General features: G+C 50.0%; 2 protein-coding genes across 5 annotated transcripts; both read right to left on the bottom strand.

Annotated features, from left to right (window-relative positions):
• Positions 1 to 10,053: 10,053 nt before the first annotated feature.
• On the bottom strand, positions 10,054 to 13,498 carry LOC109940986 (phytoene synthase 3, chloroplastic-like). Its single transcript, NM_001405313.1, has 6 exons — positions 12,541 to 13,498; positions 11,925 to 11,975; positions 11,290 to 11,462; positions 10,965 to 11,200; positions 10,676 to 10,868; positions 10,054 to 10,600 (listed from the first exon to the last, which is right to left on the bottom strand). The coding sequence occupies exons 1-6, from the start codon at positions 12,968 to 12,970 to the stop codon at positions 10,403 to 10,405; spliced, it is 1,281 nt and encodes a 426-aa protein (NP_001392242.1). The 5' UTR covers positions 12,971 to 13,498; the 3' UTR covers positions 10,054 to 10,402.
• A 4,228-nt stretch (positions 13,499 to 17,726) lies between these two features.
• Positions 17,727 to 37,405, bottom strand: LOC103643007 (protein ACCUMULATION AND REPLICATION OF CHLOROPLASTS 3). Of its 4 annotated transcripts, XM_035961061.1 has the most exons (17): positions 37,260 to 37,359; positions 36,956 to 37,117; positions 24,791 to 24,849; positions 24,601 to 24,665; positions 24,265 to 24,399; positions 24,092 to 24,140; positions 23,417 to 23,529; positions 23,261 to 23,332; positions 23,064 to 23,174; positions 22,615 to 22,796; positions 20,801 to 21,064; positions 20,612 to 20,688; positions 20,162 to 20,538; positions 19,451 to 19,555; positions 19,241 to 19,378; positions 18,418 to 18,584; positions 17,748 to 18,330 (listed from the first exon to the last, which is right to left on the bottom strand). In XM_035961061.1, the coding sequence occupies exons 3-17, from the start codon at positions 24,834 to 24,836 to the stop codon at positions 18,273 to 18,275; spliced, it is 1,959 nt and encodes a 652-aa protein (XP_035816954.1). In that variant the 5' UTR covers positions 24,837 to 24,849; positions 36,956 to 37,117; positions 37,260 to 37,359; the 3' UTR covers positions 17,748 to 18,272. The 4 variants fall into 4 exon arrangements, with proteins under 4 accessions (XP_020397008.1, XP_035816954.1, XP_020397009.1 ...); XM_020541419.2 differs by having other exon boundaries at positions 17,727 to 18,330; positions 36,956 to 37,405; XM_020541420.2 differs by having other exon boundaries at positions 24,803 to 24,849; positions 36,956 to 37,393.
• Positions 37,406 to 57,513: the final 20,108 nt, after the last annotated feature.

Genomic DNA, 57,513 nt, shown 5'->3' with positions numbered 1-57,513 from the left:
AAGCCAAGCCACATGAGTCCACCTATAGTCCCTAGCAGCGTTGGATCTGTGCAAGACTTGACCAAGTACCCTGTAGACGATATTGTTGAGGACAAGCCTTGCTTTCTTCATATTCCAATCAATCGATCTGGGACAAAAACAAAGCAAGCTGCTACTGGTTTGGTAAAACCAGGACTTGTTAACTACAAGGACAATCCTGTCCCGCCACACTATGCTGTGGTCCAAGTTCTAGAAATCACAGACAATGGTTGTGAAGATTGGGAGATAGATTTTCCAGTTGAGGGGATCATAACTTTGCATGAGACAATTAACGAGTTGGTCCTTTGGCATCGACGCGACATCAAGTTTGGTGATGAGCCGAATTCAACACCAATGCAACAAAAAGCTAGTTCGATCATTCCACACCCCATGGTGCAGGAAGATATGACACCAACCTCCAAAAAAATCGTTGAAACAATCATATCGCCTCTTGCGAAGGAACTCGACGAGGGGGACGTAGACAAAATTGTTCCTCAGAATGTCGACGTCAACATCAAAAAGGAACCAAAGGTTGGCACCAATGTTGAAGGGCCAACTATTTCAAAGAAGATTCATAAGCGAATCGCCACAGACGATGTCAAGAAACCGTCAGAATCAGTGGCACGCTACCTGCATAAATTGCAGAGAGTTATGACTAATCAATCAAAAGCAGTATCAGCATCTCATGGAGTAGGCACACGGCCGGCCCAAATAGACAATTTCGAAGTATGGGAAGAAGATGGAATGATTCATACTCGAGAATCATTACGTCTTAAAACCAATATCTCGGTATACAAGAAGGAGGATGTTCCTCCTAAATTTGTGAATGGGAGGCCGTTCTTAACGACGGTGCAACTTTCTAAGTTGTCGACTCCAGAGATTAGAATGCATGAGTGGTACATGGTGGCTAGCAACAAATACAAACTCGAGGAATTCACATTTGTTGTGCCAGAAGATGCATTCACTACCGGAATCCAAGGCTTTGCCGAGTGTTGAAATCTTTGCCGAGTGCCTTTTGTCGGGCACTCGACAAAGAAGGATTTGCCGAGTGCTGCACTCGGTAAAACCAGACGCTCGGCAACGAGGCTCTTTACCGAGTGCTGGACACTCGGTACCGAAAGACACTCGGCAAAGACTGATTTGCCGAGTGTCAAACACTCGGCACAGGTGGCTCTCGGCAAAGGGCCGTCAACGGCCGTCCCAATGCTGACGGCCGTCAGTCTTTGCCGAGAGCCAGCGGCTGGCACTCGGCAAAGAAGATTCTTTGTCGAGTGTCACACATCTAGCACTCGGTAAAGAACTCTTTGCCGAGTGTCATCTCTAGACACTCGGCAAAGTATATTTTTATTTTTTTTATTTTGTCTCCCAAACTTTTTGTGGTATGTTCCTACACTATGTAGACCTACATGTATCATTTGTGGACAATTATAACAGAGATTCAATCGTTAGTAGATTTAGTTCGTTTATTTGAATTTCTTCGGAAAATTCAAATTTGAACTGCAGGTCACTCGAAACTTGGAAAACCGTGCATGAAAAAATGATATTCATGATACTTAGCATAAGTTACGACCGATTTTAGAAGTGTACCGGAAACTTCGAGCAGCGTGCTCACTAAACATGGCCGTGAACTTGGCATCCACGTGTTTAAAAATTGTATAAAACACAAATAAAGTCAGAAAATCATGAAACTTGTCCCCGTGTCATGATATCACATGTATAGGCTGTGATAAAAATTTTAGAGTATTTGGAGAAAGTTGTGAGACACTATGTGTAGAAACCTAAGAGGACTACACATGAAATCATAGAGTTTTAATGTGGATCTCTTAGGTTTCTACACATAGTGTCTCACAACTTTCTCCAAATACTCTAAAATTTTTATCACAGCCTATACATGTGATATCATGACACGGGGACAAGTTTCATGATTTTCTGACTTTATTTGTGTTTTATACAATTTTTAAACACGTGGATGCCAAGTTCACGGCCATGTTTAGTGAGCACGCTGCTCGAAGTTTCCGGTACACTTCTAAAATCGGTCGTAACTTATGCTAAGTATCATGAATATCATTTTTTCATGCACGGTTTTCCAAGTTTCGAGTGACCTGCAGTTCAAATTTGAATTTTTCGAAGAAATTCAAATAAACGAACTAAATCTACTAAATATTGCAAACACTGTTATAATTGTCCCAAAATGATACATGTAGGTCTATATAGTTTAGAAACATACCACAAAAAGTTTGATGCTGAAAACAAAAAAAATTCAAATGTACTTTGCCGAGTGTCGAGTGGTGGACACTCGGCAAAGTGGGCTTTGCCGAGTGTCCTCGGGTGGCACTCGGCAAAGAAGAGGAAAGTAGTCTTTGCCGAGTGCCCCAGATGGCACTCGGCAAAGAAGGCGTCTTTGCCGAGTGCCACCGATCTGGCACTCGGCAAATCCTTTTTTAAAAATAAAAAAAATCTTTGCCGAGTGCCGCATCGCGGGCACTCGGCAAAGAACATGAACTTAGCCGATCCAACAGCTTCTCCCTGTTCTCTCTCTCACTCACGCTCACTCGCTGCACGCCCGCGCCGCCCGCTCGCCGCCGGCCTGCGCGCCCGTGCCCGCTCGCCGCCACCCGCCGCCGGCCACCTCGCCGCCACCCGCCGCCGGCCACCTCGCTGCCGGCCTGCGCGCCCGTGCGCGCCCGTGCGCCCAAGCGCCCGCGCCGCCCGCTCGCCGCGCGCCCGTGCGCCCGTGCGCCTGCCGCTCGCCGCGCGCCCGCGCGCCGCCCACGACCACCGACGAACCCGCGCCGACGACCTCCACGCCGTCAACCGCTCACGACCTCCACGCCGTCACGCCCGTTCGCCGTCGTGCACCGTCCACGCCGAGCAAATAGGTATAAACTAATTTTTACATTTTAGTTGCTAACTATTATCAAATAAATGTATATGTGTGGTTGTGTATTGTGATTGTGTATTGTGAAATAGAATTAGGTTTTTTGTGTGTGATTGTGTATTGTGAAATAGAGTTAGGTTTTTAGTCCTCACTTTGCATGCATTAGGTAAGTCTTCTAATTGTTTATATGGTTATTTAGGCATTAATATATATGTGTGGATATGTATATGTGTGGATGTCAGCCATCGTGCTGCTACTTATATTTATAGGCTTTGAAAACCTCCCCGTGCAGGGGAGGTGCTGCCGGATTTTTTTGTTGATAGGCTTTGGTTAAATATGTTATAGAATGGAGCAACGTGAGTGGATGTACACGGGGCGTAGAGGAAGAAACGATGTCACTACTGAATGGATTAGAAAGACCGATGATTTCGTTGAACGGGCATATGGCGAAGCTGCTAAAGGAGCGAGTCTAGTCCCATGCCCGTGCAGCAAATGTGACAACCGGAAAAGAAAACCAAAGAAGACCATGGTAGAACATATTTGGAAGAATGGATTTACGCCGGGCTATACTCGGTGGATATTTCATGGTGAAGCGCATCGTACGAGAGAGGAGGTGCTGAGACAACGTGTCGAGGATTATGACGCGGATGCGGGGGTAGCAGATATGTTGAACGACTATCAGGAGGCACAGTACACGGGAGGATGTATGGATGACGAGCCAGAGCCGACTGCAAAAGCGTTCTACGACATGTTCGACGCGGCACAGAAGCCCCTTCACGGCCAGACAAAGGTTTCTCAACTGGATGCCATTGGGCGTGTAATGGCGTTCAAGTCGCAGTATAGCATGAGTAGAGACGCATTCAATGGCTTGTTGACGGTTATTGGGAGTCCGCTTCCGGATGATCACGTTCTGCCAAAGAGCATGTACGAGGCACAGAAACTACTTCGTGCACTCAAGATGACGTATGAGCAGATTCATGCTTGTCCGAAGGGCTGCGTGCTATTTAGGAAAGAATACGCGGAGGCAAAGTACTGTCCCAAGTGTAATTCGTCTAGGTTTATGGAGGTAGACTCTGGTGATGGACAAAAGAGGCAGCTCGACATCCCCTTGACAATCCTACGACACCTTCCGTTCGTACCGAGGATCCAGCGTCTGTACATGACAGAGGAATCCGCGAAACAGATGACTTGGCACAAAAATGGAAAACGATACAATCCTGACAAGATGGTGCACGCATCAGATGGTGAAGCATGGAAACACTTTGATGACATTCACCGTGAGAAAGCCGAAGAGGCTCGTAATGTACGTGTTGCGTTGGCCACAGATGGGTTCAATCCCTATGGAATGAGCGCTGCCCCGTACACATGTTGGCCCGTGTTTGTTATCTCAATCAATCTCCCCCCTGGTGTGTGCTTTCAAAGGCAGAATATATTCGTGTCATTGATAATTCCCGGACACCCGGGGAACAAAATGGGCGTGTACATGGAGCCTTTGATCGATGAATTGGTACGTGCCTGGGAGGAAGGGGTATGGACGTTTGACCGAGCTACCAAGACAAACTTCAGAATGCATGTTTGGTACCAGTACTCCATGCATGACTTACCGGCCTATGGGCTATTTTGTGCCTGGTGTGTTCACGGTAAGTTCCCATGCCCAGTTTGCAAGGAAGCTCTCAGGTTCATTTGGTTGAAAAAGGGTGGCAAATATTCGTCCTTCGATAAACATCGACAATTTCTTCCTGCTGACCATCCATTCCGCCTAGACATCAAGAACTTTACGAAAGGTGTCATAGTTACAGACCGCCCACCTGCAGCGATGACTGGTGCCGAAATTCGTCAACAGATAGATGGGCTCGTGGCCAATACAGAAGGTGGTTTTGTGGGATATGGTGAGCAGCATATGTGGACACATAAGTCTGGCTTGACTCGGCTCCCCTATTATGACGACCTGCTCCTTCCACACAACATTGACGTGATGCACACTGAAAAGAATGTTGCCGAGGCACTATGGGCAACAATTATGGACATTCTTGATAAGTCAAAGGATAATGTGAAGGCAAGAGTGGATCTGGCAGCGTTATGTGATAGACCAAAACTAGAGATGAAGCCGCCAAGTGGCGGAAAGACATGGAGAAGGCCCAAGGCCGATTTCGCCCTAAGCAGGGCCCAGAGGAAGGAAGTACTTCAGTGGATCAAGATGTTGATGTTCCCTGATGGTTATGCATCTAACCTGAGTAGGGGGGTGAACTTATCTACTATGCGAGTCTTAGGGATGAAGAGTCATGACTTCCACATATGGATTGAACGGATTCTTCCTGCGATGGTTCGAGGCTATGTCCCTGAGCATGTCTGGCTAGCGCTTTCAGAGTTGAGCTATTTCTTCCGTCAGCTTTGTGCAAAAGAGTTGTCTCGGACCATTGTTGCAGACTTGGAAAGATTGGCCCCCGTGTTACTGTGTAAGCTTGAGAAGATATTTCCACCTGGCTTTTTCAATCCAATGCAACATTTGATTCTTCATCTCCCCTATGAGGCACGAATGGGGGGCCCCGTGCAGGGACGTTGGTGCTATCCAATCGAGAGATGTCTAAAGACTATTCGAAAGAAATGTAGAAATAAATGCAAAATCGAGGCTTCCATTGCAGAGGCATACATTCTAGAGGAGGTCTCAAACTTCACAACAACTTATTATGGTGCAGGGGGGTGAATTTTATTTATCTTCTGATATGCACTTTATGTGTTTACTTTGCAGGTGATTCCACATTGGTGCGTCGCACATCCTCTCTGCTGGGAGCAGATGGTGGATAGGTGGTGTTCGGCTGAGTGGGACGAGGTGCACACAGCTAGCCGGGAACGGCGTTTGCAGATGCAAGGGCCCTCGCACCACCAAGGCAGCCGGAGCCTGGGCCAATATGCCGAAGCATGGGTACGCCACCTTTTTATTTCGATATATAGCACTAAGTTAGATATTATTTCTAACTATCTCGTTGGTTTTCGTTGCAGTCGGCGTCACATGGTGGCAGGCCTTGTTCCACCTTCTCGGCCTATGCTATGGCCCATAAGGGTAAGGCGACGTCCGACGTCACCTACAACCCGGATGATGGGCCCGAGGCCTACACCAACCCCGCCGTCTACAGCCGCCTCCATGACTACACCGCCATGGCGCAGGAGGTCCATGGCCCAGACTATGATCCGAGCACCGAGCCTATCGACCCCGATGTGCTCATGAGGGTCGGAGGAGGCAAGAGACATGGGCGGTACTGGATTGCCGACGGGGCAATCGACTCGTCCTCCACTCCCACTCTGTCTCAGGTGAGAGCAAGGAGCACTGGCTCGAGCCCAGCCATTCGACCTCGGCACGACAGCTCACAGCATCGCATTTCACAACTCGAGGTTAGTGCTTCTGTAACTCGTCCTTCCTTTAGTTATATACCTAGTCTTTGAGTTACTATAACGTTGGCTTGTAATATTACAGACCCAACTAGAAGAGATGGAGGCGAGGATAATGGCGGAGCGGGCGGCGGCTGATCAGAGGATGGCGGAGATGTTCCAGTACATGCAGAGCCTTGGCGCCGCACAGGCCATCGCTCCGCCACCTCCATTGTTCCCCCCAGTTGACCCTACTCTCTTCCACACTCCTGTGAGTACCAAAATTGTAGTTAGATGTTTGTAATGCATCTGGTATAACACATGATATCTCTTCTTTGTGCAGGGCCAATCTGGGGCGGCATCCAACAACCCTCCGGAAGGGTTCAGCCCAACGCAACCCCGGCCAAACCGCCCACCTCCATGAGTCGTTGTTTTAGACTTCAGAACTTATGTATAATACTTATGTTTCTGTTTGATACTTATGTGAGAGCTTGCGACGTTTGAGACTTATGTTTGTGTTTAATACTTGTGTTGAACACTTATGTTTGTGATGGATATTTATGTTTGTGGTCACGGTTTTATGTTTGTGTTGGCTATTTATGTCTGTGATGATATCTGTGATGTATATATGTGATATATATGTGATATCTTCTGTTTGTGTGGATGGAAAACAAAAATCAAATAAAAAAGGTACATACTGGTCACTTTGCCGAGTGTAACACTCGGCAAAGAGGCTCTTTGCCGAGTGTCTGGGTCAAAACACTCGGCAAAGAGCACAGACCTGGGCACCGGCTTAGGTTCTTTGCCGAGTGTTATGTCGCTGACACTCGGCAAAGAGGTCGGCTTTGCCGAGTGCCAACTGGGACACTCGGCAAAGAGCCTGACACGGGGACCCTCCCTGGCGGGCTCTTTGCCGAGTGTCCCAAACGGCACTCGGCAAAGAAGGCGGCTTTGCCGAGTGCGACCAGGAGGACACTCGGCAAAGATATCTTCGTTGCCGAGTGTCAACGGTGACACTCGGCAAAGCCGCCGTCTCCGTCAACCGGCGCCGTAACGGTCGCTTTTCTTTGCCGAGTGCTCCCTGACACTCGGCAAAGATCTTCGCCGAGTGCCCGAGAAAAAGTACTCGGCAAAGAAGTCTTTGCCGATGCACTGTTTGCCGAGCCTTCTTTGCCGAGTGTTACACTCGGCAAAGCCTTTGCCGAGTGTTACACTCGGCAAAGCCTTTGCCGAGTGTTTTTAGGGCTTCGCCGAGTGCTTCCGGCACTCGGCGAAGATATTGATTCCGGTAGTGATTTTGGAGCAATGATCATATAAATCCTGTGCGGCATTTATTCTTTGACGATCTCTGGTCGTTGTACCACCGACAAAGGATGGAAACCAACTACTTAACCCTCTTCTGCTTGTAAGTACCTCTAAACTTTCATATTTGTTAGTTTTGTACACGCACACATAAACGAGAGTCTAACGATTAACACTATTACACGTAGGATGCAATACATGGATGATAAGAAGAAACAACTTAAGACAGGGTTTCTTGACTCGTTGATGATATCCCAAGCTCGCTACAAAGTAGTTGCTCGGAGGCAAGGAGAAGAATACAAAGACTTGGACGATGCTGAATTTGAGAAAGCCGTCAAACAGAATCAGAGAAAGAAAATGAAGGTAATGGCGGCATACATTGGACGAGCCATGTATAATCATGTACAACATGGCAAGGACTTAATAATAGCTCTGCACCACTTTAAGTAAGTTATCGACATGGTTTAATTTTGAACTATAAATTATGGCAGTCGTGATATTAACATGTGTTTTCGTCTATGTCTATATAGTGACCACTACATTTGTATCATGATCTGGCCAAAGGATGGTAAAGTCGTGGTCTTCGACTCACTGAGAATGGAAAAGGCTACGTATAATGACTTCTTGAAGATTTTAGAGAAGTATGATTATTATTGCACACTTGTACTTATTACAACTTAACAAATGTATTCTTAATCTCACAATGCTATTCTTATATGCAGTGCATACCGTTTTTATTGGAAAGATCTTGGCGGCGAACATCCAGAGGACAAGCCTAATTTGTCAATATCATTATTTTCATATGGTGACAAACAACCTCCGGGTACTGTCCTGTGCGGTTATTATGTATGCGAATGGTGTCGTGTCACCTTCCATTACATGGTCAATCGTGAGGATGTAAGTTCGCTATCATTGTCTATATTGCAATTTTTATGTTATATTGTTGCTCATCACATTACTCTTAGCACCGATTGCTTTTTGCTTTCATTGCAGGTTCCTAAATCTAAGATCAATGCTGAATGGTTAGAAAGAGATATGGTTTCCACCGGCGTGGCTAAGGTTGTAAGAGACTTGCTTTACTTTATGCGCCGTGAAGTTCTTCATCAACAAGGGCTATTCTACAATGTAAATGGAAATTTGCAAAAATTCCCAGAACTAAGTTTGTACACAATATCACACAGTGTTTAGGTCTTTAGTTAGGAACTTTAGATGTTTAGTTGTCTATGGAACTTTGAGATGTTGAGTTGTTATGCAACTTGATGTGTATAAATCTGTGTATGATGGAACTTGATATATATGTGGATGAATCTGTGTATGGAACCTGCTATAGAACTTGTTTGAATCTTTGTATGATGAATCTATGTTTGAATCTATGTTTGAATCTGTTTCTGTATATGAATCTGGAAAATATATATGAATCTGCTTCTGTATATGAATCTGGGAAATACAGACGGCTTATAATTAAAACCGCATGTGATGTGTGACTATCACAGGCGGTTCTTTTAAACCGGACCGCCTGTGATGTGTGACTATCACAGGCGGTTCTTTTAAACTGGACCGCCTGTGATGTGTGACTATCACAGGCGGTTTTTGATTGACCGCATGTGATGTTGTTTTACATCACAGGCGGTGCACCACAAGTAGGGGTGGGCATTTTAAAACCGAAAACCGAACCCGAACCCGAACCGAACCCGAATAGACCGAATTGTGAGTCTATTCGGGTTCTCGGGTTCGGGTTCGGTTCCTATATGTGCTATATTTCGGGTTATGGGTTCGGGTTCGGTTCCTAACCTTTAAAACCCGAATAGACCTAATAACCCGAAATATAAAAAAACTCTTAATATGTGATGGTATTATTATATGATTTATGAACTTATTAGCTAGAAATAATGATATCATCTTAACAATAGTATATATATCTTTGTATGCTAATTTTTATAGTCACTTGTTGTAGTAATAGTACTTTCAATTAATTATTCATTGTATATATTTTAACAAAATATACTAGTCTCTCTACAATTCGGGTCTATTCGGTGGACCGAATAGACCGAACCGAAATTGTGAGTCTATTCGGGTTCGGTTCCTAAAATATTTTTGGAAATTTCGGTTCTCATTTTTCAGAACCCGAAATTTCACAAACCCGAATAGACCGAACCGAATTACCCTAATAGACCGAATGCCCAGCCCTAACCACAAGCGGTTCCTGGAACCGCCTGTGTAGAGGCTAACCGGACCGCCTGTATAGAGGATACCTGTAGTAGTGTATGTTACTGTTACGATCCTTGGATTTAAATTATATTCTAATAATCGCAATGTAGGCATAGATTAATTATGCTAATACAATTGTCGCCTATAAAGAGGAAGATATATATACACTATATTTATACTGTAGCAGAGCGAATCGAAAAGTGTTTTATAAGTTGCAGAATAGAAACATATACTAGTAATATGTATAAAATCAATTTCTACTTCGCATCGTATAAATATGTTTATATCTAAACTTTAGAAAGTAAATTCCAAACCAAATAACCTTTATTAAGTAAATTCCAGTTGCTTCCAAATAGAGGGATCCAAACGGCACCTTAACGTAAATTAGTTCATTTTATGAGACAAACATCTATCTCCATTTATCGCTTCTCACTTACGCGCGAGTCTCCGGCATGTTTTGTATAGTACAGAGGAGTACAACAAGTATGTAACACCGATCGACCACCACCACATGCCAATTGCCAACCATGTACGTACTACTCATGCATGTGGCCTGGCCAGAAATTTGTACATCATATCGATCATTCACTGCTGCTGCTGCTATGTACCGACAGTGAGAGAGAGACCGGTCTATGTTAGGGTGGAATAGCGTCTCCGGCTCTCAGCCTGAGAAGAGGAGGAGGGCACCACCAGTGATCTCAGGTACGCCTTGGGCAGCGCCATCAGCTTCTTCGTCTTCGGAACGTAGGCCCTCCGGGTGAAGTTGTCGTAGTCGTTGGCCTCGATCTCGTCGAGGATCTGCCGGTACAGGAGCAGAGAAGACCACACCTGAAACAGCAGCAGTCAGCTGTTCAGTCACTCATCTGATCGGGTTCTGAAAACGGCTAGCGTTGTGAGTCTCACCGGCCATCGGCTCTCCTGGTTGAGCTCGGTGGCGCCTTCCTCCGCCTGCCTGAAGAAGGCTCTGGCCCTCGCGATCTGGCCCCTCATGAAGCCCCTCCACTCGTCGGTGACGCGGCCGTCCAGGACGTCGGCGTCGGAGAGCCCCGCCATCTCCAGCTCGTCCTGCGGGAGGTAGATCCGTCCCCTCCTGGCGCTGTTATTATTTGTCAGGCACGTGAAGCGCGCGTGTCAGTATGCTGTATGCAACATGGGCCGGCTACGATCATGATGAGTGGCGTTGACGACGTACTCCTCGCCGACGTCCCTGAGGATGTTGGTGAGCTGGTTCGCCAGGCCCAGCGCCAGCGCCCCCTTGTACACCGTCTCGGTGGCCGCCCTGGACGCCGGCGAGATGCCCATCACCGGGACGCTCATCAGCCCCACGGTGCCGGCCACGTAGTAGCAGTAGAGGTACAGCTCGTCGAAGCTCCTGTACCGGGACTTCTTCAGGTCCATGCGCATCCCCTCGATCATGTCCCTGAACGGCTGCAGCACGGAGACACGATATGATGGGAATGTTCTTCAATATATGGAGGGAGGAGATGTATCCATGGATCGATCGCGCGCGTGCGTGCCTGGATGTCGACGGGGAACCTGGCGACGGTGTCGGACAGGGCGGCGTCGAGCATGTCGTACGGCCGGCCGGCGAAGATGTCCTCCAGCCGCGACTCCCACCGGTCCAGCGCCAGCGCCGAGATGTGGGACGCGTTGGGGCCGTCCACGAGCTCGTCCGTTCTCCTGCACCACACTGAACAGGAGCGCGCGTGCGCGGAGATAGAACACCCACGTCAGCGATCAATCAGTGTCATCCCTTCCCTCGTCATTATCGTCAACCGTCAAGCCATACAAACTGTATCCCCACTTTCACCGTCCTAGCGTTAGTTTAGAAACTTAAATCCGCTCTGGTATTCTCAGAGCGTCATTATCGTCAACCGTCAAGCCATACAAACTGTATCCCCCCTTTCACCGTCCTAGCGTTAGTTTAGAAACTTAAATCCGCTCTGGTATTCTCAGAGATTGAGTAGAAAATTAGCTCATTTTCCTTCCAAACTGCCCTTAAAAAAACCATCGTGCCGGTGCATAAACTACTCTAGCTAGCTCACAAGCCGGATTACGATTTTATACCATTCAGAGAAAACGAAAGGAACCTGCAGTGCGCCAACAGCAGGCGGTACAAGAAACAGGGACATGTGGGGCTTGCTCTGCTTACCGTATATTGCCCAGATCGCCATCCTCCTCTCGGGCGTCATCAGCTGCGTCGCTGAAACAGAAAAGCAGCGGCATCTCATCAGATCAGAGGTGAGAGAGACACATGCATGTGCGGTGGAATGCGCGCGCTGATTGTCCAAGCTGACTGGGCCGGGTATTCGGTATGTTGTGATACGGTGGCCACAGCTGCAACTACTGGCAAAATACTAGTAGTGTGCATGATTAACATCTCAATGCACGCTACGTATTCTCTCAGTCCATAATTTATAAGTTATTTTTTACAATCATTGTCAGAATTAATCAAATACGCTAGTGGATTTAGAAAACAAATTGGAAAAGGCAGGTGTTGGACTTGGACACCCCCCGGTTCAGGCTTCTACCAAGGATACGTACGACTGAGATTTCCATCCTTTGCCTATCGTCCTTTTCAGGACAAAAAAAAGTTTCTTTTTTTTACTTTGTTTAAACAGTTTGCCAGAAAAACACACACTAGCTGACTAGCAGCTGTGACACATGCATGTGCCTCGATCACGGCAAAACCTTTGTGTGTGCCAAGTAATTAAACTGACCGTATTCAGATGAACAAGAAGAGCAGCGGGGACTTCGATCTCGCTTACCAAGGTAGAATGTCTTGGCGTACTCCCTGCAGACCTCGCCGCAGCGGTGGAAGGCCGCCTTCAGCCCGCCGTCCAGGGGCACCGGCTCGATCCGCGCCGTCCTCGGCGCCGCGGCCGCGAGCGCCGCCTGCCTGAGCACCACCTCGTGCACCCTCTGCTCGGACGGCACGACGAACGCGTCCCCGGGCGACGGCGCCGCCACGCGGAGGCCCGGCAGCGCCGGCGCGCCGCCCCACGCCTCGGCCTCGAGGCAGCCAATGGTGTTGGAGCCCTCGGCGCGCACGGAGCACGGCGCCCCGCCGCCGCCGCCGAGCCGCCTCCCGTGCCTGCAGGCCAGGAACGTCGCCGTGCGGTTCGGCGCGTCCGCGGACCACTGCCGCCGCCGAGCCGCGCACGCCGGCGACTTCACCGCGCGGCTCGTAGACATCATGGCTGGCTGGCTGGCTGACACGCGGCGGTGGCGTACGTGTGCTCGGTCGCAATGGAGGGACGCAGACGGGGATGTGTGGAGCGGAAGGCCGGTGGCCAGGCCGAGCTATAGAGAAGGATCGAGAGAGCGGAGGCGGGCGGGCGGGCGCTGGAGGCTGGATGTGAGAAGTGAGAACTGAGGGCCGAGGCCAGCAGGCGGCGGGGCTCCCGTCAGTTTTGTCCGTTGCCTGCAGGACACTGTCCGAGTACTAGAAAAACAAAACTAGCCCTCCCCCCTGTGGCAGGCGACCGGCCACTGGTGTTCGGGTTCCAAACCGCGAGTCCCAAGTCCCAACCCAACCCAACCCACGCGGCGGCGCGGTGTTGCCAGAGCCCGACTCGCTCGTGGCGGCACCCGTGTCGGCCGCGCGTGGAAGGAGACGACGAGGGGAGGAGTGGAGGACACCCCCAGCCCACGAGCCTCTAGCTCTAGCTAGGCGAGGTCGAGGAGAGCACGGATGAGATGAGAACCACAGCTGCATGCACGCTCAAGCTCTAGCTACTCCTACTTGCGCGGTGTGGCCGGCCTTTTGTAATGCGCGGGATTGCGGAGCCGGGAGGAGGCCAGGTGGCGGGCGTTGGCAGGGGGTGCTCCTGTCCAGGAGGAGAGGCGCTCTGCGTGGTTCGTGAAAGGGGCAGGTGAGGCATTTCGCTCCGCGCTAGCAGCCATCACCATCAGCCATGGCAGCGGGCGAGGGTGGTGCTGCCTGCGCTCCGCAACCAGACAAAACGGCGCGCGTGGAGCGGTTCAGACGTTGTCCTGGTGGAGATGGCAAGTCCGTTTTCGTATGATGACTGTTGTGTGGTGCGATGTGCTGTGGTCGATACGGCACAGGTAGCTGTGCTTATCTGGCGAAACCATGCTACTCCATTAGTCCAGTGTCCAGAGGGCAAAGCATCACAAGATTATCCTGCTATGGACAGGGGTGGTAATAGGTTTTAAATTAAATTAGGATTTAACTCTATTCTATCTATTTTTTTAAATTAAGTTAATAAATAGACTAAATAAATTGTGAAGATATATTTGGATCGTAATCTATTATCATTACGGAGACATTTGGATTTCCTCTCCAAACTTGTATGTAGACTTTAACCTCCACCTCATGAAAAAGTTGCTTGACCCGTTGTAATCTCTCTGGTCAACGAGGTATTCGAGTGCCCGCCGACCACGAGGCGTCACCGAACCACGCCCGGGCGCGTCGCGCACCGTACGCGGAGCGCCGCCAAGGGCCAAGGGGCGGGTCCGCATCCGCCGCCCGCACGCACATGGCCATCAGGTCACGCAGAGACGAGACCGGTACCGGTACCCAAGCAGGCAGGTAGGCAGCGCGCCGGAAGGGACACGTGGTGGGGCGCGCGATCGTGGCAGGCCTCGCCCCCGGCCTGTCGGCATGTGGGAGCGACAGGAGGAGCACCCGGTGGGGCCTCCTGCCTGCACCCCGGCCGGTGTGGTGTGGAGAGAGGAGAGCCTGATCGCTCCTCCGTTCATTCTTGCTTGTTCCCAAATCCCAATCCCAGTTCCCACCTGGATATGGTGCCCGTCGTTGTTGCGTTGCGCTTGCGTCCCGCCGTACGTCCGCCCGCGGCCGCCACTCCAGTTGCGTCGCGCTGCAGGGTGCTAGTGCTGGTGCCTGGTGGTGTGCGTGCTGGCGTCGGGGCACCCAACCCACGACGCCGTCCACGTACCCAGTGGTGCCTTGCTCTGCGCGCACGGGCAGTGCCAATGCAGAAGCTGCGCCTGCCAGTGGCAGTGCGTGCGGGCGTGAGCGAGCGACAGAGGGGTGGTGTGGTTGGTGCGCCGCCGCGGGGCTGGCAGGACGCGCGTTTTGCCCACGTAACGGACGGCGGGACGGGACGGGACGGCGACCTGACCCGTGGTCGGGCGGGCGGTGGTCGCCGTCGGCTCGGCCTGGCGCCTCGGTCAGCGCTCGCTCGGTCGGCGTCGGCGGTGGGACTCATCACTCCACTGCAGAGCGACAGGATAACGCGAGTGCGACGGCAACTTTGCACGGCCGGCAGCAGGATACGTGCGTGCCTACTACTGCCTGTGCCTAGTGTGGTAGTGCAGTGCTGGTGTTCGGTCGTACGCGGGATCATGGACCACGCAAAGAAAGAAGGGCATTTCACCGGTTTCTTTTTATTTTATTTTTTTCCAAGGCGCCACTCCAGTGCGCGAGGTGACATACCTTCCTTCCTTGTTCCTTTTTTGCGCAATCGGTGCTACGTAGTAGTAGCTTTCTTCTGTGTCCATACGAGAGAGGTGCACGCGTCGAGGTGATACAGGTGATGGACGTCGTAGTGCGCCAGTCGAGCAATTCACTCACGTGACATTTGTGTCGTCACTAGCGATAGCGAGTGATGACCATACCCAAGCCGCCCCCAGGAACAACAACAAATTAAGAGGCTTTCCAATTCCAGTCCAGGTCCAGCAACATTCGAACCAAACCGCTGCAAGCGCAGGGAGGGAACGGAAGTTCCAGTCCGGGTGAGCAGGGACAGAGCAGTGTGGCGCTGCCGGATAGTACGTGAATTCAATTTTCTTTTAAGGCCACGCAGCACACAAGTGAAGTGAAGGTTGGCGCAAGAGACACATGAGTACATGACCGGATTGTCAGGGGAGATGAAAACAAAAGCCGCTGCATGCTCGCGCGGCTGGCCAAGTGCCAATTGCGGCGCGAGTCCGATCCGCAACCCCTTGTGCATCCGGCCGATATGCAACACCGCAACTAGCAGCTCCAGGAAGCGATACTAGCACGCAAGAGAGTCCTGGAACCACATGAGACGTGACTAGAGAGAGAGAGAGAGAGAGAGAGAGAGAGAGAGAGAGAGAGAGAGAGAGAGAGAGAGAGAGAGAGAGAGAGAGAGAGAGAGATCTTCTTTTCCCATGCAGCCGTGTCTCGGCTACTCGGTCGGCAAGATCCCTCGACCCTGCTTCGTTGCTTATTACTCGGAATTTGGAACAGCGAGGCAACGAACGGAATGGAATATGGTAGATGCTCATGCATTCCGTCCACATCAAGAAGGCGAGTACCACTTGAGCTCCTAACCTAAGGTGTCCACCCAGACCAATTCAATAAAACTCTATTCCCTTCGTTTCCAAATACGTGACGTTGTTTTTTTTTTGGTTTTTTGAGGAATCAACCATTTTTCGTTTCAAAACTATAGTGAAAACTATTTTATAATAGAGGGGAGTTCTATAATTCAAAATTTCATTTCACTCTTACCAAAAAGAAGGGGGTGTCGCTGTCTGCAGTGCACAGACGATTTGCGTCTAACTCACAACAACACCCAAACTTAACATACGTCCATCTGGTCCCGGGCATCCAAGCCGATTTTTTTTTTTGTATTTTGTCCTTTTCTTAGAAAAAAATTCAGGTTTGAACCATAAAAAATTTTAATGTCATTTTTAGACCCTTTGCTCGGCGCCATAGCCTATGGCGCCGAGGTAACACATCTCGGCGCCATAGGCTATGGCGCCGAGGTACGTGCTACGCTGTTCCACCCCCGACGACGTGGCGCCGACGTGCCACCGAGCTCGGCGCTAAGATCTATGGCGTCGAGCTTGGATGCAAAGCTCGTCTAGCTCAGTTGTAGAGTGCAAGACTCATAACTTTGAGTTTGTGGGTTCGAGCCCCACCGTGGGTGTTCAATATTTTTTGTCTTTGTCATTGATTTTTTTTTGTCGAGATTTTTTCGTTTATGCCACTGATTTGTCCGTCAAAAATTATTTCTCATCTAGATTTTTTTGCTTTTGCGAGTGATATTCAATACACATGTGCGGTAAAGTACAACGACGGGATGATTTTATAAAGTACTCCGTACTTCCATAGGGTGGGTTATTTATGTACATGGTCCTTGCGTTACGGAGTTTGAATAAACAAAAACAAAAAATATCTAGATGAATAAATAAACCAGTCACAAAAACAAAAAATCTAGATGAGAAATAAATCTGGACGGACAAATCAGCAACATAAACGAAAAATATGGACAACAAAAAAACAAAATTGTGACAAAGACAAAAAAACTATTGAACGCTCACCATGGGACTTGAACCTACAACCTCAAGGTTAAAAGCCTTGCACTCTACCGACTAAGCTAGATGAGTTTTGTCATACATATCAGAGCTCGGCGCTATAGATCTTGGCGCCGAGCTCGATGCCACGTCGACGCCACGTCGTCTAGGTTGTGCCAGCGCAACACGTACCTCGGTGCTATAGGCTATGGCGCCGAGATGTGTTACCTCGGCACCATAGGCTATGGCGCCGAGTAAAGGGTCCAAAAGTGACATTAAAATTTTTTAAGGTCTAAACGTGATTTTTTTCCGAGAAAGGAACAAAATACAAAAAGTTCGGGCATCCAAGCCGTGCCTAACTGAAAAAAGAAACAGCGGCCCTCTATCTACGCCAGTGAAATCGTCTGTTGCACCACCTTTTTCATTGTAATTCCAGTGTGAAGACTAGGGCTGGAAAATAAGCTTAAAGATCGAGAGCTCATTATTTCTTAGTGTTTGATGATGGATATATAACATTTCAAAGTTTAAATCACTCATAATATTGAATAATGATTATATATTTTATATTTATAATATTAATTTAGTATATAATGTAATGTTTTACCAGGACACGACTCGCGAGCCAGCGCACGAGCCAAGCTGGATCACCCACTAGCGGAGCTCGTTTCCATCCCTACAAAGCCTCAAATTATTGAGTACCACGAAATGAGCAAACTTGACCAATATATATTATCGAAATACAACGGGCAGATAATATTGATGGAAACATTAAAAAGGGTAAAGGATACAGTTTGGGCCCACATTCGTGGAAACTCAAGCACTCAATTGGGGGGGGGGGGGGGGGGGGAGAAAAAGGAGCACGGCCACGAGAGCCTGTTTCGTCCATGTAACCTTGACAAGAAAATATCTATGGGTTATCAGTGGAACTAATCAAACACACTTCACGTTCAGGTACAGTTGGGTATATAGCTGTTCCCAGCTTGATCCATCAGCCGTATGAACAAAGGCATCCTCCCATACTTGCAGTCTAGTGGTATATACAGAAACGCCTGCAGTCTGCCCCTTTGAAATTAGGGCATCGAAACCTCAACAGCGCACCTATTTACGACTTTCAAGACTGAATATAGGACGACTTCGTGTACAGTAGAGAGGCTCCGGACCAGAGTGCCTTGCAACATCTGAGACTTTGAAGCGTAGCCATCTGAGGAGCCAAGTTTTAGAAACATCAGGAAAATGTATTTAGATCTGAACCTTATTTCTCCATTTTAGTTCTGTTGATAAGTACACCATCAGCCCAAACTTCGATCCACCTGTAATCATGAATCGATAATGTAGTCAAGTCCATGTAATGTACTCTTTCTGGAACACATTGAACGTGAAATAGACGAGAGAAAAACCTTGAACCGTTTGCATCTACCAACAGGCTCTCCCCATGGCGCCATCCATTTCGGAAATGGCCAAAGAAGATACTCCCATCATTGGCATAAAATCTACCCTCACCATTAGCCTTGCCCTTCCAAAAATTTGCAAACCAGCGGTCACCGCTGTGAAAATAGTACCAGCCCTACATGGAAGGGGAGGGGGTCAGTAAATCAGTTTTTCCCCCCATCAAGCAGAGTAAATCACATTGAGTGTAAAGAGTGTTACATTGTCCAACTTGATAATACATGTTCAGAACTTGCAGCTTGAATACGCTAAGAGCATCTCCAAGGGTCTCTTTAATTTTTGCTCTATATTTAACTCTATATTTACTTTTCCATAAAGATTACACTTTATATGTAGCATCTAACTACAACAGACTATCTATCTAGTTTGGCTAATCAGAGACTCAGAGTAACTAGCCAAATTTGGCTAGTGAGGGAGTCAATTTGGAGAGTCGGATAGCTTAGCGAGTTAGATGGCTAGTTTGCTGGAGTCTGGAGAGTTATTTTGCTGTTAAGTAGCCAAAATTTGGCTTGACGAGCTATTTGGCTGGTCTCTTGAAGATGCTCTAAGATGCTTGGATATTTCATGGCTGGATAGGTTATAATCAAGAATTCAAGACAAATGGTCTTTATACAAAAGATGCCAAATAAAAAATCTCAAGAAATAGTTCTAAGCACATGGCAATCACGCTTAATAGGTATATAAATTAACTGTGAATCTGAAAGTAGTCTGCTAGTGTTTCCATTTCACAGCTGTGATGTGCAAGATGAAAGCAACTGTAACATACTGCCATACCTTTCCATGAATAAGGTCATCCCTCCACGTTCCATGGTATACATCACCGTTACTGTGAAATAGAGTCCCCAAACCAGATCTCTTACCATACCTCCAGAGTCCATCATAAAAGCTTCCGTCACTGAAGGTTAGACGTCCCTGTAATGATTAACAAGGTAAGACTGTTGGATTTGTCAGATAACTTGGATAGAATGTGTGATCCGACTTCACCTTTCCTTCAGGGACACCTTCTTGACATCTACCTCTATAAGTTCCCCCTACATAATGTATTTCAACTATGGGGCTCCATGTCTTTTCTGGTTCTCTTTCTGCATCCTACAAGGAAAATGATGGATTACAGATGCTAAGGCCCATAGAACATGCAGATTCATAACAAAGACACACAATTTTTTTTCCAAATTCTGGCTGATATGAGATGTTTTTTCCTCCAGAAAAGTAGAAACATAAAAACAGCACTAATGACAAAGATAAATATTGAGCTAATTGTGTTTGCATTGACATCATGTGAGGATTTTTATCACACCAGGAAAAAGGAGTTAACATAAGACACCTTGATAAATATCTAAGCAGTACATAAACACCCTAGATGCACAAATGTAACTGAATGGAAAGCGCACTACAAGAAAAGGGAGCAACTGAGCTAGCTAAGTGCATGGAACGGATGAGGGAGGCTGCAAAACATTATGAGTAGCTCCAGAGGAAACTATGAGGATGATATTGGCGCACAGTTATCCATTTTTGGATTAGTAAACTGTGCCTTCTTCGTCAACCTATATGGAACCTAATATGTTGCACTTCTCTAAATTGATTTGATATGGGCAAGCTAACTATTTCCCCTTTGTGTCCAAACAAGGAATGAAGCTTATAACAAACTGTGTTAGCATGGCATTCAAGATAAGTATGCAGGAGAGAGAAACTAACAAGCATCAGGGCAGCCCGGCTGGATAATGAGTTTGAACCACGCTTTCGAGGCCTATCCATTCTATTCCTCAGAAATGTGATCGCAGAACTACATACGTCCATTACTTTCTCCAAACGAACATCAGAAAAAGATAATCCAAAGGCAGCATGTCCACTAGCAACAGTTGTGTCAGCACCAAGAGTTTCAGTCTGCATATCTGGAGAATGATCAGACTGAACTTTGCTAAGTTTTACACCAACAGGAAGAGCGACAGCATCAAGCTCATCATTTTTACTGCTTCCACTTGCCATCACACGCTGCTTAGCCCACGATTGTGCAATATCAAAACCAGGGGAGTTGCTCAAGAAGCGATGTTCCTGCTGTGAAACTAAATGCCCTGTCAATGAAACTTAAGTTAGAAAAGCACAAGCAAACAAAATAAAGGACGTGGTGCACACAAACAATTTTACCGTTGTCATCATCTTTGTTCATTTCTCCAGTAACTGCCAGATCACCTTCCAGAGATTCTGGCTTTATTCTCTGATTCCTAAGACAGAATTGCAGTGCACATGCTTGGTCATAACAATAGTTATTTTTTTTTAAAAAAAAGGAACTAGCTTTCCTGGGACAAAAGGAAAGAAGCCAAGTCTGTAAGTTACCTCACAGATTCCAAATCCTCAAATTCTTCAGGAAATGATTTGGAAACAGTAGCATCAGATGACCGATTAGAAACTCGCGAGAATTCGTCTTGTTCTACAGAATTAAATCTGTTGTCAGGCAGTCGATTAAAGGAATGCTTCGACCTAATTTGTTTCTGCTCAGGGGTATCTCCTCCCATAAGAGAAGATATAAAAGGAAAATGCAAGGCCAAACTTGAAAGGAATCCCTCTTGTACTGTGGAAACACTTCCGTCATAGTGGTTTCTGTAAAAAAAAATTGCAGCACAAAATCAACCACTAATATCAGCAATTGTCACCGATGGGTGAGTAGAGAAAAACTACATAAGTTAATTTTAAAACAAAACAGTATATCTGACCTAGCACAAATTCAAGTTGAGTAAAATGTAGTATCTTTTGCACAACTATTTTTTTAGACTACATACTGCTAGACTACAGTCTATAGCACATTAGCACTGTTCTAAAGGCGTCGCCTAGGCGTCCAGGCGGTGGTCCAACGCCTAGGCGCCTTGCTCGTCTACCTCGCCTAGGCGTCCAGGCGGCAGTCCAACGTCTTGTCTCGCCATACCGCTTTAAAACCCATGGTCTATAGTGATATTTATTAACACCATAATCACATAGAAAAGCTGAAAATCCGTAACAACATGAGACAACATCAGGAAGAATGAGAGTAACACTATTTTTGCACATATCTGTTTAAATATAGAAAGTAACAACTTATGAAAAAAGTAATCAATTAATGTTTCTTTCAAATATACCCTTATCAAGAAAAGAATGAGAAATTGAAGGTCTTTCTCCAATAAAATGGCAGGACAATCTTTTAACCATGAAAAGTGGAAAAAGCATCAGATACCACAACTATAAAGACTTCACTAACGGTGATAAAGATTGCACCATACACCATAGTAGTTATGTGAACTGTGAGAAAGTATATAACACTACCCAGCAAAATAGATGAGTCTCAAAGCAAGAATGTGAAAGAAATGGGAAGGGAATAGCTGAATATACTACCATGTCATACAAGGGGTAAGAAACTCATCCTCATGTCTGCTCAAAGTGTTTTACTAAAAAACATGCTGATGTACATTTATCTCAAGATCACATGATCAGTTTGTTATTCATATATCAATAAGATAATCAACACATGCAATACAACTCAAAGATTTAGCCCTTTTTAATTATCCTTATCTTAGATGATTTACTTAACAAAATGCGAGATGATATAAAACATACATTAAAGTCGTGGACTAAATTCACTAACCAAGCCACGGATTCGACATGTAATTGGACCGTTTTCTATCTATTAGCGAAATGACACGCAGTCGTTTTTTTTTTTGCATTTTAGCCTTTTTTCAAAAAAAAATCACATTTAATCCCTGGATGATTTAATAGCGTTTTTGAACCCTCTTGCTCAGCGCCATAGCACATAGTGCCGAGGTAACACTGCTTGGCGCCACAGGCCATGGCGCCAAGGTCTCATCCTCCCTGGCATCTGAGGACTTCGCTGGCGCGGCCGAGATCTTGGCGCCATGGCCTGTGGCGCCGAGCAGTGTTAACTCGGCGCCATATGCTATGGCGCTGAGCAAGAGGGTCCAAAAACGGGAATACTTCGTCCAGGGCCCGAAACATGATTTTTTTATAGAAAAAATGGCTAAATTGAAAAAAAAAATCGGGCTCTCCTACCTGTTCGAGAAAAAAGTCGTGGAGTATGATTAAGGAATGATAAATGAAAAGGTTCATTAAAAACCAGGCTGATCATTTGAGTTTTCTGTATCAGCTGCTATGCGATAACTTACCGGATAGTTAGAAGAGAAACTACTATCAGTTTTGGCTCTAAATCAGATTCAGAATTTCTAGAAAATATAATATCTTTGGTGAACCCAGTAACTCGACGGAAGATGTGCAGAATAGAGATCAAGTCACTTTCAGACAACACCCGAGCAGTTGTAAGGGAGAGGAAAACCACATTGTTCAAGTCCTACACAAAAATAATATGTAAACAAATCAGTGCAGTCAAAATATAAGCGAGCAGCACAAATATTTCATGGCTACAAATTTCCGCAGATATACAAGTTGCATTGATGCATATGTATAGCAGATTTTGGCCTTTTTGCACAGGCACCGTTTAAGTCAAGATGCCAAAACATAAACAAAATTCCCTTTCCTTTTTAACATTTCGTATAGAATATAGAATAAAGTAATAAACACATCAAAAGTTACAAAAAAAGAAGACAATCAATTCCACCTTTATGCCACCACGAAGAAATGGACAGTGAAAGACAGCCTGCTTAATTGCTGACTGGATGTTATAACCAGCACCAAAGCCAACTCTAGCTTCCCCATAGCTTCTGAGTAGCTGTTAAGTTGTAGACTGTAAGAATCATTTAATAAAAGCTAATGTCAAGATGATGGAACTTAGTAGTAAGGAAATATCTTTATAACCTTGGCTACTTCCTCAGGACCAACTTCCTTAATTTGTGCATTAAGGGAACTCCAGAACATCTTATTATAACCCTGATATTTAGAGAAAAAATGGAATTAAAAAGTAGAGTGCATTATTTCATATCATAGCACAGCGTAGAAGGATTTAAAACTCACAGACATCATGATAGATATCATGCTAATAGTTGACAGGACAGCATTATTGGCACTTTCCAAAGCTTCGGCAAGAGTTTCCACTTCCGTCTCAAGCAATGAATCAGCTTCAATAACTGTGACAGTATAGATGAAACCGTAATTATTTAGACTACAAGCCACTGTTCTTGAATATGGCTAATTACAATAATATTGTGATGCTAGTATTGCATGGAGAAAAAACAGAACTACACGACAAGATTTCACAATAAATCAATACAATGACTATATGCCAATCATCATTCATCAATATCCACACCACCAAAGAGTTTAATATTACTCAAAGGACAAAACCCACTTAGCTTGTCATAACGAATAGTTTCACGTTCACCATCTCATTGTAAAACTTAAGTTTAGCATGTTAAGCAGCATCCATTTTCTTCTTATCACCATCTCAACCTTTGGTGGGACATGTGTGTGCACACCAGGGCCTATACAAACTTATGATCTAGGAACCGGGACTCGGGAGCATAATGCACAACTAGTGAAATATCAGTCCTATTATAGGTCAATTATGAAGGAAGCGGTGTAAATCCCAGATAGGAAACAGTGAGAAAAGCTTCTATTAATCTTTTTACTCTCCCATGCCATTTTGCAAAACATTAATGCATTGTAAAAAGTAGGCTAGAAATGGGTTACCAATATGAAAGTTTGAGCATGTTTGAAGTTTGCCAATCAAATCAGCTGCCTGGAGAAGACACAAATTAATAGTAAATTATAAGAACTTATTCAAGTTTAATCAATCTGCACCCATAACCATAAAGTTCAATATTCACGGAAAAGAAGAAAATTTACTACAGAAGTTTTTTTACCTCTACTTGCCTTCTTTGTCCCTCAAAGCAGAAGGGCTTCAAAAATATTGATGCAGCCAGATTACCAGCAGATTTGACAACGCTAAGTAACTCCATTGCAGTAATATGATCAGCATCCTGTCCTGCACTAGAAACCTAAATTTAAAAGTCATAGCAAGATATGCGTCAGATCTCGGTGCCAGATGAGAAAAAACAATTGCAGCATGCGTTTCATTAGCATTATACAAAAGAGTGGTAAGGAATATAGCACAACATCTAAGCACACTCAATATCCTAAGGCCAAACAGTATGAGAGCAACATATGGTGTCAAAAAGAAAGATGAGAAGTTCACAAACAAGAATAACCGCAGGTGGGCAGGGATGAAGAAATAAGGGAGGTTCCAAGTCTCTGAACACTGCATCTGAAAAACAGAGAGATGTCAGTTTCATTCTATATATAGTAGATACAGAATGAAAACCACAAAAAATATATGCATGAAAAACATTGAATGAACTCAAGGAGTTGAGTTCATGACAGATGTAGTACCAGTTCCATGACCTTTTTGTATTAACTGAACTTTAGAATTATCCATCACATGTACTGTCCTGAAACAAAAGTCAGAGATGGTTCAGAGTTTTTAAAGAAGAAAACAAGAAGATGAATGCAAAAACAACTAAAAGTATAGCAAACAACACAATGTCATGTACGGCATCCCCTACTCCAGGCGACGTCGCGCCCGCGACATACGCAGGGCAGCCGAGCATGCAGCACAGGAGGCGGCTGCCCAAACCAATTAGCCGCTAGGATTAAGGCAATAAAAGATATCTAGCCTATTATTTAGGAAGGGATTACTCCTTTCTGTTAGAAGTTATCTAGCCTATTATTTAGGAGGAGATTACCCTTATCTGTTTCAGCCGTGGGCTATATATAGATGTAATCAGCACTTGAGAAGAAAAGAAAAACAATTATCCATCTCTCTCTCTATCTCCTCTCAAGCCCAGCCGCCGTAAGGGGCATAACCTTCGGTTCTGGAAGACACGGCAGGAGACTACGAACTCCGTAGTCGAGGGCCGCCTACCCTTGATCACTACGCCCTTGACATCTGGTATCAGCGATCCAGCCGATCCTCCACCTCCTCACCAGCCGCCGCCAGCCCTAGACCACCGCCCACCCCATCCTCGCCGACCTCTTCATCTGAATCTGCAACCAGCCCAGCAGCCACCATGTCTGAGCCGTCTCTCGCCGACGTGCTGGACATGCTCAAGACCATGACCTCGGAGATGCAGACCCTCAAGTCCGACATGGCAGCCATGAAGGACAGGACTGCGTCAGCGTCTGGCACCGCCGATGGCAACCAGACAGACAGGCCCCGCGATCACGACTTCTTCCCAAACCATAAGAAGTGGGACTTTCCCCGCTTCGACGGCACGATCGATCCAATGATCTTCCTCAACAAGTGCGAGGCTTACTTCCGCCAACATCGCACCATGGCAGAGGAGCGCGTGCGCATGGCGTCCTATCACCTGGACGAGGTCGCGCAGCTATGGTATATCCAGCTTCAGGACGATGAGGGCACCCCATCGTGGGGACATTTCAAAGATCTCCTGAGCCTCCGGTTCGGGCCCCCGCTCCGGTCTGCCCCGATGTTCGAGCTCGCCGACTGCCGACGCACCGGAACCGTGGAAGAGTACGCCAGCCGATTCCAGGCCCTTCTACCTCGCGCCGGTCGGCTGGAAGAGGCGCAGCGTGTCCAGCTCTTCACCGGGGGTCTTCTACCGCCGCTCAGCCACGCCGTCCGTCTCCACCATCCAGACACACTCGCGGCGGCCATAAGCTTGCTCGCCAAGTCGAGCTGATGGAGAGCGACCGGCCGGTACAGCAACCAACGCGGCCAGCACCGCGCGGTCCCCCGGGCCCCGCACAGCGGGCTGCCCTGCCGGCAACAGCGCCGCTCCTGGCGCTTCCTGCCCCTCCAGCAGCCGCTCAGCAGGGCCGCGACGATAGCAACCAGAGGCGTCTCACACCGGAGGAGATGGCAGAACGACGACGCCAAGGGTTGTGTTTCAATTGCAATGAGAAGTTCACCCGTGGCCACAACAGATTCTGCCGCCGCCTTTTCTTCCTCAATGGTGTGGAGATCGATGACGTCGCACGGGACGACAACGCGGCAGCGGAGGATCCCGGCGACAAGGAGGCGCCTGTGTTCGCCGTATGGGCCGCACCAGGGGCATCCACCGAGGAGTCGCCATGTTTCTCCCTTTCCGCTCTCGACGGGTTCCGCTTCATCGACACCCTCCAGATCGGCGTCACCATCGGCAGCGTCCGATTCTCCGCGCTCCTGGACTCGGGCTCCTCGCACAGCTTCATCTCGGAGTCCGCAGCACGCCGCACGGGGCTCCCTATCTCCGCCCGGCCACGCATGACGGCGACGGTGGCCAACGGCGAGCGAATCACCTGCCCAGGTGTTTTGCACCACGTCACGTTCTCCGTCCAGGGCGACGTGTTCAGCACCGATCTCTTCGTCATGCCGCTGGCTGGGTATGATGTCGTTCTGGGCGCCCAGTGGCTCGGCACGCTCGGGCCGGTAACGTGGGATTTCAAGCGCCGCACCATGTCCTTCATAATGCAGGGGCGCCCGATCTGCTGGCCGTGCGCCCAGGGCGCCATCGCGGCGGCCATATGCTCCACCACGGCCTCCGCGTCCCTCCTCGACGAGCTACTGCACTCCTTCGACCCCGTATTCGCCGAGCCTCAAGGGCTGCCTCCACCGCGCTCTCGCGACCACCGCATCACCCTCCAACCAGGCGCCTAGGCCGTCGCCGTGCGGCCGTACCGCTACCCAGCGACTCACAAGGACGAGCTGGAACGCCAGTGCACAACGATGCTCTCCCAGGGGCTCATCCGCCGGAGTTCCTCGGCGTTCTCTTCACCCGTTCTATTGGTCAAGAAGCCTGAGGGCTCGTGGCGGTTCTGCGTCGACTACCGCGCCCTGAACGCCATCACCGTCAAGGACGCCTTTCCCATTCCAGTCGTCGACGAGCTGCTCGACGAGCTCCACGGCGCCAAGTTCTTCTCCAAGCTGGACCTCCGCTCGGGCTATCATCAAGACCGCATGCGTCCCGACGACATCGCCAAAACGGCGTTCCGCACGCACGATGGGCTATATGAGTTCCTCGTCATGCCGTTCGGCCTGTGCAACGCTCCGGCGACATTCCAAGCACTCATGAACGACGTTCTGCGTCCCTTCCTCCGCCGGTTCGTACTGGTGTTTTTTGACGACATTTTGATCTACAGCTGCTCTTGGGCCGACCATCTCCGACACCTCCGAGCCGTGCTCACCGTGCTGCAACAACACCAGCTGTTCGTCAAGCGCTCCAAGTGTATGTTTGGGGTGTCGTCCATCGCCTACCTCGGCCACGTCATCTCTGATACCGGCGTCGCCATGGATCCCGCCAAGGTGCGGGCGGTGGCCGACTGGCCCCAACCGCGTTCCGCCCGCGCGGTCCGCGGGTTCTTGGGCCTTGCGGGCTATTACCGCAAGTTCGTCCACGACTACGGCGCCATCGCAGCACCCCTAACAGCGCTCCTGAAAAAGGAGGGGTTCTCCTGGACTGAGGACGCGGCGACGGCATTCACAGCCCTCAAGACCGCGGTCACCTCGGCCCCGGTCTTGGCGCTTCCGGATTTCACACGGCCTTTTGTTGTCGAGTGTGACGCCTCTACGCACGGATTCGGGGCGGTGCTGCTCCAAGACAAGCACCCCATAGCTTTCTTCAGCCGCCCCGTCGCGCCACGACATCGCTCCCTCGCTGCATATGAGCGAGAACTCATCGGGCTCGTGCACGCCATACGCCACTGGCGCCCATACCTGTGGGGACGGCGCTTCACGGTCCGGACAGACCACTACAGCTTGAAGTTCCTCCTCGACCAACGCCTCGCGACAATTCCGCAACATCATTGGGTCGGGAAACTTCTCGGTTTCGACTTCGAGGTGGAATACAAGCCGGGCGCCCAGAACACCGTCGCGGACGCGCTGTCCCGTCGGGACACACCTGACGGCGTAGTGCTCACCATCTCGGGCCCGCGTTTCGACTACATCGAGCGGCTACGCCAGGCACACGCTCTCGACCCTGCCCTCGTCGCCATCCGGGATGAGCTGGCCGCGGGTACCCGTACAGCCCCGTGGGGCCTCGTCGACGGGTTGGTCACCTATGATGGCCGGCTGTACATCCCTTCCACCTCGCCACTCCTCCTGGAGATCGTGGCCGCGGTGCACGAGGACGGACATGAGGGCATGCAGCGCACTCTCCACCGACTCCGACGCGACTTCCACTTCCCCGACATGCGTCGCGTCGTCCAGGACTTCGTCCGCGCCTGCCCTACGTGCCAACGCTTCAAGACGGAGCATCTGCAGCCGGCTGGTCTTCTTCTTCCACTACCCGTGCCGACTGGAGTGTGGACTGACGTCGGGCTGGACTTCATCGAGGCTCTGCCCCGGGTCAAAGGAAAATCCGTCATCCTAACGGTGGTGGATCGCTTCAGCAAGTACTGCCATTTCATCCCTTTAGCTCACCCGTACTCTTCTGAGTCTGTGGCACAGGCGTTCTTCACCGTCATTGTACGCCTCCACGGGATGCCGCAATCCATGGTTTCCGATCGCGATCCGGTGTTCACCTCCACGTTCTGGAGGGAGCTGATGCGGCTCATGGGCGCCAAGTTACATATGACCACGGCATTCCATCCGCAATCCGATGGACAGTCAGAGGCTGCCAACCGCGTCATCGCCATGTACCTACGTTGTTTCTCCGGCGACCGGCCGCGGGACTGGTTGCGGTGGCTGCCTTGGGCAGAATATACATACAACACCGCGTACCAGTCTTCTCTACAGGAGACACCATTTCGGGTGGTATACGGCCGTGACCCGCCCACCATCAGATCATATGAAGCAGGGGACACGCGCGTGGCTGCTGTGGCCCAAACAATGGCCGAACGTGAAGAATTCTTGGCCGACGTCCGTCACCGCCTAGAGCAGGCCCAGGCGATCCAGAAGCGCTACTACGACAAAGCTCACCGCCACGTCTCCTATGCCGTTGGGGACTGGGTGCTCCTCCGACTCCGTCAGCGGCCGGTGGCTTCAATTTCTCAGGCGCCGAAGAGCAAGCTTCAGCCCCGCTTCTTTGGGCCGTACCGCGTCACCGAGCTCATCAATGAGGTGGCAGTACGTCTCGAGTTGCCTCCACGCGCCAAGCTTCATGATGTGTTCCATGTCGGCCTCCTCAAGAAATGGGTGGGCGAGCCTCCCGCGACACCACCACCGTTATCCGCTGTTCATCATGGAGCCATCAACCCTGAGCCGGAACGTGCTGTGCGCACTCGCGTCGCTCGCGGGGTTCGACAGGTGCTCATCCGCTGGAAGGGAGAACCCGCAGCATCCTCCACATGGGAAGACCTCGACGCCTTCTCCGCCAAGTACCCAGCGTTCCAGCTCGAGGACGAGCTGGGGGTCGAGGGGGGGAGAGATGTTGTTGTATTCCGTGGAAGTCTGTAGAATATAGGTTGAGGTCGTTCAGACTCACTGAACACACCTCCCCCTCTCTCTTTTATTGGCATTTTATGCATTTGGGTCCTTACAAAATCTTCTAATAACACACACACACATACACCAACACTCCCCCTCAAGATGGGTGATGAATGTCTATCATCCCCATCTTGCTACATGCTAATAGACACTCTTTAACACCTAATCCTTTCGTTAAACAATCAGCTACTTGTTCATTAGAGGGTACAGAAATTAGCTTAAGTGTCCCATCATCCAGACGTTCTTTAATAAAGAAGCGATCGATCTCCACATGCTTAGTTCGATCATGCTGAACAGGATTGTTAGCAATATTAATTGCTGACTTATTATCACACCGAAGCTTCAGAGTACCTTTCATAAGCTTTAATTCTGATAATAAATTCTTTTCCCACAACAATTCACTAAGGCATACCGACATAGCTCTGAATTCTGCTTCTGCAGTTGAGCGGGATACCACTGATTGTTTTTTGCTTCTCCATGATACAAGATTTCCTCCAACAAAAACACAGTAACCCGAAGTAGATCTCCTGTCATCCAGACAACTTGCCCAGTCTGCATCACAGTAACCTTCCACATCTAAATGACAATTTCTTTTGAACCACAGTCCCTTCCCCGGACAGCTCTTCAAATATCTCAAAATTCTATAGACTGCATCTAAATGTCCACTCCTTGGATCATGCATATACCTACTCACAACACTTACTGCGTAAGTTATATCTGGCCTTGTGTGGCATAAATAAATTAACCGTCCCACAAGCCTTTGATATCTTTCTTTGTCAATAGGATCTCCATTTTGTGCACATATTTTATGATTTTGCTCAATAGGACTAGAAGCTGGACGACATCCAAGCATACCTGTCTCATGTAGAAGATCTAATACATACTTGCGCTGTGAGAGGATAATTCCATTATGAGATCTTGCTATCTCAATGCCAAGAAAATAACGTAGTTGTCCTAGGTCTTTAACTTCAAATTCCTTGCTTAAATTTTTCTTTAGTTGGGAGATATTCAAAGGATCATTCCCTGTGATGATCATGTCATCCACATATACTGCCAGAATAGTGACACTGCCTCCAGAATGATAATAAAACACAGTGTGATCACTATTGCACTGTTTATATCCCATATTACACATAGCCCGTCGTAGTCGATCAAACCAAGCTCTAGGTGATTGTTTTAAACCATATAACGATTTTTTCAGCTTCAATACTTTTCCTTTGGTCTGATCAGTAGCAAATCCCGGTGGAACCTCCAAGTAGACTTCTTCTTGAAGATCCCCATGTAAAAAAGCATTCTTAACATCCAACTGATATAGCGGCCAATCATAATTAGCTGCACAAGAGATTAATGTTCTTACAGTACTCATTTTTGCAACCGGGGAAAATGTCTCATCATAGTCAATTCCATAGGTCTGACTATATCCTTTTGCAACTAATCTAGCTTTGTATCTTTCTATTTTTCCATCAGGATTTTGTTTCACTGTATATATCCATTTGCAACCAACTATTTTCTTACCCAATGGATAAGGCACAAGATCCCAAGTTTTGTTTTTTTCTAGAGCAGTTAGTTCTTCAAGCATGGCCTCTTTCCATTTTGGGTCCAATTTTGCTTCCCTCCAATCTTTTGGAATAGTCACAGATTGTAAGGATGCCAGAAAAACATTATATTCAGAAGATAGTGAGGTATAAGACACATAATTGCTTATGTCGTGATCAAATCCATACCTCTGAGGAGGGACTCCTGCACCAGTTCTTGGTTCCTTTCGTAACGCAATGGGCATATCATCTGATGGCAGGTCCTGAACCTCAATCTCTGGAGCTCGAGCTTCTTCAATTTCTTCCTGGCCACTTTCTTGTATAGGAGTTGATTGAGCCATGTCTTCTGTGTTTGTTCGAGTTCTGTACTTCCGTCTTGTATACACTTTTGAGATTACTCTGTCATGTATACTTTCTCCTCTAGAATTCTGGGCTTGAGGTAAAATTGATTCATCACTTACCTCTCTTCTTTCCTGAGGAATTGGACTGCTTATTACTCCTTCATGCTTTGTTTGTCCCTTGTCTACATCATCTTGTTCATTCTCATTCTCCCCCTCAGATGTAACTCCATCTCCACTAGGAGTATCAAGGGTAGCAAATAGATCACTCAGGTCTGATCTTTCTCCATAAAAAGGAATAGCTTCCCGAAAAGTGACATCTAAACTCACAAACATCCGTCGTTCAGATGGATTCCAACACCTATATCCTTTCTGCCCACAGGAGTACCCAACAAAGATACATTTAACAGCTCGAGGGTCTAACTTTCCCACTGAAGGTCTGTGATCTCTAACAAAACATGTACATCCAAAAACCTTTGGTGGGACAATGAATTCATTCTTTCCATAGAGCAATTCACATGGAGTTTTCATGCCAAGTATCCTTGATGGCATACGATTAATTAAATGAGTAGCAGTCATAACTGCCTCACTCCATAGAAACTTAGGCACATTCATTGTATACATAAGTGAGCGAGCCACCTCTAATAGATGTCGATTCTTCCTCTCAGCTACTCCATTCTGTGGGGGTGTATCAGGGCATGACGTCTGATGTAATATCCCTTCTTTAGAGAGAAAAGATCTAAATTCTGTGTTTACATACTCTGTTCCATTGTCACTTCTGATAATTTTCACATGAGTATTATACTGGTTCTTTACTAATGCACAGAAATCCTTAAAGCAGTCTAACACTTCATTTTTATGCTTCATAAGGTATAACCAGGTCATACGAGAATAACAATCAATAAAGGAAACAAAGTATTTCACCCCGCTCACTGAGACAATAGGGGATGTCCATACATCTGAATGAACAAGCATGAAGGGACTTTCACTTCGTAGTCCTCGAGTCACATAGGAGGTTCTAGTATGTTTCCCAAATTCACACGCATCACAGACTAATCTCTGTTTGTTCACCTTACTCATTTCATAAGGAAACATTCTACTCATAACATCAAAAGATATATGTCCCAGGCGACAGTGTAAGAGCATTACCTTTGCTTCTTCTTCACTGGCCACTGCAGATAGTGCACGACATACTACTTCATCAGTTCTTCTCTTATCAAGATACCAGAGTCCATTATGACGAACCCCAGTTCCAAGTCTTCTTCCAGTCTTCCTTTCCTGAATTATACAATTTTCACGATCAAGAAATATTTGACAGTCCAATTGATCAACCAAAGAACTTATTGAAACTAAATTGACTCCAAAGGAAGGAACATATAATACTGATGATAAGGTTATAGATGGTGTGCATTTTACTGTGCCAACTCCTCTGATGGGTTGGAATGTTCCATCAGCAGTTTGAACCGTTTTCTTATATGAACTTGGATATAACTTATATGATGCAAATTCACTTGACCTGCCAGTGACATGTTTAGATGCCCCAGAATCTAATATCCAGCTTGAATTGGATTTTCTCATGGAAATTAAAGCATGGTTTTTTATACCTGGGTCCAAATTATCAGTTGAAGTTGACACTGCACCTTGATCATCAGACGTTGAGTCATTCTTATTCTCCTTCAACTTTCTCAACTCTTTTAGTTCTGAAGCTGGAATTGTAATTAGATCTTCATCTCCCTCAGGTATAGCAACATTAGCTCTATAACCTCCGCTCCTTCCTCCACGGCTTCCACTTCCCCTCATAGCACGTCTATCACTGTTTCTTCCTCTCCCACGATAAGGCCTTCGTTGTTGAGGGCAATCTCGACTCAGATGACCTTGCTCACCACAATTATAGCATGTTCTAGTTTCTTGTATCCTTGTCATCACAAAAGCTGGAGGAGGTGGAGATGAAGTATCACCTTTTATCAGCTTCAGTCTAGTCTCTTCTTGTGCCATTGCAGCTATGGCTTCTTCGAGACTTGGAAGACTGGATTGATGAAACATACTAGCACGCCTTGCCTCAAAATCTGGATTCAAACCTCTCAAGAATTGAAGAACCCTTCTTTTTTCTATCCATTTCTTTATCCACACTACACATTCAGTGTGTGGTAGCTCAATAGGATCAAAATGATCCACATCAGCCCACAGCCGCTTCAAAGCTGCAACATAATCCATTAAGGAGAGGTCCCCCTGCTTCATAGTACTAATTCTGTTCTCAGTCTCAGCTAATAGCATCACATTACCAGCTCCTGAATACATTTTCGACAAGGCCTCCCATATTCCAGCTGCACTCGTGATAGTATCCACGGAGCCTGCTATGGTAGGAGATAAAGAGCTCAACAACCATGCAGCCACCAGAGAGTTTATAGCCTCCCATGTTTTCCAGTCATTGCTCGACTTGTCTTCTGGCTCAATTGATTCTCCAGTGACAAAACCTTCAAGTCTCTTTGCCTTCAGTAATAACATTGCTCTTCTTGACCACGGCAAGTAGTTTCTAATGCCTTCCAATTTAATGTCATTTGGCATTAGCTCAATTTTCTGGACAGGTTCCATATACGATACAATTTCCTTGCTTGAAGATGGAGTCTCATCTTTCTTCGCTGTAAGCAGTTCCACCAGCTTCCCAAGGACTTGTTCAATGCCTTGTTGTTCCCCCATTCTGCTCAATCAGCAGAAGCTCCAGTCACTTTCCTGCAGCTCCTCCGCTGCCTGTTCTTCTCCTCCTTTGCCTTGTGCCCAGACAGCAGCCAAACCTACAGAGCCGCCCCCTTTTTTTCCTTGCTGCACTCACCGCAGACCTCTCTCCGTTGGCCGCCTGCACGGACTTGGTCGTCTTCAGCGGCGCCGCTCGTCGCTAATCACCAGCACCCGCTACAGATCTTCCAACACGAGCAGATCCTGCGAACTAAAGACCCCGACTACTTCTTGCCGGTGTTCTTGCCGCCCTTGGCGCAGGCGCCTCCCGCGGCCTGCACCGCCTTCCTGGCAGCCTTCTCCTGCAGCGCCTTGGCGTCGTCCGTTCCGGTGTCCTCCGGCAGCCAGATCTCGCGCGCGGACGACCGCTGTGCAGCGCCGACGGAAGTGGAGGAGAAGGAGGCCGAGCAGGAGAAGCAGCTGCTACCGCACGCGCAGAAGGATGACGCACCCGCCGCCGCCGAGGAAGACGAAGCGGATTCGGAGGAGACCGAGCGCCGCTACAGTCCAGCCGGAGCACCACCTCAGCAGCTCCACGTGCACCGACTCGTCGCCACCACAATCGCCTCCGAGAACCTGGGCTCCGGTACCATGTTGTATTCCGTGGAAGTCTGTAGAATATAGGTTGAGGTCGTTCAGACTCACTGAACACACCTCCCCCTCTCTCTTTTATTGGCATTTTATGCATTTGGGTCCTTACAAAATCTTCTAATAACACACACACACATACACCAACAGATGTCATGTACGGCATCCCCTACTCCAGGCGACGTCGCGCCCGCGACATACGCAGGGCAGCCGAGCATGCAGCACAGGAGGCGGCTGCCCAAACCAATTAGCCGCTAGGATTAAGGCAATAAAAGATATCTAGCCTATTATTTAGGAAGGGATTACTCCTTTCTGTTAGAAGTTATCTAGCCTATTATTTAGGAGGAGATTACCCTTATCTGTTTCAGCCGTGGGCTATATATAGATGTAATCAGCACTTGAGAAGAAAAGAAAAACAATTATCCATCTCTCTCTCTATCTCCTCTCAAGCCCAGCCGCCGTAAGGGGCATAACCTTCGGTTCTGGAAGACACGGCAGGAGACTACGAACTCCGTAGTCGAGGGCCGCCTACCCTTGATCACTACGCCCTTGACACACAAGCACTTCATTTGGAAAAGAATCTTTTATGCAAAGCTTATACTCAACAAGGTAAGGGATCGGTCCTAGCAGATTAATCTTCTTATGTGTCAAAGGGGTAATCATAAGTTCATAACTATTTAATCAAAGAGGCATTAATACAGAGAAATTGCACAATACACTGAATTTGTTGCAAAAATAGATGGATCAACGTACTCTTTCAAGAATTCGTTACATTGACTTAGGAAATGCAAGTACATCAAGCCACAAGGTACAAGATGCAGTCCTTAACTAGATCACGAATTAAACATATTAGTATCGAAATATTTCATGCTTCTGTTTCAAACTATAGAGGTATTTACTACTTAGTACACTGGAGACAACTCTAACTCCTGCTGCAATCTGCACTCTGCAGAATTGTAAAGGAACCAATGTCCCATCACACAAAATAGTGTGTAAGAATGTACTAGAAAATGGATCATGGGCTAGTTCACTAAGACATTTTCTTGTAATTTCAGTGATTCCATCAAAGAAAAAAGGTTACCATATGCTGCAGGAAGCTTCTTTGTACTATGACTACAAAAAATAACAAATTACTCCCTCCATTCTCTTTTATAAGGCACAACTTAACATGACACGGTCTTCCAAATTAACTTTGACCATCTGTTTATTTTATTTTATATTATTTATACCTATACACTTATGATAATTGGATATTAGAATTAATGACAAATCTAACCATATCAAGTTTGTGTTATAATAATTAAAAAATATTAATCGAATTATTGGTCAAAGATTTTGAAGTTTGAACCTTGATATGTGTGTGCGCCTTATAAAAGAGTGGAGGTAGTAAATCTCATAAACAACTCCCTGCTCTCCCCAAATATTAATCTGGTTAGCAGATATTCTTCAAATTCATAATGCAAATAACTTGCATGTTATATTCTTCAAATTCACAATGCAAATAACTTGCATGTTAGGTTAATATTTGGTTATGCACACAATATAATTGAAGTAATGATTATAGCAACAAGAAACTGATGGTGAGCAAAAACCACAACCGAGTAATATTATGCCACTCTGTTTAGCCGAAAACACAACGGGAAGGTAAATGGCAACTACACATTTCCAAAAAAAAAAATGTAGCATCATGGAGAAACACACATTAGTGATTCCACGTTAAATTTCACCGGTAGAAATCAAAGTCAGACACTTAAATTAGGGAAAATTAGCTTCGGCAGTTGATCGATTCGCCAGATGGGGTTCCAATTCTACAAATCACGAGTCCCCTGAACAACACTGAGCACGCCAAGGTGGTCTGAAGGTCAAAAAGGAGGTCCATGTCGCGTACACCACAAGACAGTGCAGTGTTCGAGTTAGAAATTCGATGTCGGTTCCGTACCAGAAGCGGATGGGGGTGGAGGACAGCGTGCGTGAGCCCAGGCAGAAGTCGATGACGGCGTCCTTCCGGCTGCCTACGCCGACCACCTCTACGGACTCCGTCGCCCGCGAAGCACCCTCCGCCGCCTCCACTGCTGCGCGAACTCCGGGGGCACGTCGCCGGCTGCAGCTGCTGCGGCCCCATAAGGACATGCGGGGGTACAGGACGGGCGACGGGAGCGGGATGGCCCGGACGGGAGCCGCCATTGGCGACGAGGATGTGTGAGCAGAGCACTGAGCAGCACAGGCAGTGAACGAGACTTAACTGGGAGGGAGAAGCCGCGGTTTAACGGAATCTTGCAGTCAGCTACTGCCGCCGCCCGCCGGTGGCCGAGAGGTGCAGCCTGCAGGCGAAGGGCGACTTGGAGCTGTGTTGGGCCGACATGAGAGTCCAATGAAGAGCCCAGGCCATACTTCCCAGATATTTCAATTTAGGCCACGTATACTCTCTTGAATAAGTTCGGTGATAAATAAGACCAGTTCAAAAATATTTTTATCAATCAGTATATTCAGATAGCATAATATAAAGATAGATATTTATAAAACTGTTGTGCAATCAAGTTTTTCGTACAATCAACATACAATAAAATTAAAAAATTCATGAAAAAATCTCAAATATATATATATATATATATATATATATAGATATATTTCGTTATACATTATATGAATGTATCAAATTTAAGTTCTACTTCATCATATATTAAGAGCCAGAAAAATATATTAAATTTAAAAAAAAATTAAAAACAATAAAAAAATTTAATATCTCTTAACATAGAATAATAGAACTTAAATTTTTGATACATTGGTAGTGTATATAATAAAGTGTGTATATATTTTTTAAGAATTTATGAATTTTGATAATTTAGTTGTACAATAATTGCATGTGAAAACTTGGACACGCAATTTCTCCCCTCTTATATGGAGTCTAAAATATAACTCATTTTCACCATAGCTTTTATGGATCATGTTATCAGTCAATTAGGTCGACACTTGTATAGTCACAAATCTGACTTATTAGTTTATCTTGTTTATTTATTCCCTGCAACATTGATGGATGGGCATCCGATTCTGGGCCGAATAGAAGTCAACTTCAGGCTAAACAGAATTCACATCATCAAACTGCTAATTACTACTATGTAAAGGTACTTTTCCCTTACACAAGTTATGGCTTCCTTTCCTCCGGTGGAGCGCTCGACAGAGTCCATTACCCTAAATGTGTTCGATGAGATAAACATGAGTAGTGCGAGTTGGCGACGTCTCCATGGCGTCCGCGTCTGGAACGGAGAAAGAGGAGAAGGTGACCACATGAGCAGTTTAGAACCTTGAACCTTCCATTAAGGGGCCTTAAAGAGTTTGAACATGGTCAAAGAGAAGGAAGACCTTGATCTCTTAGGGTAATTGGATGAGTTAATCAAGGAGGTGAGTTAGATGTGTTTGTCTAAGGTTTACGTCACCAAACCCTATAGTCATGTGGTGTTGTTCAACATTGTGCACTTTGAATGGGCGACAAAAAAGGAGGTCACTTTCAAGGTGCTAGAATTAGACCTATTTAAGGCGCAATTCCACTATCTTAGAGATCGGAATCGAGTGATGGAGGGTGAACCTTGGTTGTTCAGGGGTGCATCGATTGTTCGCATCAAGTATGACGGTGTCGGCGTTTCGACCTCGGGGGGTCCCTGGACCGACGAGTAAAATTGTCGCTGCGTGTCCCAGCCCAGATGGGTTGGCGCGAGATGGAACACAAGGGGGAAAACTGTGGCTCGTGTTATCTTGCTCCAGGGGGATGCGCTTGCAGTAGGGGTTACAAGCGTTCGCGAGGGAGAGAGAGAGTGTGCGAGCCTGTTCGTCAGTCCATCCTCCCGCGCGACCTCTCTCATGGAGGCCCTGGACCTTTCTTTTATAGGTGCAAGGAGAGGGTCCAGGTGTACAATGGGGGTGTAGCTATGCGCTAACGTGTCCGGCAAAGAGGTGCCAGAGCCCTGTGTACATGCCAACGTGGCTGTCAGAGAGGTGCTAGAGCCCTGTGTACGCGGTGTCGTGGCCGTCGGAGGAGCGCTTGAGCCCTGTAGAAGCACAGCTGTCGGGGCTGCCGGGACCTTGCTGACGTCTCCTTGCTTCCGTAGGGGGCTGAGAACCGCCGTCGTCATGGACGCACGCGGGTGCCATCATTACTCGTTTACCAGGGCGAGCCAGATGGGATGCCGGTCTTGTTCCCCGTAGCCTGAGCTAGCTAGGGGTAGGGTAATGATGTATCCCCTCGTGGTGTGGTCGGTCCGAACCCAAGGTCGGGCGAGGCGGAGACTCCTCTTGAGGCCGAGGCCGGGGTCGGGCGAGGACGCGATTCCTCCCGGGGTCGAGGCTGAGGCCAAGCCTGGGGTCGGGCGAGGCGGAGACTACCTTCCGAGGCCGAGGCTGAGGCCGAGCCCTGGGGTCGGGCGAGACAGAGACTACCTTCCGAGGTCGAGGCTGAGGCCGAGCCCTGGGGTCGAGCGAGGCGGAGACCTCCTCCTGAGGCCGGACTTAGCTGTTGTCAGCCTCACCCTGGCGGGTGGCACAGCAGTCGGAACGGGGCAGTCGGCGTTGTTTTCCTGTCAGGTCGGTCAGTGGAAGGGCGAAGTGACTGCGGTCACTTCGGCCCTGCTGACTGAGGAACGTGCGTCAGGATAAGGTGTCAGGCGATCCTTGCATTGAATGCGCCTGCGATACGGTCGGTTGGCGAGGCGATCTGGCCAAGGTTTCTTCACTGCGAAGCCTGCCCGATCTGGGCCTCGGGCGAGTCGAGGGTGCGCCCGTTGCTTGAGGAGGCCCTTGGGCGAGGCGTGAATTCGCCTGGACTACTGTTCCCGCCCGAGGCTGGGCTCGGGCGAGGCGAGATTGCGTCCCTTGAGTAGACGAAGCCTTGACCTGAGTTGCACCCATCAGTCTCTGCAGCTTGTGCTGATGGTGTTTACTAGCCGTGTTTAGGAGTGTTGGGGGTACCCCTAATTACGGTACCCGACAGTAGCCCCCGAGCCTTAAAGGGAGTGTTGGTACTCGCTTGGAGGCTTTGTCGCACTTTTTTGCAAGGGGACCGGTCTTTCTCGGTTACACTTTGTTCCGGTGGGTGCGCGCGAGCGCACCCGCCGGGTGTAGCCCCCGAGGCCTCGGAGGAGTGGTTGACTCCTCTGAGGTCTTAATGCCTTTCGTGATGCCTCGGCCGGTCTGGTTGTTCCCTCATGCGATCTGATTGTAGCCCGGGTGCATGGTCAGGTTCTGAGTTTTCAGGCTGGTTTGTTGACGCTGTCAACGGTTTGGTCGTAGCCGGGTTTGCGAGAGCAGCCCCCGAGCCTCTGCACGGAGCGAGAGGACGATCAAGGACTGTCTCGACTTTTATCATACGCCCCTTCATCGCCTTTTCGCAAGGAGGAAGGGGGGGAAAGCGCCATGTTGCCCTCGGAGGGCACCGAACATGGTGTCTCCAGTGAGTTGCTAACGGGTGATCCGAGTGGACGCCCGTGCCCCGTTCGATGAGGGTCGGCTAGTGGCCCAGAGGCGCGCTCCAAAAGTACATGCAGGTGATTTGCCGGACCCAGACCCGTTCGATAGGGTCCAAGGGCTCGATGCCTCCCTCTGGTGGGATTCCGTTACAAAATTGCTCCTGCTGGTCTCGAAAATGTCCTAGGGTACCTCGGGAGCGTAGCCCAAGCCTCGGCCATGTAACGGACATACCCAGAGTCATCTCTCGCTCTGCGTGCTCTGGGGCGGCTGTCGAACCCTTCCGAGGGGCCAGCCTTCGAACCCCTGATCAGTAGTGGGCGCGGAGCCCGAGTGCTCTGAGGCGGCTGTCGAACCCTTCCGAGAGGCCAACCTTCGAACCTCTGATCAGTAATGAGCCTGAAGCCCGAGTGCTCTGGGGCGGCTATCGAACCCTTCCGAGGGGCCAGCCTTCGAACCCCTGATCAGTAGGAGGGCTCGGGGCCCGCTTCCTTCGCGGAGAAGGATCCCTTTCGAAATATCCCCTTTCCCGGTCCCTGTAGCAAGAGAGGGAAAGGGGAAGAGGAAAAGGATATGAATTTAAACGGTGTGGCGCACCTTTTTTGACGCGGTCATCATGGCGAAGGTGAAACAACGCCTGCTTCGCCTGCCAAAGGTGGCGCTTGCCCTGCCGCAGAGTTAATGCGATGGGACGGGCGGTTCGCGGGGCGGCCGTTGCGCGTGCGCGAGTCATTCGAGGAACGGGCGCTTCGCCTTCGAGTTTGAATTTCACGGCAGGTTTGGGCGAAGTGGTTGAACGGATCTCGCCCAGGCCTTTATATACCCGAAAGAGGGGCCGGTGGTGGTTTTTTACTCTGCTGCTCGTCTTCTGCTTTGGTTTCCACAACCTAAGAGAATAGCCAGAGAAAAGAAAACCACACACATTGTCCCCTCCGCCTCCACCCCCTTCGTTCGGTGATGGCCGACAGGGTGACTGTCGTTTCACCGTGCGATCCGTGGCCTCTCTCCACCGTCACGGTGGATGATCTAGAGGCCCTCGTCGCCGATGGTTTGCTCCGTCCCCTCTCCGGTGACCCGCAGCCGGAGTGGACGGTCCCAGCGAGCGAGACCGTCCCGACTCCGCCGCCGGTGTATGTGGTTAGTTTCGTCTCCTTCCACGAGCGGGGGTTCGGAGTGCCAGCGAGCCATTTCATGCGGGCGCTCCTGCACTACTACGGGGTGGAGCTGCACAACTTCAACCCCAACTCCATTGCGCAAGCGGCCATCTTCGCGGCGGTTTGCAAGGGTTTTTTGGGGATTGACCCCCACTGGGATCTGTGGACCCATCTCTTCTCCGCGGAGCTTTTCGCCTTGACGACGGGGGAAAAGAAGGTCCGCATGGCGGTGCGGGCCGATGGATGTACCCTCCAGTTGGAGCAGGGGCGCGCGCAGCAGTACATCCCCGCCATCCTTGTGTCTTCGAACAAGGGGTGGCAGTGCCGGTGGTTTTACCTCCGGAATGATGACGGAAGGCTCCCATCATTTTCTCAACGAGTGGTGACTGCCACCGGCAGCAACTGGCGCTGGGGGGCCACACGCGAGAAACAGGAGAAACTCTAGCCCCTTCTAGAGGCCTTGCAGAAATTACGAGATGGGGGGCTCACCGCTGCGGGGGTGGTTGCCGCCATCCATCATTGGAGGGTGCTTCCCTTGGCAGAGTGGTGGTTGCCACTTTCGGAGATGAAGCCGAGGGTTGACTTGGAGGGTTCACAGACGTCCTCGGCCTCCCTCTCCACCGACGACCTCCGCAGGCGGGTAGCGGGCACGGTAGGGAGGCTGGATGCCGGCGCCCTTACCCAGCCCGTGATGCGTCCCGAGCATGGGTACGTGTCCCTGGTGAGTGTCCGCTCCTTCTCCTATCTTGTGCCGGGTTGCCTTTGATTCTTACTGTTGGGATTTCCGTTCGTCTCCAAGAGTTGGGGTTTTACAAGCCCTCCCTGCCACCGGTCCCGGAGGACGCGGTGGACCTAGCCACGCGGAGGGTCGTCGCGAAGAAGAAGGAGAAGAAGGACGCGGAAAAGGCCTAGGCCCACGAGCGGATGCGGGCTCGGGATGCCTTGGAGAGGCGCCGCCGGAGGCAGGAGAGGGACGGGCTCCCGAGGGAGCCGTCGCTGGAGACGCCTGACGACGATGATGACGACGATGATGACGAGGACGACGACATGCGGCCCGTCTTGGCCTTAGCCCGGATCTAAGGCTGGGCCAGGGGTCGTCGAACCAGCCTTCAAGTGGGCTGGCGCCGTTGGTATCTAGGGTCGGGACATCAAGGTCCCAGTCCGAGGAGCGGGGACAGGCCGAGGGGGTACTCGACCCCTTGGCCGAGGTAGTTGAGGTGACTCCGGGGAGTCAGGCCGATCCGCCTGTCCCCCAAGAGCAGTCGCCTGTGCCGACTGCACAGGAGGTTGATCCTCGGGCCGTCGTGACGGCGCCTAGGCAGGCCATCCCTTCGGTGCCCCGGGTGCCCGAGGCGGGAACGGCGTCAAAGCCGGCAGCGGGGCGGACCTCGGCAGCGCCTGCGGGGCCCGAGGGGCCTCCCCGCAGGCACGATTGGCCTTGATCCGGAGTGGGTGAGTATCTGAGGATACCTCTGTTTTGGCTCCTTCTTCGTGTGTCCTGATCCTTCTTTACCTTTTCCTTTCAGCAAATGGAGGCAAGGCTCGGTCGGTCTGGCCCCCCGGAAGGCCCTTAAGACGGTGCCGGCTTCTGCAGCCAGTGCCGCAGCGTGCCATGCCGGTTGGCTGGCCTCCGCTCAAGACGCCCTCGAGCGGGGGGGCCCAAGCGGCACGAGTTGCCCTGGGGCAAGCCTCCTAGGTTGACCCTTCCATCGGGGCGGCCATCGTGTCGGGGGAGGATGCTAGCGTGTCCGTGGCCCCGAGCCCACCTGTCGTGTTGCCGTTGCTGGCACCGGCTTCTGTCGAGGCCGTCGCTGTTCTGCCCGTGGAGCCACCCGTCGCTGCTGATGCTGGGATGGCTGAGGTGTCGCTGCTCGAGGTCGTCTCTGACCTTCCCAGTCTCGGCCATAAGGAGGGGGCGACCGCCGTTGCCGAGGTCGGCGATTGAGAGCCCGCCTCCTTAGCCAAGGGGAGGCCCAGTACGCCGTCAGCGATGGTACCCGATGCGTCGACTGCAGGGGGTCCCGACGCCTTGGAGGAGGGGCGCGCAGAACCGCGACCCGTCTTGGAGAGCAGCGACCTTATCCCCGCGCGGCGCAACCCCAATGAGTGGTGTGGGCAGGCGCTCTGGTTCTGGACCCGCGGCGCCTCGAAGCCCCTTTTCGTCCTTGACGATGAGCGGGAGGAGCAGTCTCGGGATGAGCTCCGTGAGTATGCCGAGGTGGCGATGGGGTCGCTTCGGTCGGCCATGGAGATCCTTTCCAGGGATGTTCCCAGGGTCCTCCAGGTAAGGATTTTAGGCATACCTTTCGCTTGACTAGGGCATTCTTTGTAACACCCTGCTTCCCTTCCTCAGGAACTGACGGATGTGAGCACCGCCAAGTCGTTGTTCATCCGCCACGAGACTAACGTCTGGGGTTCGCTGCGGTTCCTGAGGGCCGCATTTGCCGAGGCTAATGAACGCCTCGCCCAACGGAGCACCAAGGTGGCAGACCTTCGGCTGCTCTATGATGAGCTAGAGGTGGAGGCAGTGGCGGCGCGGGAAGAGGCGGCGTCGGCACGGACGGAGGCGCAGCAACAGCAGCTAGAGCTTGGCCATGTTATTGGCGAGCGGGACCAATCTCGGAGCCAGGCTGCCGAGGCTGTAGGTCGGGCTGAGGCCCTTGGAGGTCAGCTAGCCGAGGCGTCTGCTCGGGCCGGAGCCCTTGCGGAGGACCTGGCCGTGGGCGTCGGGTCTGCTCAGTCCGCCCAAGCCGCTGCCTCAGAGCAGCGTGCCCGGGCCGAAGGTATGTTTCGGCCGCTTTGTGACTTCGATTCAGCTTCATTCTTCAACTCGTGTCTGAAGAATTCTGTTTGGCTATCTGCAGGGTTCGAGACAGCCCTCAACGAGTCCATCAAGGCACTTGCCCAGGCGTATGAGCAAAAGGAGGCCGACCGCGTGGCCATGTCCAAAGCTATCTCGGCCTTCTGCCAGGCCTTTGGCCTCGATGACGTCCCCTCGGGTAGTTCCCCCTAGAGTCACCTGCGGGCCTTGGGTGGCCATGTGCGCAGCAGACTCCGCGAGGCGCTGCATCACGATGTTAGGCGGGCCTTCGCCGTGCTCGCTTCCCACTACGATGTGGATCTAGAGCGGGTCAGTGAGGGGTACTGTCTACCCGACGAAGACGAGGCTGCCTTAGCCGAGGTTCAGAGGCTTGACGCGGCCGTCGCGGGCCCAAGTGCGGTGCTGGCGTCCTCCTTCGAGGTGGAGATCCTTCCGCTCGCGCCACCGTCTGGGGCCGAGCCAGATCTCGCCGAGGGTGGAGACGAAGCCGAGGGTGCCGCTCCTCCCCCGGGCGATGCCTGATTCTGCCGGAGCAGTCTGTTTGGAGCATGCATGTGTTTTTCACGGCCGCTGAGGCTTAAACACTTTGTTGTCGTGTTATAAAGCTGCGTTTCTTTTCCTCTCGTTTTGAGTATCCAGACTTGTTCATCAGTAGCAGAATCGATTATCCGAGTAAGAGTTACTTTTCGCGGAAGGTGACGAGTGAGGTATCCGTATCCCGGAGGCGTAGGAGTCCCTCGGCTCGGTCGGCCTTGCCGCTTACGTGCGCTCTTACTCGTTTTGCAGGGTTCTGTTATCGATATAGTCGGAAAGCACGAAAGTCGTTTTGGTAGAAAACTTTTCCGAGGAAAATTTTGATGCAGAGGGGGGACGCAGAGGGGGTTCCCCCCTTCTAGCCCCCGAGGGAGGGTCGGGTTTTGCCGAGGCAAGGCTGACCCTTCCTTGACGGTTAGACTTTATTTTTGTATGTATAGAAAACGAGGTATATGAACGACTTGAAAACATCTTAAGGGTAAAAGCGACGTAGCTATCGGATGTTCAAGCGTTGCTGTAGACCTCGCCCTGATCGTTGGCCAGCTTGTATGTTCCGGGCTTCAAAATCTTGGCGATGATGAACGGCCCTTCCCAGGGAGGAGTAAGCTTGTGGCACCCTCAGGTGTCTTGCCGCAGCCGAAGTACCAAGTCTCCCACCTGGAAGTCTCGGGGCCGAACGCCTCGGGCGTGATAGCGTCGCAGAGACTGCTGATACCGCGCCGAGTGTAGTAAGGCCATGTCCCGAGCCTCTTCCAGCTAGTCCAGTGAGTCTTCTCGGCTGGTCTGGTTGCTTTGGTCGTCGTACGCCTTTGTCCTCGGGGAACCGTATTCTAAGTCTATGGGCAAGATAGCCTCGGCCCCATAGAATAGAAAGAACGACGAGAAGCCCATGGCTCGGCTTGGCGTCGTCCTCAGACTCCAGACCACCGAGGGTAGTTCCTTCATCCATCGCTTGCCGAACTTGTTGAGGTCGTTGTAGATCCTCGGTTTAAGTCCCTGTAGAAGCAAACCGTTGGCACGCTCTACCTGCCCATTCGTCATGGGGTGAGCTTGAGAGCACCTAGAGGGGGGGTGAATAGGTGATCCTGTGACACTTCAAAACTTAAGCCACAAAACTTGGTTAATTGTTAGCACAATAATCGCCAAGTGGCTAGAGAGAAGTCTCAACAAAACACAATACCACAAGAGATCAAACACAGAGATGACACATGTAACACCCTGAATTTGGGGGTATAAAATTTCTTTGCTCATATTCACAAATTCAGGTGTTACTTCCCTTTTCTCATGCTTCCTTATTCTTTTCTTTTCCATTTCTATAGGAGAAAAGTGCTTATTTTATTTGTAATTATAGTTTAATATGGTTAAACCCTAAGGGAGTATGAGTTGTTGCATCATGTTGAACCCTAGATTTCACTTTTGTTTGGTGCATAATTCTTGGAAAGTTTAATTTGAATTTGTGGCTCATTTGGATTTGAATCAAATAGAGAAAATAAAAAGAAAAGAGAAAACAAATTTCAGAATAAAAAGAAAAGGAAAGAAGCCCAACCCCGCCGCCCCCTCGGCCTTTCGGCCCACTAAGCCCATCCCGCGCGCGCGCCTCTCTCCCCCCCGCTCTCTCTCTGCCTTGCCGGTCCCGCCCGTCAGCGCAGCCGCCTCTCGCGCGCCCGCCTCCGCTCTCCCCTCTCTCTCTGCTCGCGGGCCCGGGCTGTCAGCCCCGTCGTCCCCGCGTAACCGCCGCCGAGCTGCGCGCGCCCGCTTTCTCCGCGCCCACGTCGCGCGTGGAGCTCGCAACTGACCCGCCCCTGGCCACTTGAGCCCCGAGCCCCACTCGCCCTCGCCCCCTCCCCCATTTGCGCTCTAGCGGACCCCTCTTCCACCTCTCCCTCGCTGCGCGCACGCCAGAGCGCCGCCGCCACGAATCCTCGCCGTCCCGAGCTCGTTTCTCGGCCGCCGTTGGAGCTCCGCCGTGTCCGTTGCCACGGTGAGCTTCGCCCCGGCGTCCGCAACCCGGGACACGCCCAAGTTCCCCCTCCCCCTCCCTATTTCTCTCTGCCCGCGCTCACCCGCCGTTCCCCGTGCAGCCGCGGAGGTTCGCCACCGCCGCCCCGGGCCACCGTCGCGCTATTCCCGCCGCCGAGGAGTCCCCGGAGCCCGCCTTGAGGTAAGGAACCTCTCCCGCCCTTATCGACCTTTGTTTTGCTCTCTGCCGCGTGTAATTCCTCGCCGGAGTAGAGTAATCCCGCCGCCGAGCCGCTCCGCCGTGAACCGCCCTCCTCCGGTGCCCCTGCCCCGACCCAGACCCCACCAGAGGACTCCCCGTGCCCTCCCCAACCTTCCCGGCCGCTCAGGTCGCCCCGGAGCCCCGCCAAACGCCCGTGCCCCTCGTCTCCGGCGAGTTCTCCGCCGCGGGGACGAGCGCCGCCGCCCCAGCTAGCCGTAGGATAAGCCCAGGCCGGCCACCCGATCCCCACCGTCCGTCCCAGATCGGGCGGCCCCGTTTTAATCAGGCCAAACCCAATCCTGGCCGTCCGCCGGAGATCCAGCGGCCCAGGCCCACTTTCCCCGCACCCCGTCTCCCTGCCGTTTGGGCCCCGCCTGTCAGCCCGCCCGCGCGCGCTCTGCCCGCCGGCCCTGCCTGTCAGCCTGCCCGCGCCCCGCGCTGCCCGCCCGGTCCCGCCTGTCAGTCGCCCAGGCCGCCGCGCGCTCGCGCGCCCGCCCGCAGGATCTAATCCTGGCTGTTCGCTTTAGATCTGACGGCCGTAGTAGCCCGATACCCCTTCGCCCGCGCGTTTTCTTAAAGAGACCCCCGGTTTTCTGGAATTTGAACCCGCCGTCCCTGGTTTCTCGCAGATAAGTCCCTGGACCTTTTATTTAATTCAAAATAGGTATTTAGGGTATAATTTTAATCCCCAAACTTGTAAAATTCATAACTTTGTCATATGAACTCCAAATGAGGTGCTTCAAATTGCAAAATGCTCATGATGTTTTTGTCTATCTATTCAAACAATGTTTCTCTGCTGTTTCCATGTACCAATTAATAGTTAATCACCAGGATAGGATTAAGGCTATTGGAACCCTATTTGAGATAATTAGAAATTGGTAGACTTTAATAAAAGTTGGATTACTTAAGTTTATGGACTTAAACACTTAAGTTTAGTAACCTAAAACCATGTAATAATTTAATCCCACCATTGACTTAAACCTGATTAGTGGATAGTGAATCACTTTGTATAGTCCTCTACCCCAGACCTAGGGAACACCAGAGTGCCTACCCCTTTTCAAACTATGAACTTGTGATCTCTCTGCTGCATATGTTTGGCATGTTGCTTTTTGTTTGTTATCTTCCCAAGTGCATAGTGTGAATGATTACTTTACGTAGACAACGAGCAGTCTGTGTTTCCCGAGGAAGTTGCAGAGGAAGTCCCTGATCAGCAGTTTGGTGAAGGCAAATGTCCTCTGTCCCATTATGTCCTATTCATTTATAACTTACTACCCCGCACTACTTACTTGAAACCTAAGGATTGACTAGCTTTACATTTTACTTTATCCTTGATGACCTTATGGGCTATTATGGTTAGCACTTTGCTATTGCTTTAACATAATCAATGAACATGATGTGACTATTTATGATACTGTTATCCTGATAATGTTGATGATCTTGTGATACTCTAGGGGGCTCAGGCTGTTTCCTGAGTACCTCTCCGTAAGGACTGGTTCGTTGAGAGACCACCCGGGATAACAGTGCAACCATGAGGGTGAAATGGGATGCCCTTAGCTAATTAATTAGATGAACTAGAGGTGTAGTTGCTTAGCCGTCGTGCCGTCAATGGGGTCCAGGCACAGTGCTTGCTCTGCCGAGGCTGAGTGCCGAGGTTCTTTCGTTTTGCTCTTTGTTAGTCACTCTCCTGCGGGGAGGGGTACTGTGTTTATCAAACTGGAGAAACCTAACGGGCAGCTATGATCTCTAGGGAATCATTGTAAAAGCTACGTAGTGATGCCCTGCCGGACCACCTAGGTAGTGGTCAATGGGGATTAGCTCTCCCCGGGTAGAAAGGGAATCATGACTCATGGGTAAAGTGTGCGACCTCTGCAGAGGGTAGTGAAACTGGTATATCAGCCGTGCTCACGGTTAAGAGCAGCCTTGGGATCCTCTTTGATTAGAGATACAGATGGTTCGAGATACAAGGATTATGTTATGGTTTTGGTTCGACTATGATGGTGTTGTTCCTCAATGAGGAAATGGTTCACGGGTTGGTTAATGCTAAAATCTGGCTTCTACTAATGATAAATACTTGACCAACTAAAAGCAACTGCTTGAGCCTAACCCCACATAAAGCTAGTCCACTTCAGCCAAACGGGACATTTGCTGAGTACGTTGATGTGTACTCATCCTTGCTTTACCACAAACACCAGGTTGTCCGCATTGTAACCACTGCTCAGGAGAAGGCGAAGCCGTGGAAGGAGACTTCCAGGAGTTCCAAGACTACGACGAATTCTAGGTGTGGGTTGGCGGCAACCCCCAGTCAGCTGCCTGTGAAGGCCTTATCTTTACTGCGTTTCGCTAGCACTTTGATTTACTTGTTAAGACAATGACTAAGTGGATGTCTATGACTCTATGATGTAATAAGTACTCTTTTATGTTATTATTCGAGCATTGTGTGATGATGTTCATTTATGTAATCGCTGTGTACGTGAGTTCTGATCCTGGCACGTACATAGTTCGCATTCGGTTTGCCTTCCAAAACCGGGTGTGACATAAGTGGTATCAAAGCCGTGCTGACTGTAGGACCGCTGACCTAGAGTAGCACTGGTCGTACTAAGGACTATTGACCTTCCCTCTCACCTTGACCTCTGTTGTTACTTCAAAAGTCGGTCACCTCGACCAACCCTATGTTTTACTATCTATCTATACTATACCTTGTTAAAATTTTTATCTTATTCTATCTTTGGTTTATTCACTTGTCATATTAGTTCTGCTCTTACTCTTGTGCTTACGGTGTCTTTTGTAGATGGCTCGTCTTAGACACACTGCACGTAAGTCGGTGATTCCTTTCCTGCCGTCTCGACTTGCGGAGCGTCCTCTGCACCGCACCGTGTCTGGTCAGTCGAGTCACCTGGAGAGGCTGCACCACCGCCTGCGTGAGGAGCAGGAACGCCGGCGTCAGCACAGAGAGCAGCAGGGCTCTTCCTCCCCACCCCAGCAAGAGGTGGAATCTGTGAGGCCCCGTTCCTCTGTGGCCCAGCTGGAGGCGCCCCCTGCACCACCGTGGGACGTCCCGGCTGTTGGAGGAGCTACTGGTGGAGATCCTGGAGGAGACCCCGACGACGACGACTCACACCACAGCACGGAGTCCTCTGAGCCGCAGGAGGCGGAAGGATGGGTCGCCCGACCCATCACCCGTGACGCCGCTCGCGGTTGTCACTTCCACGACGCACTCGACACCTTGCTACGCCAGGCTTTCGACCGGCACACCTGGTCGATCGAGTACCGTTGTGTAGTCTACCAGCACAGTCGCGGGAGGTACCCGGACCGCTGGGAGGCTACCTGCCTAGTTCGCCGTCCGGAGGATGACCTCCAGGGTGCGGAGGCCGTTTCGGAGCACTACTCTATCTCCGAGAGGGACACTGCAGAGGCGGCTATGCAGGATGCAGCACGACGTGCACTCTCCCAGTACTGTTCTTTGTTCGGTGGCGTGGCCGACGGTCTTAACCTTCGGTACTACCCCCGCCGTCCTACTGGCAGCACGGAGAGTGTGGTTGTCTCACCTGTTGGTGAGGCTAACCCTAGGTTGAGCAGCACAGTCAACCTAGTCGCAGTGCTTAACACTGAGCTGGATCACTCTCTGGACGAGCTAAGCAGGGCTCGAACGGAGATTGCGGAGTTGCGTGCTGAGTTGGCAGAGCGCCATCACCAGGAGGGTGGTTCTCCCGCACCTGTTGGGACTCAGCACCCTTACCGCTCCCCGCCACGTGGTCACCACACTTATGGTTCCCCTGTCTGTAAGACCAGGATAGATCTGGATCCTTAGATCGTTAGCGTCGGAGTTTGTAATAATTCTTAAGTCAGATGTCTCAGTCTTAGGTAGTCAGTTTAGTTTGCTTATTAGTTGCTTCCATTTAGTTTAGTTTGCTTATCAGTTGTTTGCATGCTTGTTATGATGAACCTGTGTTGGATTTGGATCTTTGTAATGACTGTAGCCAACATGTGGGTTTCCCCTGCAGTTTGGCTTAGCTAGTAATGTTAATGAAGTCAGTTGTTTAGTTGGGAAACCATTTACTTCTACTTTCCTTCTTATCTGAGAGGCTGTGTTGAATCATAATGAGGATCAGTGAAGCTCTTTGTTCACTCAGTGTCATGAAGAATTCTGTATTCTCTTTTCTTATGCTGAAGGGTTGTAAGATCAATGCTGATGTATGAATGTCTTCCACAGATGTCTGACAACAGGCGCCGATGCAACAGGCGTGCTCAGCAGGAGCAGCATGACCAGCAGGAGGAACAACAGAGGCAGCCTCCCCCACCACCCCCGATGTCAGTGGAGCAGATGTTCTTGATGCAGACCCAGGCAGTGCAGGCCATTGGGCAGACTCTGGCAGCCATGCAGCAGGCTCAACAGCAACCCCAACCCCAATTGCAAGTGCAGATGCCCCAGATGCCACGAGATAAGCGTGGTGAGTTCATGAGAGGGCACCCTCCTACCTTCGCCCATTCTGCTGACCCCATGGATGCAGAAGACTAGCTGCGTGCAGTGGAGAGGGCGCTGCGCACCACCCAATGTGACGACAGGGAGAAGGTTCTGTATGGTCCCCGCCAGCTAAGGGGAGCAGCCCAGTCCTGGTGGGAGTCCTACCTCGCCACCCATGCTGACCCTGAAGCCATCACGTGGGAGGAATTCAGCGAGAGTTTCCGTCGGTACCATGTGCCAGAGGGACTGATGATCGTGAAGAAGGAGGAGTTTCTGGCTCTGAAGCAGGGACCCCTGTCTGTTAGTGAGTACAGAGACAAGTTTCTGCAACTGTCTCGTTACGCACCTGAGGATGTCAACACTGATGCCAAGAGGCAGTACAGGTTCATGAGGGGTTTGGTGGATCCCCTGCATTACCAGCTGATGAATCACACCTTCCCCACCTTCCAGCACCTGATCGATAGGGCAGTTATGACTGAGAAGAAGCGTAAGGATATGGAAGATCGGAAGCGCAAGATGAGTGGACCCCAGACCGGAGGCATCGGCCGTCCACGTTTCTCAGGCAGTTCGTCTCAGCAAGGCAGGCCTGGTCACCCACAGGGATATCAGAATCAGAATCAGCGTCCGCATCATCAGCAGTTTCAGAGGCAGTACCCGCAGCAGCAGCAGCAGTATCGTCAGCACAGCCAGCAGGGAGGTAATCAGTATCAGAAGCAGAACAACCAGGCACCTCGCCTTCCTGCTCCAGCAGCAAATCAGAGCAACCAAGCAGCCCCAGCACAAGGAGGAGGCAGAGGATGTTTCCACTGTGGAGATCAAGGCCACTGGGCGATGCTGTGCCCAAAGAAGATGGTGCAGCAGCAGACCAACCCCAATGCTCCAACAAGGCAAGGTGTACTGCAGCCGGCAGCAGGCAATCGTAACCAAGCGTACAACCGTGGAAAGGTGAACCACTTGGAGGCCGAAGCAATCCAGGATGCACCAGATGTGGCAGTAGGTATGTTCTCAGTCGAATCTCATCCCGCAAAAGTGCTATTTGATACTGGTGCAACTCATTCATTTGTCACTGCAACATGGGTAGAATTGCATAACATCTCAGTAGAGGCAATGATGCCGCCCATGAGGATTAATTCGGTTGGTGGCAAAGTGCAAACAGATAAAATATGCTCAAATATAATGGTGGAAATAAGGGGGATAGGATTCCCCAGTGACTTAATAGTAATAGACACCCCTGGGATAGATGTTATTCTAGGGATGAATTGGTTAATGAAGTATGAGGCAAATGTTAGTTGTGACAAGAGGACCGTAACATTGAAGTCCCTGTCAGGAGAAGAGGTAGTGGCCAAGCTATGGATGCCTAAATCAGAAGAGGGAGTCTGTCACCGGATTTCAGTGGATAGTAAAGAGCCCAACCCGCTCGAGGCTATCAGGGTTGTGTCAGACTTTCCGGATGTGTTTCCCGAGGAGCTAACGGGCATGCCACCCGAGAGAAAAGTCGAATTTGCCATAGAGCTTATCCCTGGTACCGTCCCCATTTCCAAAAGAGCCTATCGAGTGTCTGGACCAGAATTGGTGGAACTCAAGAAGCAGATAGATGAGATGTTAGAGAAGGGTTACATCAGGCCCAGCACCTCGCCTTGGGCCGCTCCAGTGTTGTTTGTAGAGAAGAAAGATGGTACCAAAAGGATGTGCATAGACTACAGAGCCTTGAATGAAGTCACTGTCAAGAACAAGTACCCCCTGCCAAGGATAGAAGATTTGTTCGACCAGCTCAGAGGTGCCAGCGTATTCTCGAAGATAGATCTGAGATCTGGTTACCATCAACTCAGAATCCGACCCTCGGACATACCGAAGACAACATTCATCACCAAGTATGGGTTATATGAGTTCACAGTTATGTCCTTTGGATTGACAAATGCGCCAGCCTTCTTTATGTATCTGATGAACAGCGTGTTCATGGACTATCTAGACAAGTTTGTGGTAGTGTTCATCGATGACATTCTCATATACTCTCAAAGTGAGGAAGATCATGTAGAGCATTTGAAGATGGTATTGCAAAGACTTCGAGAGCATCAGTTGTATGCCAAGCTGGGCAAATGCGAGTTCTGGATTCATGAAGTCTTATTTCTGGGTCACATCATAAACCAAGATGGGTTGGCAGTGGATCCAAAGAAAGTAGCAGATATCCTGAACTGGAAAGCACCGAAGGATGTTCGTGGGATCAAGAGCTTCATTGGAATGGCTGGATATTATAGGCGTTTCATTGAAGGCTTCTCAAAGATTGCTAGGCCAATGACAGCGTTACTAGCAAAGAAGGTTGAGTTTAAATGGACTCAAAAGTGTCAGGAAGCATTTGAAGAACTGAAGAATAGATTGACTACAGCTCCTGTGTTAGTTCTGCCTGACGTTCACAAGTCATTCTCAGTGTATTGCGACGCTTCGTACACCGGATTGGGATGTGTGCTAATGCAAGAAGGAAGGGTTGTAGCGTACTCGTCCCGACAGCTGAAGATCCATGAGAAAAATTATCCCACACATGACCTGGAGTTGGCAGCAGTGGTTCATGCCTTAAAGACCTGGAGACATTACCTGTATGGGCAGAAGTGCGACTTCTACACAGATCATAAAAGTCTGAAGTACATATTCACCCAGTCAGAGTTAAACATGAGGCAGCGAAGATGGTTGGAATTGATCAAAGACTATGAGCTGGAGATACATTACCATCCAGGCAAAGCCAATGTTGTTGCAGATGCTCTGAGCAGGAAGAGTCAAGTTAATATGTTGGCTTCGTACCCGATGCCGTACGAGTTAGCCAAAGAGTTCGACAGACTGAGCCTCGGTTTCCTGAACAGTACGCAAGGAGTAATAGTGGAATTAGAGCCCACCCTAGAATGGGAGATCAAAGAAGGGCAGAAGGATGATGAAAACATCAACAAGATCCGGCAGCTGATCTTAGAAGGAAGAGGCAAAGACTTTCGAGAGGATGAAGAGGGAGTAATATGGTTCAAGGACCGATTGTGTGTCCCCGACCTCAAACCTATTCGGGAACTGATCCTCAAGGAAGCTCATGAGACAGCCTACTCCATACACCCTGGAAGTGAGAAGATGTATCAGGACTTAAAAAGAAGGTTTTGGTGGTATGGCATGAAAAGAGAGATCGCAGAATATGTCGCCATCTGTGATAGCTGTTAGAGAACCAAAGCGGAGCATCAGAGGCCTGCCGGATTGTTGCAGCCATTGCGGATTCCTCAGTGGAAGTGGGATGAGACCGGGATGGATTTTATAGTTGGCCTACCTCGTACCCGGGCCGGTTATGATTCCATCTGGGTGGTTGTGGACCGCTTAACAAAGGTGGCCCATTTTATACCTGTGAAGACGACATACACCGGAGCAACGTTAGCTGAGTTATACATGTCACGGATAGTCTGCCTTCATGGTGTGCCGAAGAAGATAGTGTCAGATCGAGGAACGCAGTTCACCTCTCATTTTTGGCAGCAGCTACAAGAAGCTTTGGGTACGCATTTGAACTTCAGCTCAGCTTATCACCCGCAGACAGACGGTCAGACTGAAAGAACTAATCAGATCCTAGAAGACATGTTGAGAGCCTATGCGTTGCAAGACAAGTCAGGATGGGACAAAAGGTTACCTTATGTAGAATTCTCCTACAACAATAGTTACCAGGCCAGCTTGAAGATGTCACCGTTTCAGGCGCTCTATGGACGGAGTTGTAGGACTCCGCTGCATTGGGACCAGCCTGGAGAGAGACAGGTGTTTGGCCCCGACATTTTGCTTGAAGCCGAAGAAAATATCAAGATGGTTCGGGAGAACCTGAAGACAGCCCAGTCAAGACAGCGAAGCTATGCGGACAGAAGGAGAAGAGAACTGAGTTTTGAAGTGGGAGACTACGTCTATCTGAAGGTGTCACCTATCAGGGGAGTCAGAAGGTTCGGAGTAAAAGGCAAGTTAGCACCCCGGTACGTCGGACCATATCAGATTCAAGCAAAGCGTGGAGAAGTGGCCTACCAGCTTGACCTACCAGAGAGCTTGTCAGCAGTGCACAATGTGTTCCATGTGTCGCAATTGAAGAAGTGTCTGCGAGTACCAGAAGAACAATTGCCAGTGGAGGGTTTGGAGGTCCAGGAGGATCTGACCTACATAGAGAAGCCAACGCAGATTCTGGAGTTTGCAGACAGAGTCACCCGGAGGAACACCATCAGGATGTGCAAAGTCAGATGGGGCCACCACTCTGAGGAAGAAGCAACCTGGGAACGAGAAGATGATCTGAAGGCCAAATACCCTGAACTCTTTGCTGACCAACCTTGAATCTCGGGGCGAGATTCTTTTAAGGGGGATAGGTTTGTAACACCCTGAATTTGGGGGTATAAAATTTCTTTGCTCATATTCACAAATTCAGGTGTTACTTCCCTTTTCTCATCCTTCCTTATTCTTTTCTTTTCCATTTCTATAGGAGAAAAGTTCTTATTTTATTTGTAATTATAGTTTAATATGGTTAAACCCTAAGGGAGTATGAGTTGTTGCATCATGTTGAACCCTAGATTTCACTTTTGTTTGGTGCATAATTCTTGGAAAGTTTAATTTGAATTTGTGGCTCATTTGGATTTGAATCAAATAGAGAAAATAAAAAGAAAAGAGAAAACAAATTTCAGAATAAAAAGAAAAGGAAAGAAGCCCAACCCCGCCGCCCCCTCGGCCTTTCGGCCCACTAAGCCCATCCCGCGCGCGCGCCTCTCTCCCCCCCGCTCTCTCTCTGCCTTGCCGGTCCCGCCCGTCAGCGCAGCCGCCTCTCGCGCGCCCGCCTCCGCTCTCCCCTCTCTCTCTACTCGCGGGCCCGGGCTGTCGTCCCCGTCGTCCCCGCGTAACCGCCGCCGAGCTGCGCGCGCCCGCTTTCTCCGCGCCCACGTCGCGCGTGGAGCTCGCAACTGACCCGCCCCTGGCCACTTGAGACCCGAGCCCCACTCGCCCTCGCCCCCTCCCCCATTTGCGCTCTAGCGGACCCCTCTTCCACCTCTCCCTCGCTGCGCGCACGCCAGAGCGCCGCCGCCACGAATCCCCGCCGTCCCGAGCTCGTTTCTCGGCCGCCGTTGGAGCTCCGCCGTGTCCGTTGCCACGGTGAGCTTCGCCCCGGCGTCCGCAACCCGGGACACGCCCAAGTTCCCCCTCCCCCTCCCTATTTCTCTCTGCCCGCGCTCACCCGCCGTTCCCCGTGCAGCCGCGGAGGTCCGCCACCGCCGCCCCGGGCCACCGTCGCGCCATTCCCGCCGCCGAGGAGTCCCCGGAGCCCGCCTTGAGGTAAGGAACCTCTCCCGCCCCTATCGACCTTTGTTTTGCTCTCTGCCGCGTGTAATTCCTCGCCGGAGTAGAGTAATCCCGCCGCCGAGCCGCTCCGCCGTGAACCGCCCTCCTCCGGTGCCCCTGCCCCGACCCAGACCCCACCAGAGGACTCCCCGTGCCCTCCCCAACCTTCCCGGCCGCTCAGGTCGCCCCGGAGCCCCGCCAAACGCCCGTGCCCCTCGTCTCCGGCGAGTTCTCCGCCGCGGGGACGAGCGCCGCCGCCCCAGCTAGCCGTAGGATAAGCCCAGGCCGGCCACCCGATCCCCACCGTCCGTCCCAGATCGGGCGGCCCCGTTTTAATCAGGCCAAACCCAATCCTGGCCGTCCGCCGGAGATCCAGCGGCCCAGGCCCACTTTCCCCGCACCCCGTCTCCCTGCCGTTTGGGCCCCGCCTGTCAGCCCGCCCGCGCGCGCTCTGCCCGCCGGCCCCGCCTGTCAGCCTGCCCGCGCCCCGCGCTGCCCGCCCGGTCCCGCCTGTCAGTCGCCCAGGCCGCCGCGC

This window comes from Zea mays, chromosome 7 (genome assembly GCF_902167145.1).
Source record: "Zea mays cultivar B73 chromosome 7, Zm-B73-REFERENCE-NAM-5.0, whole genome shotgun sequence".
NCBI classification, from domain to species: domain Eukaryota; kingdom Viridiplantae; phylum Streptophyta; class Magnoliopsida; order Poales; family Poaceae; genus Zea; species Zea mays.
The sequence above is the reverse complement of the archived record's forward strand: the minus strand, read 5'-3'. Positions and strand labels throughout refer to the sequence as shown.

Excerpts from the sequence above, each read along its gene's own strand:
- LOC109940986 (NM_001405313.1), bottom strand. The coding sequence starts at position 12,970 with ATGATGTCTACGAGCCGCGCGGTGAAGTCGCCGGCGTGCGCGGCTCGG. Across the intron at positions 11,201-11,289 it reads GGTTCCCCGTCGACATCCAG|CCGTTCAGGGACATGATCGA; the intron begins GCACGCACGCGC and ends TCCGTGCTGCAG. Across the intron at positions 10,869-10,964 it reads CTCAGGGACGTCGGCGAGGA|CGCCAGGAGGGGACGGATCT; the intron begins GTACGTCGTCAA and ends AAATAATAACAG.
- LOC103643007 (XM_020541419.2), bottom strand. The coding sequence starts at position 37,200 with ATGGCGGCTCCCGTCCGGGCCATCCCGCTCCCGTCGCCCGTCCTGTAC. Across the intron at positions 24,141-24,264 it reads GACAAAGAAGGCAAGTAGAG|GCAGCTGATTTGATTGGCAA; the intron begins GTAAAAAAACTT and ends TGTCTTCTCCAG. Across the intron at positions 22,797-23,063 it reads TTCTTCGTGGTGGCATAAAG|GACTTGAACAATGTGGTTTT; the intron begins GTGGAATTGATT and ends ATTTTTGTGTAG.